We start from the raw sequence: 72,089 nt of genomic DNA, 5'->3' as shown, positions 1-72,089 counted from the left end.
TATTTATTGGCTAGAAAACATGATAGAGCTTTTCAAATCACATATGGTGGTCCATCATCTGTTTCATCTGTGGCAAGATATTTATTAGAAAGCATATAAAATAAGTCAGAAATCCTAGATTAGAGATGAATAGCTTTTAAAGACCATGATCTTCAGTCATTGCTTACATTCTCTGCCCCTGTTTCCTCATCAATAAAAGCAGTGTAATCAATAAGACCTTTATGGTTGTTTGTGGTGATTGATCTCACTCTCTATTTGTAATTTTAAATGATTCATACATATCCTAGTAATGGGGGTGTTTGCTACAAATGAGGCTCCAGCCTGTTTTTAGACTCAGGACACCGAAGACCAGTGTTGGGATTTCTATGGACATCTTTTCACTATAATATTTTGGAAGTCTTTAGTCCATCAAGAACTTCATCTTCTGGGGCACCCGGGTGGCTCAGCAGTTGAACATCTGCATTTGGCTCAGGTTGTGATCCTGGGGTCCTGGGATCAGGTCCTGCATGAGGGTCCTTGGATGGAGCCTGGTTCTCCCTCTGCCTATGTCTCTGCCTCTCTGTGTGTGTTTTTCATGAATAAATACTAAAATCTTTAAAAAAAGAACATCTTCTTTAAGACGATAATACTAAAATATTTGTCATTATTGTGGATTACAATGTGGCTGATGAATTGTTGATAATACCTTGGAGGGCTCTTCTTAATGAAGTGCTATAATATTTTGTGGATTACTTTAATTTCTTGCTCCGTATGTATATATTGCCAGGCCATGTGGGTTTCTGATAAGTCTCAGTAAAAGTTTAGATATATGAGCATAATAATTTTTACTTAAGCTTAAAACTGTATCAACCAGTAGCTGCTAAATTATAAATTATGCTAGTGTTACCCAAGAACTTTTAAAAAGGTCTGGGTAAAATTATTATTATGCTTTATTATGCCAGAACTTATAAATTTATTCTGGTTTGGCAAAAGGTAGGCAGCAATACTTTGGGAAATTTGATTCATTTGGGAAATAAAAATGGAATAAGGTTTTATCTCTTTAATTTCAAGATGTTTTGCTCATCTAGTTGGGTAATTTTGCTCATTAATCTGATAGGTCCATGTTAAAGGAAAAGAAATCTGCTTTGGGTAATTTTCATTGTCACATATTGAGTAAGAGAAGTGGTTGATATTTCTCACTAGTTTATTAGTAATGATAGTATGAGAGATCTAGATTATTTTTAAATGTATACCAATTTCTTATACAGCCCTGGAAGATATTCTAAATATGGCTGGGTCTGTATTTTAGCTTTGGTTTTGTTTGACAACTCCTTCCCACTCTCCATCTCTCATGCTGCACATTCTATACCAGAGTAGACAACTTGCTCTGCCTCCTTTACTAGAAGATATATGAACATCCCTAAGGTTATTATACTTACCTTTTTTTTCATCCACAGCATCTTACTCATACCCTGCATCAACACATTCAGAATGATCTGCAGCTCTGGCATGACAATTCCTCTAGTCTCCATCCTTACCTGAATAAATGCTACCTAAGTGTCAACTTTCTTCTTAAAATTTATTTTTCATTTTTTTTTTAAGAGCCAAACTTGAGGGATCCCTGGGTGGCGCAGCGGTTTGGCGCCTGCCTTTGGCCCAGGGCGCGATCCTGGAGACCCGGGATCGATTCCCACGTCGGGCTCCCGGTGCATGGAGCCTGCTTCTCCCTCTGCCTGTGTCTCTGCCTCTCTCTCTCTGTGACTATCATAAATAAATAAAAATTAAAAAAAATATTAAAAAAAAAAAAAAGAGCCAAACTTGATCTTTCCAAATGCTGGTGTTAAATAGTGTATTTTTTATTTTCATGATAGATACTGAGAATATTAATATATTTAGTAAGTTGTAAATTCTTTAGGAATAAATATAGTGGTATATATTAGCATGGTTCCCAGACTGCACTGTTGTACTCCAGTGACTTTCTAGGCATGGTGCTGCATAGCTTAAATTTTCAAGGGAAGCAGCTAGAGTTGACATCTGTCGGCCACTGCATGAACTGCAAGCTGGAGGTAGTTCATAATTTCCATACTAGATCACACTATATTCTTTTTCATGAGGTCACACTTTGTGACCCTGAGTTTTTGATGATTGTGGTGGTAAAAAAATACCCCCCCCCCAAAAAAAAAATGAGTTGCTTGGGTGGCTCAGTCAGTTGAGCGTCTGACTCTTGATTTTGGCTCAGGTCATGATCTCAGGGTGTAGGATCAAGCCTAATGCGGACTCTGCACGCAGCGGGAGTCCGCTTGGAGATTCCTTCCGTCTTCCCCAGCCCCCATTCACACACACACTCTCTCTCTTGCGAAGAAATAAAATAAAACTTTAAAAAAAAAAACATAAGAAAATTTATATGGGGAATCAATACCCTTATTTCAATAAAAGTAGCAGTGTAATCTGATCCTAATATCTGGGAATTTGTGCTGTGTTCAACAGGTATATACATCCCATTAGTAAATACAAATAAAGTTTAACAATATTATGTTTTCTTTCAATGTTATTATTTTTCGAATGCCTATTAACTTGTTAAAAGAGTTAATAAGTTGGTAAGACCTAATTTCTTTATACATTAAATTTTCAGTTATTTCTTTCTTTTCCCTCAGTGAGTGCTGTGACAAAACCTAGTGAAACACCAAAGATGCTATGAACCAAGAAAGTTTGGGAACCTCTGGTGCATTATACGTTTGTACTTTTTCAATACCTAGAGTGCTTTATATACTAGATATTTAATCAACTTTTTTTTAATTTGAAACAACTTATGTTTATGACATAGTCATGAGTTTACTTAAATAGAATTTTACTTCTGCTTGACATGAATAAAACATATGGAAGATTTCAAAATGAGAAAACAGAAAGCACTAAACACTACACGCATGCATGGGTTCATGCTAGGTGCATTAGTTGTGAAATGTAGTAAGAATTTCCCCTCAGAGAGTTCCCCACATTTTCATCATTATTAAGTGACCTTTACAAGTTACTTCTCTAATAGAAAGATTTTTCTATCCATCCATTCTTTGACGTCTGAGAAGATAAAAGAAAAAAAGAAGATATTTGACCTAATAGATGACACATGGCATAGAAAAGATTTCATTAATAAAAGTGGAGATTTTTTCAGGTCGAGATAGCACAGGCAGTCCATCAGTCAATGAGGGCCACCCAATAGGGCTGCTATGGGTTTGATCTGATTAAGGGAATCTTGAGGAAGCCTGCCTCCACATAGTCATAGTATTGATTACCCTTTATTTATCATCAAATATGAGGTAAATTATACCTACACGATATCTACACATATTACTACATTTGATGGAAAGCATATTGACAAGTCAGCCCCAAGAAGTTTCTTATATTTAGCAGAAATCACTTCCAGAAGAATTTGTGTCTGCACAATGAATTAAATATACAGGAACAGAGGAATTTCTTATTTTCTGAGATGGGAATATTCCCATGTCTGAGGCACTTGCTAGAAAGGGCAGTCCAGAGCAGAGTATCATGAGAGATTAGACTGAATAGCCAAGATGAGTGAATATTGTCATGGACAGATGGGCAGGAGAAAGTGGAGAGGAGCCAGGAAAAGGAAGAGAGAACACAAAAATCACACTTTGCAGATTTTACAGTTTTGCCTCAGGCCAGCCCGGGAGCTACCGAGACAGTTTGATTGTCATTTAAAATCTGAATTCCTCGTTTATTTAAAAGAATGTGAACCTTAAATGCATCCTTACCTTTGTTTGCAGTGATTTCTGTGGTCTTATCGGCCAAATGAAAGCTTTCTTGCACATAACTTCTTGGTTACTCTATGAAAACTTTACAGAGTTTAATATTTTCTGTTATTATTCAAAAGTCTATTGCCTATGTACCATTTTTAAAAACAAATTATGAAATTTTAATTAAGAAAAAGAGAGGAAGAGGGGCACCTGAGTGGCTCAGTGGTTGAGCATCTGCCTTCCGCTCAGGTCATGATCCCGGGATTCTAGATTCGAGTCCTGCATCAGGCTCCCCACAGAAAGCCTGTTTCTCCCTCTGCCTATGTCTCTGCCTCTCTCTGTGTGTCTCTCATGAATAAATAAATAAAATCTTTAAAAAAAGGAAAAGAGGAAAGAGAAAAGAGTCGTTGAATCTCTTAAGAAAAAGATTTGAGTAGTAAATATGATATTTTGACTATTATTCCATGAGTTAGTTTCAAAGTTGGAAGCAGTGATGTGTGCAACTGATTTTTTTTAATAACCCAAATAAGGCTGTTAGTAAGGTGCTATAGCCAATTAACAATGGCCTTATTGTTATTAAGAAAAATTATCTAAAACCTGGGAATAAAGCAAAAAGTCCATGTCCTTTCAATATTATATTGGCATGTTGTTTAATAGGCTCAGGCATGGGTTATTTAATCATTTGGGGAATGAACATTTGTTTGACTTTGCTATTTACTCTTTGGTTAGAGTCCAGACACTGAGAAGTAACAAGATAACTTGAGGATGTCTTCAATAAAAGAGATAATCTCAAAGGTTGCAGTTTTATTGCTCTATAGGGCATTAATTAATTTTATATCTATTACCAAATTAATTTCAGTATTCCTTTGACTGATTTACTATATACATCAGCATTCCTAAGATGCTTCAAACCACCTTTATCATCTTACTGGTTCTTTCCTTAATTAATAAGTTGAATAAAACATTAGGGGCATAGTTATTCTGTGTTTGCATGAGAGTCATGCTTTTAGCTTTTTGAGAATTATACTAGGATACCAATTGGTTGGGTAATCTCTGCAACATTCTCTGACCCACCTCTTAAAATAAATCAGATCTCATGCTATTAGCTGTTTAGAATTCCAGACAGGCTTAAACTGTAATTTGGACGAGGAAGAAGTACTCATTAGAAAACTGCCTATGCAATTCAAGTTATTCATGTGTGTTGACCATATGTTTTCCGGCCAGAAACGATGCCTTTTAACTGGAATATATGTTGTATCCCTAAAGCAGACATCACATTATCTTGGCAACTAAATGAAGCATTTCAAGGGGATGGAAATGGTAGGGAATGAAACTGATAATTGCTGAGTGCCTAACATACTCCAAACAGTTGTTATTCATGCTCTAGTTTAGCTTTGAAAATAGCCCTCTATAGTGAGATTATTATCACACTGTATAGATGAGAAAATGAAATTCAAAGAGGGAAATTTGCTTGACTAGATGACATTATATGGGTCAAACCCAGGTTAGTCTGATGCTGAAGATATGTTCTTTCTACTGCTGTGGAACTGGACCTGAACGTTATTTCCATGGCATGAGCTAGAAACTATGAGGTCAATAAGAATACTCAATCATTCACTGAAATCATCATTTTCCCCCTTTGATAGCAATCAGAAATTTTGGTCAAGAATTTATAAGGAAATTTTCTTTTTTTCCTTTTTATTTACTTATTGGAGAGAGGGAAGGCGTTGGGAGGGAGGATCAGAGGGAGAGACAAGCAGACTCTGTGCTATGTGTAGAGACCAATATGGGACTTGATCTCAAGACCCTGAGATCATGACCTGAGTTGAAATCAAGAGTCAGACACTTAACCAACTGAGCCACCCAGGTGCTCCATAAGGATATTTTCCATACCGTGCCACCAATAACTGCCACAGTTGAAAATACATAAAAGTAGAATGAGTAAACAAGTGAAGGAAGCAAAATAATGGGATAATTTTGAGGCAAGAGCCTCTTTATAATGAAATATTTTATAGCAGGTTTCAGCTTTCTTATATCAAAGACTCTCTTCTAGGCATCCAATTTGGGGAACTTCCCATTGTGGTTATTTTTGGTGGTGTTAGCACTGGGTCCCATAATGAAATTTGAAAGCACAAATCCTCTCTCTTCCTGCTTCAGAGTATCCGTGGTTGGACACTTGCTGATTTTGGGCAAGCCAATATGTCTCTCCTGAGATTCTGAGACTTTCAATGATGATTGTAAATATATGGGAGGCAATAAGAGGTCAGCCTCATGGCAGTGGCCATGGACCTGCGTGGACCAAACTATTTCTGCAGAAGTACGTTTGCTATGGCCCTGACTAGGCTAATCCTTCGGAATTCTCTGGATGTGGCTGAGACAGCTAACACTCCCACTGTACCCACCCTCCTCTTACTCATTTTGTTCAAGTGTAAGCTGGGCACATGACTGACAATTATAGACTTACGTTTCCATCCTTGCTTATACTAGGTAGGATCAAATGACCACATTTCAGACAATGGAATGTGAGCAGAAGTGAGGAGTTTAATCCCTGGGTCATTTCCTTGCCCTTGCTCTCCTTTCTTTGTCCATTTCTGCAGACTTATGAGGTCTTCCAACAATGAAGGTCTGACCTTGCAAAAAAGGGCTTTATCTTTGGGGATGGCCAAACAACAAAATGGAAGGGGCTTGTATCCCTAATTGATGTTGTGGAAAGGGCTGCCCCACCTCTATGGACCAGCCTAACTCATATGTGAATAAAAATCAAGGCCAGAAGTCATACTCCACAGTATTTGGGCTTTTCCTTATTATAAAGAGCACCTGAGTCTCCACTCTACCTAAATAATATATTTAGATTCTTCCCATTATGTTTTATGCTTGATCCTTGAGGCTCCATCAATTCTGTATATTCCCAATATCCTTCTGGTGAAGTCTCTTTTGATTAATATAGTCAAATTTGGTTTCTATTGCTTACTGCTAAGAACTCTGGCTTGTACAATTTCCATTGTAATATCACTTAGAGTACTTTTTAGTTTCTTCTGAAGCCTCTGCTACAGTAATGATGGTTCTTTGCTGATTGTTTTCAGTGTGTCAATGCCAAACACGAAGTTCTCTCTCAACAGACCTGCATTTACTAACTATGAGTTTAATAAACATGTGGACAGCTATCATCATCATGCTTCACAGCTCTAAGAAAACTGTTAAAAAGTTGGCACAAACCACCGTGGATACACTGAGTAGAACGGCTGGAAAAGATTAGGTGGAAAATATGCTGAGTCCATCAGCACCTGAGGGACCAGTCTCAAGTCTCTGGTCTCCACTGGTTAGTCCTGTACCTGATACAGAATGGATGTCTAGGGAATGTTCGCTGAATTATATATTGAATCTGTCATTGCATTATCAGCAATAGGAGGAAATAAATCCCACTGAGTTTCTAATTAGGCAGCTTATTAGAAATTATTTTAAAAATCCACGTGTCAATATAGATAAAGACATAAAAGCAGAACATAATGGATTCTCTCAAAAAAAAAAAGGATTCTCTCTGTACCTATATTTTCTGCATTTTTTTTTTTTAAAGCAGAACTACTTCTTAGGCTGTCTGTCTTCATCCTTCTCTAGGCTGCTCTCTGCCCCAAGAGGCTGGCCCTACGGTCCACATTGATAGGGCTCCTGAGTGCTCTGGTTCCTATTGACTTCCCATTCTTCAGAGAGCAGCCTTAGGGGAGAGAGAAGTGAGGAAGAAGAGTGAGAGGTTTCTTGCCTGAAGGACAAGGGGTTTCTGACTTAAGAGTTCCAACTCTTCATAACCATCTTTCCATCAGGGGCTGAATGACTGTTCCCTTACCTCACCTCTTAGGACCTAGGAGTGGTGATAGCTCAGACACTATTAGACCGCACAAGGCACTATCCCATTGATTCCCCTACAACCACTGTCTTACGTCTTATAAAAATAATAATCATTTTATAGATAGAACTTCCTTGAGTTATTCTAATTTTTGTGTATATTATTGTTTCCTGTTAGATCCCTGGTTGATAATTTTTTTATTCAAAATTTGGAATGATAGTGTTCAATTATACTAGCATGTAAACTAACAAAGAGATCCAACATACAGTGGCTTAAAAAATATTGGAACTTATTTCTCCTGCGTGTTGCAATCAGAGGAAAGTGGGCAGTGTAGCCTGGAAAGAAGCTCCATCTTCCCTGACACATGTCTTCCATTGGGTAGGTAGATCCAAGTGAGTGCCCTGGTCTCACTGTCTTCCAGCTAGTAGTGAGAGAAACAACCCGGGGGGCTAACACACTATCCTTTGAAGAATGAGACCCCAGAATGGAGCACATCACTCCTCACATTGCATGAGCATTACCTCAGTGTCATGGCTGCAGTTAGGTAACAGAAAGGCTAGGAAATTCAATCTTTCTTTGAGCAACATGTGTCCTGCTGACATTCTATTACTATGAAAGCAGAAGTAAATTGTTCTGGGGCGTGACTACGTTGAGCCCAAAGGCTTATTTTATTTTAAAAAGAGGCAGTCAGACACAGACTCTACCCCAGGGTTACAATATACAATAAGATGCTTCTTTCTTTCAATGACTTAATGACCTAGTTATAGAGATAGGCACTAAGATAATTTCAACCCAGTATATGGGACATAAGAAGGATCTGGTGCAAGTATTACAGGAACATGGGGGAGGACAGTTAATCCATGTTTATAGTTTTATAATGGCATAGAAAAGGTAGTATTTGAACTGTGCTTGAGACCAGGATCACAGTGTTGCCTTGTTGCCAAGTTAATCACCAGTGATATTGCCAGTCCTTCATGGAGAGGAATCCATAACAATGTAAAGGTCTGCCAAGCTCCTGCTCTCTGATGAAACTGACCTAAGTGGATCTTTCTGCATGATGTTGCTATATTTTTTGCCACACAGCACAAAGGAAACTCACTTAATCCTGAGCTTTCCCGATTTACCTTGAGGTCATGGCCTGAATCAGTAGAAATCAGAAATGGCCTGGAATAGAAAGAGAATTATCTTCAGGTCTGGCATCCTCTGTACTGTAAGAGAACAACCCAACCCTTCATGACCTCCTTTTGAGAAAGTAAGCAGCCCTTGGGCCAACCTGAACAACAAACTACATTGAGCTGTTGTTCTCATTCTCCCTCAGGCCAGATGTGCATTCCAATAGCAGAATATCTGAGACCTAGAGTGACCACATATCTTAGAAACCAACAGCAACCTTCATTCATGCAAATACATTTATCCAACATCTACTACGTACCACGGTGAAAGAAGCTGAAGAGTTTCTCCTAATCCCTTATGTCCTTATAATAAATCTTGTTTATATAAAGAAAATTGTCCACATCTCCTCTTTGCCTTTAAAAAAACAAATTCTACATCCTTTCAGCTCCTTTTCATGACATGAAAAAGCAAAAACAAAAACTGAAAAACAGATTGTAGGTATATTTTCCAACTGGACTCTGTTGACCCTGAGACTCGGAGAATTTCCTACAGGGCCATGGCTGAAGAGGAAAGTGAGACTGAGTAGGTGCAGCTATGGATCCCCCAAACCCACTCTGCTGGAGGTACTTTGCTTTCACTGGAATTAGAGATTAGGAGTCCATATCACTTTTCTTAAACAAAATAGAAAATATGGGATTGGGGTTATAGACAGAGATTTTACAAGTCACTGACTATTCATTTACGGTTTCATTTAGACTGTTCTGAGTTATGCTCACCCTACAAGGGCTGAGACTCCACATATTAAATTTTAAGATTCCGTTGCCAATGTTCTTCAGGATGGGCTTAGCTTGGGGAGGAGGGGCTCTGCAGTGGGGAAAGCATGGGAGATGAGGAGAGAAGCCATTCCAGCAGCATTGATGGTGATGGAAGCCATGGAAAGGGTGACAGTATGACAGTAGCAGTGGTTTGATTAGACACTGGGATCCCTGGAGGCAGCTCATATCCTCCCATGGAAAGTCCCTTGGTGGGAACTGATCCTGGGCTTTTAGTAATGTGTTCTAACTATTTTGCATCTCCAGCACATAACCATAACCAATACCTGCATTTAATCCTCTCTGTTAGAAATACCTGTAGTGGTTTCTGTTTTCCTATTTGGATTTTGACATTTTCAAACAGAGTACAAACAAATACAAAAAAGAATTGAAAACAACTACTAAAACCCAATGTTGCTCAATCAGGGTTTCTTCAAACACTGCTGGATTTTAATCTATTATAAGAAATGGAGGAAGATAAAAGCTAGTGCCTTGAACACTGGACAGGATAGAAGGCCTATATTTTAGGGGCTGCTGCCCCTCCATTGATGGTTCATAGTCCCCGGGAAGTATGCATGTATTTAAACAAATATGTCTGCATGTTTGTCTGGACAGGGAGTGATAATTTTGTCAGTACAACTACGGGTCTAGACACCACTCACCTATCATAACGACAGTCTCAGAAATGGATTTCTCTGACCGGCCATTGGATTATTTACTATAGGAATGAAGAGAAATGTGGAGGAATGTTCTATGTTCCCAGGAAACTGTGGTGGGTTATGTCCCTTTAAAATACATGCATCTACCCACCACAGTGACTTCAGATTGAATTTACCCAGATTGGATCCACCAGCCACTTGTCCCCATGACAGACTTCCAGTGAAGGTATAATCATCTATCGATTATTCTCCCCTGCTCCAACGCAATGTCCAGGATGCCATGGGTATATTTATCAAAATTAGGGCATGTGTAGGTATCCTTGGAAATAAAATTGAACTGAATTAGAAGCAGGTGAGATAAGCACAAAGTCGGTCAGAGGTGAAATTCGTACAAAGGAGAGACAAGAGGTATGGGGTGTGACCATGTCAAGTCTGACACTAAAAGCTAAAGTAATTGAAGTGCAATTGATCACAAAATAATGGAGTTCATCAGCTTAAGAAAGGAGAGGAGAAGGACCAGAGCTGAAAGGATAAAATAACCGTGAAAAGCAGAGTTAGACCAACACCAGGGGTCAGAGAATAGAATAAGTTTTAATGGACTCAGAAATGAGAGCTAATAGGAGTTCAACTTTTCCGAAGCCTTCTGAAGGGCATATTAATTCAAGACAAAGATGAAAGAGAAAAAAAAGATGAAAGAGAAACACATAGTCCCAAAGTATAAGAAAAATAATGAAATATCAATATGTGTGTGGCAGGAGAGTTTAAGAGTCTGAAAATGGACAGGCCATCAAGATACAATGAGAAAAATTACAGATGAACAAATAGCATCTGAGAAGCAGGGGAGAGATGAGGGGTGATATCTGAGAGTTTCATAAAGAAGAACAAAAAAAAAAGTTGTGGCAGGTGGAAGGCAAGATCTAGAAAAGTGCATTTTCATTTTCTTTCTCACAATACAATCCTGCAAATCTCAGCAAACAAGATGGAGCCTTGTATTCTGGCATTTTTATTGGGCACGTTGCTCTCACTGAACTAATGGATGACGGTGCCTCAAAAAGAACACTTTTGAGGGTAAAATGGGGTGCTATTTGTAACTATGCTGGAGGCTGGAGGACAGGCATAAGTAGAGATAGTCCATGCCACTAGGACATCTGGACATTACACTTTTGGGGAGAAGTATATAACCAGAAAATGGTTAATGTGGAACATGAACAGGACCATGGAAGTGTGGGTCCAAATACACAAAAATAAACAACAAAAAAAAACAAATGGTGGATTTGTTCTATTCTACCTTTTTCTTCTAGCGTAGTGAGTGCAAATGGCATTTAGTCAAAAAAAACTCAGCCTTTTCCAGAATGGTGGGAAGGGGAGACCAAATCCTTTTAATGCTGTAGCAACTAGTTGAACGAAGTAATATTGATGGCCCAGCCAACTGTCATGGTGATGAAGAAGGTTAAGGCTAAGTGTCAATAGCTAATGCTTGAAAGGATAAACAAAGGTAGAGACCAAGAGGAAAGAGAACAAATTAAGAGAAAGAGAACCTGATGGCATGCCTTTTGGTACTATTAAATGACCTAGAGGTATCTCCTGGATTAGGAAGACAGGCTTCTGAAACTCCTTTATTTCGCAAATATTTGTTGAGAGCTTACTATGTGTGGGATAATGAGCTACAAGTACAGAAATGTCACTCTCCCTCAGAGATAATGTCATCTGGGAGAGAAGGTGGATGTTTAAAAGGATCTAAAAAGAAGCATTATGATATTGGCAGTACTAAGTGTCATGGCACATGGTGCAGGGGAAGGAGGTAGGAAAGGCTCCTGGAGGGAGGAATGGCTTCTCTCTTCCATTGTGATTACCTATTCATCCCTTAATTATTTGTTTACACTAAATTAGTGACTAAATAAGAAAGAAGTGCAACCTGTGTGTGCCTTCTTCAATCTTTAACAACTCTGAAGAACACTTGCATGGGGGGCAGCCCAATTTCCTTGGGAAGCCTGACAGTGGTTGGTAAAATGGTCCTGATCATGATCAGCCTGGGGCAAAATAGTGAATTCCATTGGGCTGTGCCTTTGACCTCTGTGCTTTCCTGCACTCTCCCACCTTTCAAAATTTCAACCTTAGTTATACTGACACTACTTTCCAGTTCCGTTTCTGATTTTTCCTTGTTATTGGCCACCCAGACTTCTACCCTATATAGCCGGTACTTCATGCTCTAGAGGTATACCCAACTCATCCCCTGTTCTTGTCCCTGCAAAATGCTAGCTTCTGCTGGGTACCAGGCAGCATCACCAGGGAAGATATTGGTACATGTTGATAGTTACCAAAGTAAGGGTGTGATAAGTAGAATTTTAAAGATGTACTTCTAAGATGCCTGTCCTCTGAGTATTCAAACTTGAATCCAGGTGTTCCAAGAGGAATTTGAAGGTGGATTTATGGTTACTGATTACTAACTGGTTGACTTTTTTTTTTTTTTAATTTTTATTTATTTATGATAGTCACACAGAGAGAGCGAGAGAGGCAGAGACACAGGCAGAGGGAGAAACAGGCTCCATGCACCGGGAGCCCGATGTGAGATTCGATCCCGGGTCTCCAGGATCGCGCCCTGGGCCAAAGGCAGGCGCTAAACCGCTGCGCCACCCAGGGATCCCTAACTGGTTGACTTTAAAATAGTAAGATTGTCCTGGATGATTGAGGTTGTCTCAATGTAATCAGGGAAGAGAAAGGCAAAAGAATCTAAAAGATGCGGGGAAGAGGGAGGCAGAGGAAAGATGAGGCGAAAGGGAACAGATTTCAAGAGTGAGAAGACTTGACCCACTGTTACTGACTTTGAAAATGGAGGACCAGAGAATTTGGGCAGCCTCCAGGTGTTTAGGATGGCCCCTGACCCACCATCAGCCAGGAAATGGGGACCTCAGTCCTACAGCCAAATGGAATTGAATTCTGCCAACAATCTGAATGTGCAGAGAAGCAGATTTTCTCAGAGCCTCTTGATAAAAGCCCAACCTTTTGACACCTCAAGACACTTGGGGTATAGAAACCAGCCAAGTCCACTGGAATTCTGACCTGTAGAACTGTGAGGTAATGCACTTGTGTTGTTTTAAGCTGCTAAATTGTGGTAATTTGTATAGAAAAGTAATTCAGATGGATAGGTAGTAGATCAACGTCTTCTTGAAGGCCACATCAGCATCTTATTAACCCTGAATATCTGATACCCAGCATATTTTCTGATAGACAGTAGACATACAGGCATGTTTAGAACTGAGTACACAAGCACACAGAGACAGAGAGAAAGGGTTAGCACCATAGAATCTGAAGCCTGGCTGCCTGGGATTATATCCCTGCTCTACCATTTTAGATGTGTGGCCTTACACAGGTTCCTTACCTCTCTAACTCAAATTCTTAATTTATCAAATGGGGATCAATAATAGTATTTTAATTATAGGGTTGTATCAATTAAGTTACACGTGCCTAAATGTGAGCGAGTGTGTGTGTGTGTGTGTGTGTGTGTGTCTGTCTGTCTGTGGTGTATAATGATCCTAGGGTATAACAGCTAAAATATAAACACTAGCATTCATTTTAGTCCTATATTTTTTTTTCTTTTTTTTTTTTTTTTTTTATTGGTGTTCAATTTACTAACATACAGAATAACACCCAGTGCACAGTTATAGGACATTTTAGTCCTATAACTGTGATAATTATCATGCTGTTCCTTTGTGTTCTGACCCCTGTTTGGCCATGCATCTATTCTATTTGAGGGCAGAGCCACTGTTCCTTTGTTCACTGTCACATCATAAACATTGAGCCAAACACATGTACTAAGTTCTCAGTAATTACTTTTTCATGAATAAATGAATGGAAAATGAATAACATCATGTACAAACTGCACGGACAGGCAAAGTTAGCAGAGAATGTTAGATGAGAAAGGTGTAGGGATTGACCTAAATGTGTTTTCCTGAAGCTATTTTTTTTGAGAGAAAATTTCTGATATGGGCTTGTTTTCTCATCATTTTTCTGTTCTGATAACTGCAGCATATTAAAAAAAATTCGATTTTAAGTCAAGTTGGTGAAGTGAGTTCACAATTTGATGTGCCTTACTGCCCCAAACATAGAAAACCAATAGGAAAATAAAAAGAGATATCCAAAACACATAGGAAAACTCAAAAACATGATAAACACTCTCGGGTGCAGACACATATCAGAGATGAAAAATGGTTGGTGGCGGAAGTCCTGGGCAAGCTGTTTCCTGGGTCTGAAAGCCTGTAATGGTGTCAAGAGATCAGTATCTGAGCATTAAAGAAAATTTAGAATGCTCTTCTTGAGTTGGGGCCCAATCCAGGTTTATCCTTTGAATCTGAAAGATGGTTTGGGACACTACCCTCCTCAGCCAGTGACAGACATTGAAGAAGAACTATGGATACCCATTGCTTAGGGCTACTGCATTATAGGAACCTCTAATCTAGACATGAGGGAGGCAAAGACATCATGACAGCTGGGACTTGAAGCAGGTTACTCCTGGATTGCCTGTTGTATCCTTCATGTCCCTGATATTTCTGAGGCAGCAGCTCTAGCCTGTCTTCATAAGATCTCAGCCCAAACAAACATGGGGAGCTTCTGATAGGGAAGGAGGAGAGAAAAAGAAAGAAATAAAAGCATACATACATATATACACACAAACAAACAGCACAAAACTAAGAAAGCCAACAACAGCAACAACAAAAAGAAAACAAAACCAACAATTAGAATGTGAATTCACTCCTAATGAGGTTAATGTTGTATAGCAATGTGACAAACACTGTCCAGGATGCTCAAGAAGATAAAGGCCGGGGTGACCTTCATAAAACTCATAAGAAATTATGAAACTAATTCAGGTAAATATAAAACTAGAAAAAAAAGTTATGAAAAACAACTATAAATCTTGGAATCTATAGATATTGAAATTATTGAAAAAAAAATCTCAATACTGGCAAAGGCTCTCACTTAGACATAGATGGAGAATTAGGGAATGGAGGCTAACGCGAAAGAACTCATCCAGAATGTAGGCAAGGGACAGGACAAAAGTTTTTAGTACATGAAGGAAAAATGTTCGACTGAGGAGCTCTAAATTATATCTAATTGAAGTTTTGAAGAAAAATGGTAGACGTGATGGAGAACCAAAGTTTGACAATACAAAAACCATGTATTTTCAGATTGAAGGGAGATAAAGTATTATGATTCTCAGCAGGATAAATAACAAATAATCTACTAACATATTAGAACAATCTCCCTGAACTCCAGTCCTGGGTCTCTCACATCGAACAGTATGTGCATTCTCTAGGACAATTGTTTCTTCATTCCGTCCCTCAAGTCTCCAATCTCCCTTTTCTCACATGCAATTTATTAGCTTGCTTCGTTTTTTTACTGAGAAGATATAATTCATCATAAGAGTTTTATGTATTAATCACAAAACCTATCCTCTTATCCTGATCTGTTCCTACATTCTGTCTTCCCTCCTTTAGCAAGAAGTGAGCCATCAGTACCCCTTATCAAGTTAACCTCCTCTCCATTTTGCCCCAGATCTCTTCTCCTCTTCTTTGGGATGTCTTTGTTGCCAAGGTCCTCTCTCTCCTACATCATCATTCTTCTACTGAGCCATTCCAATCTGAATTCAACATGCTGTACTTTCTCGCCTCTTAAAATTACCCACTCTTAAAAGAAATTAAAAACACAGTGGAATCCTGCTGCACACTCACAAAAATAGCTAAAACTCAGACAACACAGAATGTTCCCCTTCAGGCACATTCTGACTTCAGGACCTTTGCACTTGCTATTTCCTCTGTCTAGAATGCTCTTTCCTTGGATATATGCAAAGTATAATCTACTTTTCCAGATCTCTGACCTTCCCTGACCACAGGATATGAAAGAGTATCCCCACATCTCTTTACCCCTTCTACTTTGCTTTTTCTTAATACTTATTAATACCTAAAATTTTATCTATTTATTCATTTATTTATGGTCTCTCTCCCTATACTAAAATCCAAACTCCATAAAAGTAAGGCTTTAATATATTTTGTTTGCTGCTATAGACACAGAACCCAGAACATAGAGGGCATATAGAAGATAGTAAATATTTTTTTTAAATTGAGATACAATTGACATTTGACTATATATGTATATGTTTAATGTTTTGATTTGATACACATATATTGCAACATGATTATCGCCATTAAAGTGAAACTACAGAATGTTAAAAATAAAGGGGCAATCTTGAACTCTAACAGATAAGTTATCTTAAAAACAATAACTTTTCAGCATGAGTAACTATAGATATGAAAATATACTGGGATAATAAATTCACAATGTTTAGGAAAATAACTATTAATGTAAAAACGACTTTATATGCAGTTATATCTTAAGGGAGAGCAAAATAAAGACAAACTCAGAGATATGGAACTAACGTCTGTCTTAACTAAGAGGCCAATTAAAAATGTACTTTAGTAAAACAAAAAATCAGCCCAGAAGGAAGATGCCAGGATAAAAGAAATTAAGATAAGTATCATTTTTTGAAAGTAAATTTAATTAATAATTCAAAAAGTTGTAATAACTAGTTTCACAAATAATAATAACAACAATAGTAAGAATAAAAAGAAAGCTAAAGCACTGAAAACCAAACTAAAACAAAACAAGTGCCAGTGGAGGAGTGCTGAGGTCTAGACTATATTTGAGAAAATAATAAAAATAATGACTAACTTTAGAATTTTGAAGGGGAAATTTAATATACAAATGTATATTCAAAGAATTCTAATGGTAGCATTAGAGAAGGAATCTTGTTTATAGCCTCTCAATGAGCAAATGAGGGGAAAGGGTAGGGGAACAGGAACTTTCTTAAAAGATAAGAGGTGTATTGAAATAGTAAGAAAAAAAGGAGTAAGCAACAAACATAAGGCTTCAGTAAAATATCCAGGAATTACAATAGATAGAAGCATATTTAACTCACTAAATAATAACCATCACATTGGTTTAAAATTTTAAAAAAGCAAGAAGCAGCAAGATATGGAACTGCGGTTTTGCTCCTGAGGCACATGCAGAGATGGGCACATGCACACTCTGCACAGCTGAGAGAAAAAGGGGAAAAAAAAGGTGTAAGGGATGTTTTAGGGCTCTCCCCAGATTTATCCAGATCTCCATCTAGGATCAATTTTTTTTTTTTTTATCCTGGAAAAGAAAGAAGGAAGAGAGAGATGGTATTAGAGAGGATTCACATAGCAACTTTAATTTTATCCATGATGCTGTATTACTCATAAAAAAGAAATAGGAAGCAAACAGGGCAAAATATTAAGACTGAATAAAGCAGGGTCATGCCTTCATTGGTATTCATGTTGCCCTCTATTCTTGTCTATACATTTGGGATAATTTATAATTCAAAATAATGAAAACAAAAGTTGAACTAAGAAAATGTTTTGGGTGATTTGGGTATTCTCAAAATTGGCTTCTTAATTTTGTTTTTTTATATTTTAAGATTTTATTTATTTATTCATGAGAGACACAGAGAGAAAGGCAGAGACGCAGGCAGAGGGAGAAGCAGGCTCCATGCAGGGAGCCCAGTGCGGGACTCGATCCTGGGTCTCCAGGATCATGACCTAAGCTGAAGGCAGACGCTCAACCGCTGAGCCACCTAGGCGTCCCCTTAAGTTTTCAATAGTTTAAATTTGAAGAAAGGTTGATGCAGAAAAGGAAAGTATATGTGATTTGAGGAAATTCAATCTTTCTAAGTTCTTGTAAGTAGTCTGACATACCATTTAAGGTGCAATTGTTATCTTCTCTGAGCCTCAGGCTCCTCTTTGGTAAAGCTGCTGGTATACCGAGATTATCCTGGCACCCCTCCTGTGACACCGCTTGTCCTGTGATCATTTTTACACCATGGCATTAGACAAATGCCAATGTGAAAATACTCAGGTGGGAAAATACCTTTATCCCAACTCTGGCTCCCTTGCTGCCTTGTCAAATGGCCTTTGTGGAGAAATTTACTTCTAGCGTCTACATTTCTTTTCTAATAATGCCTGCTTCTTATCTATTTATTTACTTTTTAACCTCATCAACGATTGACGGACTAGTTGATATTGGATGTAACAAACATATTTACTCTAGTCTTGAAGATCACTGATAATGGATTATTTGAGAGGAGGCAAATGAGGGCAAATTATCACACATTCTGAGAGATTCGTGTTGGGGTTAAGGTGCTCAGATTATTTTGAAGAGGCAGAAGAAGGCGACAACAGTACTATTAATACTAACAATATGTTGAGTAATGGTGATATTGCTATTTATTAACACATGCCATGAGCCAGAAACTGTGCTAGAAGCCTAGCATACATAGTCTCATTTGATTCTTTTTTTTTTTTTTTCATTTGACTCTTATAACAATTCTGCAAGGCATGAATTATCATCCTTAGGTAAGGAGGCTAACCCAAGAGTTCCAACAACACAAAAACATGATGGATCAGTCCTTAAGCATCATACATGGGACAGCATGTCGTGTGATATTTATTTCCACACTGCAATACTCAGCCTTGGATGCTCCATGGCATGACCAGTATGGTCTAGCCCACTGAGCTTTTTATCTCTTCCCCCAAATGATGACACCTGTTTGGCATTATTTAGTTATTTATTTATTTTTAAATTTTTATTTTTAAATAATTTATTTATTTATTCATGAGAGACAGAGAGAGAGAGAGAGAGAGAGAGAGAGACGCAGAGACATAGGCAGAGGGAGAAGCAGGCTCCATGCAGGGAGCCCGATGTGGGACTTGATCCCAGGTCTCCAGGATCAGGCCCTGGAGGGAAGGTGAGGCTAAACCACTGAGCCACCCAGGCCGCACCAATGTTTGGTGTGATTTAAAGAGTGCTAGTTGGTACTTGCTTAGGGAAATAGATATATTATCTTCTGATGTCCCCTTGATTGACATCCCTTAAAAATGGCATCCACTTTTCCCGTATGGAAACTCTGAACTTGAACATACAGATCTTCATTTGGAGGACATAGAAATTATGATAAATAAGTGGGGTATATTTAAACAATACGGTTTTTCATCAAAAAACTTTGTAAAAAAAAAAAAACTTTGTAAAGAGATGAAATATTGACACAAATCTCTACTTCCTTTTCTCAAATATTAATCCTTATAATGTGGGAAGTCAGCCTTTTCTTTTTAATGAGCCATTGTATATAACACATTGCGAAGAATATATTATATACTTCTACCATCGTTGATTATAAGCCAAGATTTCACAAATTGTTGAATCCATTTGTAAATTACAGAAAAATCTCATGCATGCCTTCAGATTGTTTTGTTTTATACAGTTTTTTTTTAAATTCATGACAGACGCACACACACACACACACACACACAGAGAGAGAGAGAGAGAGGCAGAGACACAGGCAGAGGGAGAAGCTCCCTCTCCATGCAAGGAGCCCGATGTGGGGTTCCAAGATTACACCCCAGGCCAAAGGTGGTGCCAAACTGCTGGACCACCGGGGCTGCCCTATAGTTTTTAATCAATTCATTATCTTACAAATTCTGTTTTTAAAAAAGATTTTACTTATTTATTCATGAGAGACACAGAGAGAGACAGAGAGAGAGGCAGAGACAGGGGAGCAGGCTCCATGCAAGGAGCCCAATGTGGGACTTGGTCCTAGGACTCCAGGATCACACCCTGGGCCCAAGGCAGGCGCTCAGCTGCTGAGCCACCCAGGTGTCCCTACAGAGTTTTTTTTCTTAAAAGTCATATCATTCCTATCTTTGGATTCCATTAGATTCGTAAACTCTTTGACAATTAGTTTGAGATATGTGCCTCTGTAACTTGTAACCATAAGAATCCTAAATAATATGTAGTGGATGGGGAGAAGCAGAGAAGTACTTCCAGTTAGACAGAAAGAGTGACAAAGAGAAGAGAGAGGAAGGGGGAGAGAAAAAATGTTAAGCAGACTCCACACCCAGCGTAGAGCCCGATGTGGGGTTCCATCTCATGACCCCGAGAGACCTGGGCCTAAATCAAGAGTCAGATGCTTAACCGGTTGAACTACCATGGCTCTCAACAAATAACTTTTTAAAATGACATATGAAGTTTGAGTTTTGTGACTAAAAATGTATTAATATGTACAGATAGAAAGCTAACTGCTTATTGCAGCATCAAAAATAAAAATCTGCTTTATTACCTTCCATTTGGAGTTCCTCCATTTTTCTTTTTAAATACCCAAAAGGATCAGTCCTTCTTTGTGTTTTTGTTTTTAAGTCATGAAATTAGAGAGAAGAGCCTCTGTTTTGTAGGGGCTTCCACCCATTCATTTCAGATGTGGCTCGTCTTTATTTTAAGGATTGAAAAGCTAGATTGTCACCATTCTTTAAAAACTTTTTTAGCAAATTACTAGAAACATCTTGCTTGGGTAGATAAGAATTGCAGTCTTTTGAATACAGATATGATTAAGATGATCATGAAGCACATTTGCAAAATGATTTTCTTTTTAGTAGTTTTCATTAACTTATTTTTCCACATCAATGTTCTTCATATGTCTTGTCTTTGACCAAGTAGCCATAATTGAAACAAATGGGATATGACTTTGAATAAAAGTAATTTAAATTTGCATAAGGGTTAAAGTTATTTTTGTAGGTGGTTGCCCTGGTCGGTCCCAGGTCCAGGCATGAGACACAGGGAGTTTTGAGTCAGACAGTCTGAAGCACAGGGTCTGCTGAGACATGGGACCTGGGAAGGGAGCTTTGCTTGTTTGGCTGGGTGATAAGTGCATTAATGGATGAAGATCACCTATAAGTAGCATCATGATTTAATATTACACTTAAAAATAATGTTAACCGAGGAACCCCTGGGTGGCCCAGTCAGTTAAACCACCCAACTCTTGATTTCGGCTCAGGTCTTGATCTTATGGGTTGTTGGATCAAGCTCTGTGCAGGACTCCATGATCAGTGGGCAGTCTGCTTGGGATTCTTATTCTCTGACCCTCCTGCCACTAATGCCCATGTGCTCTCTCCCTCTCTCTAAAATAAATAGTCTTTAAAAAAGATAATGTCAATTGATTAATTAATATAATAAATATGAGTGATATTATGTGTGGTGGGAGCTTTATGGAAGGAACAAATACAAGCCTGATTCCCTAGTGCCTTATCCTGCTTTCTACCGAATGGACATGGAAGTAACTGAGATACACAAATTACTGTGGGGATGAGACATGCTGGAATTAGAAGCCAGGTTCACTTTGAATCACAATCCAGCTGATTTTGGGTAAATAACACCACTTGTTTGATTCTCAGTTTTCTCATTTGTAAAATGGGCATAACACCAACGTCTCAGGATGTTATAAGATTACTCAGGATCGTGTACACAAAGGGTTTGCCGTAATTGCCTGGCATGGAATAAATGCTCAAAAATAGCAGTTACCACCTGGCTCTGACTTCTGCTGTTGCTGCTAATATCACACATCCCAAATCCTGCCTCCATCTTAATTCCAAAACCCACCAATCCTAGAAGAAGGATTTATTTATTTCTTAATTAATGATGGTTCCTGACAGAACTGGTCTGAGCCTAAGTACAGACCTTGTCCTACTTCATGTGATTATTTATACCTAAACCTGCAGAAATAGTCCTGTGTTTATTCATCAGGTTTTGCCCAGTCCCTTTTACAAGTTTTATATCATACACTGCATAGACAACATGCTGTTGTATTGTTGTTGTGCTTAATTCCAAAGCAACAGCTATGAAAAGCAAACAAAATTAAAAAAAAAAAAAAACTAAAAACACTGGCTTCAAGGTTTTGAAAAGAGACTCTAGTCTAGCTTTACACCATTCTTGGTGCTATGCCAAGGCTATTGTATATCTTTTCTATCACTAAATATTGAACGCTCCAACTAAGATGTATGTATCCCTTGCTTACGGTATAATTCCTTATAAACAGACGATGTAAGTTTCCTAGGCAAGAGAGAGCAATTATCTCTCCAGAAGTGTATTTTTTTTTTCGAGTAAAAGCTTGTTCTGCATAAATTTCATTTGCGATTTTGCGTGCTGTGGTTGCTGAGTAAACATTTAAAAAAAATAAAGAATCTTAGCGGGGTTGTTATCTTCTGCTCATGTGTTGTTTACTGTGACACTTCTCATGTTCCAAAGTGTTCAGTGAGATAGACAACAATTTTCTTTGTAGTCGGTACACTCACCCCAGCAGAAACGTGGCAGAAAATACTGCTGGAGAGAGCTGAGAAAGAGACAAAGAAAAAAAAATTCAGAGATGAATGTTCCTGAAATTCACATTTAGGCTGAAATAGAAGTATATGATTGCTCCATTTTTGAAGCTTGAAGCTACCTCTGTTCTGCCTGTAGGAAAAAAAAAAAAAAACAGGCAGGAGAAACTTTCTGTAATGCTTCACTATTTGGCCAAGTGTCTGGTGCTTGCTTTCATAGGAGGTGGTTCGGTTCAGAGCACTGACGTGAAAAGTTATCTGTTAGGGTGTGATGTAATGTGTTGGCCATGTCAGCTTGCTTCATCCTGCTACTTTATTTTTCTAGAAATGGCTACGACTACCAAGAGTTATAGGCAAGGATCTTAAATAGAGAAGCAATGCGAACCAGGATCCCATTCCTTCTTCTTTGGTATCTATCCCTTATAATTCCTTATTCAGTGATAGAAGCAATGATTGAAGAAATAGATAAATGCCCCTTATTTTAATCAATGAATTGGGCTATACCTTGCTATTTGGCATATATATTTTAACCAGAATCCCAGGAGATATACAGGCACCTTAAAGACTCCAGTGTTTTCGGTGTCACCATTAAGTGCTAGATGGCGAGAAAACCCGGACTTTGATGGAAGACCAAGATAGGTTCAGATCCCAGGATCCAGGCTCTCATCTTTACGGGGGAGGACAGTGTAGGTCATTACAGAAGCCAAGCAGAATGAAACAATGACAATCATAGGAAGGAAGGTCATCGGGAGACCTTAATATGATTTGATGACCTTTGCTTATAGTAAGCAAACCTAGTGCAGAACGTCGGGTAAAAATCTGAAACACATTACATCACACCCTAACAGATAACTTTTCACGTCAGTGCTCTGAACTGAACCACTTCCTATGAAAGCAAGCACCGGACACTTGGCAAAATAGTGAAGCATTATAGAAAGTTTTTCTGCCTATTTTGTAGAATTCGAATCACTTTAGAAAGAATAACAATTTTAGGAATTTAACTTCTATCCCTCCCAAGAAACTGTAGATGAGTGAATTGAGCTACTTGTCGAACACCTGCTGAGTGTTATTTGCTTTTGTGTAGCCAGTTTTATGCTAATCTTATCCCGTGTTGAATTTTTAAACAGATGTGTGAAATTCATATATTCGTTGTAAGGGACATTAATTAATTAAACTTCTTAACTGGGAGTCAAAAATAGGATTTTACCCAACTGTAAGACATAGACACAGAATTTCCTCCTGAGTCTTTCCTATCTATCCCAGGTAGGGCATTTGCTTGAATATATAACTGGCATTAGTTTAAATGATCGTCTGATCTAGCAATGTAGAGTGAGTCAATGGTTTCACAGAAAGGTTGAGTATTAAAGACATTTAAGCTCCATTTCCATGTTTTAGTGACTATCACTGCGAGGTCAGTTTGATACCTCGGAAAGATGACTCTAATATACAAAGTATATTTGAAAATGAAATCCTAGTGTTGCCTAAGCACATTTGGCCACACATTGAATACTTCTGTAGTTGTCTAAGGTGGTTCCCCACAGAGATCTGCATACTCCCTAGTGTCAATCAAGGAAGATTTAGGACAGGAACTAGAAGAGTGGTGGGTTGGAGGGATGACATCATTAACTCTTTTCTTTCTATTGGACTATGGAGTCTTTTTAAATGCTTAAAAATTTTCTTCCTGCTTCTGCCCACATCCTAAAAGCTGAGTTTGGTATTACTGATTAGCTAATAGACAAAGTATGTTATCACCATTCTTAAAATACAATCTCAAAAGCTTGGCGTTTGTGGCATAGGATTTATATATGTAAAAGATGAAAAGATGGGGGACTCCTTATCTAAAATACAACATCCTATCTATGAAACTGAGACTTGATCCCTCACCCACAGCTCTGACCACTGTGCCTTAGGCAATCCACTTTTACCGCAGCATGTCTACATAGAAAAATCATTTGATTTCTCTTCTCTCTTGGCTAGTAGGTTTGTAAGTGGCTCCTGCCAGTGGAAAGAACCCATGACATATCCTGCCAGTTTGTGAAACCAGATCCAGCCTGGTTTCTCTGTTAGGAAACAGATGGCATACTTGAAGGGTAATTAAAGAAAGTTTAATCAAAACTTTCACAAAGCTAGAGGCAGGGTTGAGGGAAGCAAGGAAGGACTGTAAAGTACTCAGGGACCAGCCTATGCCTGAGGGGACAAGGAGGGGCAGTCACTACAACCCAACTGGAACTGCAGCGCTAGGAGACAGGCCACCCAACCGAAGCCTAAGGGGGCATATGCAGCCACTGGCGACCAATGGGCAGCAGAGAAGGAGCCTTGGGCATATATACCCTGCCCTGCCTGCCCCCACCCTGCTATCTGCTGTCGATGCCTCCCAAAGGCTGAATACAACTGGAACTCAGCTGGAAGTGAATATAGGGTTGCCTGGGTGATGCAGTTTGTTAAAATTAAGCTCCAGGAGCACAGAGGGGGTCATTGAAGTATGGAGCAGGTAGGGCAAATGGAAAAGGGGTACCATTCTCAGCCTCAGTATGGCATGGCAAAGACAAAACCACAGTACATGGACTGTTCTGTTGAATAAATGGACATTCAAGTCTAGGGTTCACCAATGATTAACTGTATGACTCTGGGCAAGTCACTTAATGGCTCCAACTTCCTTCTATCTTGCATGTAAAACTGTAACAACAAACTTTGGGTAGTTGTTCTAATGAGATAGGTCTATATAAATGTTAATAGCACTGACTGTATTTTATCAAGGACTCTACAGGATTGAATAGTATCCCTCAAAAGTTTATGGCCCTACGATGTTATAAATGCTTGTGTTCTCCCATAGTTCATAGATGGAAATCCTAATCCCCAAAGTGAGGATATTAAAAGGTGGGGCCCTTGGGAGGTGATTAAGTCACAAGGATGGAGCTCTTGTGAATAGAATTAGTGCTCTCAGAGAAGTGACCCCACAGAACTGCTTCACTCTCTCCATCAGGGGAGGATACAGCGGAAAGTCTGTACCAACAAGAAGGCTCTTCCCTGACCATGCTTGCATCCTGATCTTGGGCTTTCAGCCTCCAGAAATGTAAACAACAAATTTCCGTCCTGTATAACATCATGTACCCAGTCTGTTACAGCAGCTGGAATGGACTAAGACCTTATTTGGAAATGGGGTATTTTCAGAAGTAATTAGTGGACTCAAGGGGAGATCATACCGGGTTGGTGTAGACCCTACACCCAGTGACTGGTGTCATCATAGGAAGGCCATGTGAGAGACATAGGGGTCTTAGTGAGACATAGGTCTTAGTGAGAGACATAGGGGGATGTCCATCTGAAGATGGAGACAGATTGGAATGATGTGTCGACAAGCCAAGGAAGAGCAAGAAATGCAACCACCTGAAGCTAGGAGAGAGGAAAGGGAGTTATCCTCCTGAGAAGCTTCAGAGGGATTAGAGCCCTGCTGACACCTCGATTTCAGATTTCTGTCCTCCAGAACCACAAGAGAATACATTTCTGTTGTTTTACGCCCCTTGGGGTGTGTTGCTTTGTTACAGCAGCCCTACTCATACATGCGCTTTTTGAGTCGGCATTTTTACCTTGGAAAATAAGACATGTCTAGAAATAGATCACGTCTTATAATGGCTGTTAGCCAGGCACATCCACAAGCTCCCAAAGTGCCAGCATTGAACCTGGTGGAGGGGTGCCAGCAATTTTGATGAGCCACTCATGGGCCAGTTTTTAGAATCATAGGCAAAAAAGTGTGTGGGAAAAGTAGGAGAAAATGTAAATTTTCAAGTTCAGAACATCCCCAGAGTTGGAGTCAAAATTAGGCTTAACTCTAATTGGTTGCCTGTATTAGGTGCTGAGCACCAATGAAACTTAGTTCTCTCACACATTCCTCAAACAGAACTGTTCTATTAGTAATGCTCTTGGTTGCACCGATCTTGTATAGTAAAACACCTAGTCCTGAGTGTTAGTCCCAAAGTGATTTGAGGAGGTGTTACCTTAGCACCCTAACATTAGGAAAGTTAGGAAAAGTTGCAAGAATTTATTTCAATTCCATTTTCATTTTAAATATGCATAGTCATGATGTGTGATCAGAATCCATTTCTGAATAAATCTGAAGAAATTACCTCAATCCATATGGATTAAACATTTTAAGCAGCAACATACTAGGTCGTGGCTTGATTGGCAGTGGTTTATTTATTTTGGTAACACATTCGACGTCAGTCTCTAAGATTCAATATTATGGTGTTAGTTATTAGTCCTCTAGCTTAAATGATTCAGATATATTTGTTTTTTTTAGATTGTGCTGAAATACATAGAACATAAAAGATTAATAATTTATTTAATTTATTTGAGAGAGAGAAAGCATGAGTAGAGGGGGAGCCGCGAGGGAGAGGGAGAAGCAAATTCCCCACTGAGCAGGGAGCCCAGTGTGGGGCTTGATCCCAGGACCCCGGGAATCATGACCTGAGCTGTAGGCAGACGTTTAACTGACTAAGCCACTCAGCCTTCCCCCCATCTTAATCATTTTAAGTGTACCGTTCCATGGTATTAAATGCTTTCATGATGTTGGGCAGCCATTGCCACCATCCATCTCCAGAACTCTTTTTATCTTGTGAGACTGAAACTCTATACCCAGTTAAAGTGGCCCCTACCTCCACCCCCTCCCACAGCCCCTGGCAACCACAATTCTCCTTTGTGTCTCTTTGATTTTGACTATTCTAAGTACCTCCTAAAAGTAGATTCAAACAGCATTTGTCTTTTGTGACTGGCTTCATTTTCCTACAAAAATTTACTTTGACAGGTTGAATTTTAAAAAGTCACATTTCAAAAGTTCAGGAATCAAACCTCTCTCCTCAGTGCAGTCTTGTGAGAAGTTTCTTTGAAAAATGGTATTGGTTGAGCAATGGTTTCAAAGGCCAAGGTTATACCTGATGCAACACAAGCCAAGAATGACTTTTGGATAATTATCCTTCAGCACTGTCATTTCAGTAAGGAAAGTGTCAGATTCTGAATAATATTTTCTGAATGGGCCCCATTAGATTGTAATGCCTCTCGTGAGCAGAACTCAACAGGGCCATTTGCAAACTTATTGGCAGTATTTCCCTTACTGTATCTTTCCTTTTGTATATAAAGAAATGGTTATAAGGACATGGCTATGAGGTAAGTGGAATGGAGATACACTTATTAGTCTGCTTTATCACTTTAAAAAAGGCTAAAATCTCAGAAAATCGTAGTGTGCACATTTTCTGCATTTCAACCCTGTAAGTTAGTATCATAACATTGACGAGGTTATATAAATTGTTTATGACATCATAAATGCAAGATGGCATATATCTAAAAAAACATGTTTTAATAATTTTCAAAACTTACCTCATTAAGTAGAAACTCTTTTCCTTCTCACATAGTGTAAAATTACAGAATTTTAAAGCTAGAGGGAACCTTAGATTGTCAAGTTCATAGTATATTTAAGGGCCTAACCTAACAGCTTGGATCTCCAATAGTTTATCTTTATTTCTGGCATTTTGTGAACTCTAAAAAGAAACAGTACTCCTGTCTACATTACTTATCTTTATTCTTATAGTGCGTGGTATCCAATCAGTGATTTTTTTTTTTTAAGAGAGAGAAAGAGCTGGGAGTGGGGAGGAGGGTGGAGGGAGAGGGAGAGAGAGAATCTTAGGCTGACTCCACACTCAGCGCAGAGCCCCACTTGAGGCTCAATCTCACAACCCTGAGAACATGACCTGAGTGGAAATCAAGAGTTGGATACTTAACCGATGGAGCCACCTCCAATCAGTGATCTTTGAGTCAGCAATCTCGAGTCAAATATCAACAGCAGCCAGGGAGGTGACAGCATGAATCAACTGTCCAGGTGATGTCAGAGGACTCTGAAGAGTGACAGCCTCCCCAGAGGGGTGGAGGCCAGACCTAAGCACCAAGTGATGTTGGGGGGAGAGTACCAAATCAGTCCCATTCTGACTACTTCCTTCTTTTCCAAGAGAAATCAGAAATTTAGGTCTTTAATGTGAACTCCTACAGCTAAAGTTGAGAATTCATTCAATATTTTGAAAACTCTATGTGGGTTAAGCAAGATATATCTTTAGGCCATTTGTTTTCCATTTCTGCTCTTGGTATTTATATCCAGAAATGCGCAGTTTCTTTTGAAATAGTAGTCAGGTCCTCTACACAGACTGACTACAGGCAGATGGGCTTACATCAGGTAAGTTGACTATGGTAAACTTTCTTGTGGTGGTTTGGAAACCCCAGAGGTGTGAATAGAAATGAAAGCATGGCAGCTTATACTTAACTAGCTTAACTAACCAGGTATGAAACGGTTTTCCTTCCTTTGCTCATTGTGTACAGGTTATATTTTTTCAGGCTGTCCAACTGTAGAGACAAAATAATACTCATTTTTCAATTGTTACTGTGAAAATCTGCCACATACTGAGTTATGTGGTTTCAATGTAATGAGCAGTTATTCTATATCTTTATCTATAACCGTAACTGGATTCTAGAGATAGTCATGAGTAAGACATGCTTCTTCTCTCAATCTATTCAAGATCGTCTGTGGCAATATCCCTTCATGGATTCTTCTCTTGGACATACTTACTTCTTTCTTACTCCTAATCATTCGCTGTCTGGCACTTGTGTCATAATGATGGCAATTTGCTTTTTTTTTTTTTTCCTAGATGCTGACCTGTGTGTGTGTGAGTGTGTGTGTGTGTGTGTATGCTGCCTTGAGCATTGTGTGTCATTATTGCAAACATTCTTCACAACAACCCTAAAAAGAGGTTTCTACTTTCTCATAGTGGTGCCTACCAGTCCCATTTCATAGATTGGGAACCTTGGATGAAATGAAATAGCTACCCCCTGGATGCACATATTTCTGCCCAGGACTGCCTGCTTGCTCGTCCTAATCTGCTTGCGCACTGTCTACCTGCCAGGAGAGGACTGGTATGCCAGGTTGGTTTATCAATACCTCATTTTCCCAGACTTACAGAACACCTGGGATAATGTGTTAGCACTTTGCACTAAAACTAATGGAAAGAATCATGATTTATTTGTTCTCATTCAAAGGGAGGTTTTAGGTTCTACAATTGAAAACTCCGAAAAACTGCTCACGTAGAACTTGAAAAAAAATTTTACCTCGTTGATGGCATATGGTGAGAAGTCTAAGAAAAGAGATGTATCTTATAGAACTCACTTAGAGAAAGATTAAAAGTACAATTAATATTCATGAAAATTGGGAAAGTCCTGAGTAATGACTATCCAGGAATTCCACTTCCTGTCACTGCCAACTCACTCTGAGTTTACCAGAGTGAGGCCTTGATATTGATGGATTGACAAATCACTGGATCATTCTATTGGCATTTTTAAAAAATATGGTTTTGTTTGATGTTAAGAATTATTATTATAGGTGGACAGGGAACTCATCCTGTTAGTTCCTAGTTCAACAAATGGCACCATAAATCTCAAAGCCTACAAATCAGATGCTTGCTTGTATTCTGAACACCTTTTTCTCCTTCACCACTCTTTTACAATTTATCAGTTGATCGGTCAATCCTATTGTCTAGAACAACTCTTGAAGCAGCTCATTTCTCTTCCTACTATAACACAAGTGTTCAATAAATGTTTGCTGTAATTCATCATTATTGTTTTTACTTCTCAGTTGCCAAATTAGTCAAACCATTGAAATGACTTCCTAAACTTTTTTTTTTGCATATCAGAGTTCATATCCCACCACTCAAATTATATTTTTGCCTTATAGCTAGATGGCCTTTTTAAAATGCAAATCTGATGATGTCCTTTTCCTTTTTAAAGCACTCACGTGAAAACAAAACAAAACAAAGCACTCACATGTAGGTGCCAGACTCACACCACACTCTTGCACCCAAAGCACACTGACTTACCTTTGCTTTTATGTATGAGCCTTCCTTTTCTACCTCAGGGCCTTTGTACATGCTGATTTCTAAGATTGGCAAGCTCAACCCTTGTCTCTATTTCTCTTATTTACTCCTATCCCTCCTTCCTGCATTACTTCCCTTGGAAACTCTACTAAGAGATCCTACATGAAATGGATTCCTCCCTATTTTACTGTGCTCTCTCTCAGCACCATTTACTCTCCTGTTGAAATACTGATCATTATTGTAAATTCACATATACTTACATGAATCTTTGATTAATGCTTCCTTCTTTCTAGACTATAAGATTCCTGAGGAAGGGGACTATTTACATTCAATATATATCTACTGTATTAATGAATAATGCCATTTGAAAATATTAGATTTTATAAGTAATAAAAAGACATTACATTGTAACATAATCATAAAAATTATTCAAAAGAGCATATTCTCTTCAATCTGAAGGCTATGGTTGTCACGCTCTATACCTTGCAAGTACTATTCTAATGTACATATTTTAAATAATGTTTGTATATTTAGAGTCTCCAGGAGAAATGGAACCGAACTGTGAAATACCTGTAGGCAGAACTAACAGTGCCTATCGGGTCTGCTATTTGATTCTCCTTAATTCTGGTGAGGAAGTAGACTAGCATTGTCCATTAAAAAAAAAAAAAAAGTGAATTGTGACTTATGTATCCCCAGGCAAATTAATGCATTATTCACATGTTCACAAGTTTATGTAAAGCAAAGAAAGTCTAATGAAGATTTATATCAGGATCTACTTCCTGACTTTAAGATGTATTATTCCTTGGATTTAACATGCAGAGGAAGTGGTGGAAACCCCATCCTCTCAGCTATTAAGATTCCATGAACAAAGATTAGAAAGCACTCTAGGGGCCCATTGTTCATGGATTAGGTGGAATGGTGGTCATGGATTTGATGATACAGTTGGTCATCTATCTTTTCAATTTTTTGCAAGAGGGCCTAAGAAGAAAATGTGGCCAATGGAAAAGCTTTAATCATTGCTGAGTGTTCTTGTTAAGTAAATACAGTAAGATATGGAAGGGGATTAGCATCCTATGTTAACCTTGGTCTTTCATATGAATTGACTTAAAACCTCTGCTCCTCCAAGCAATTATCTTTCTACAATGAACTCATAAGTCCAATATGCATTCTTCTGCAGGGGTGCTTGGCCACATGATCTCATCCAGTGGTGAAATCTTCTCTTATTCATCCAGCATCTTCAGGGACTAGCAGAGTGTCTGTCGCAAAGAAGCCATTTGGCATATGTTAGTGGCAAGAATGAATGGATGGACGGATGAATGATGCAACCAGACTTCATTCCTGGGAATTATATTGACTAACCACCAACTTTGAAAAAAAAGAATCTCACATTTTGATATTACAGTCAATTCTTTTCACTTTCTTTCTGCACTTTTTTTCTGATCTTAATTTCCTGTTGTGTCTGCTTGTCTTTCTCTTTCATGCTTTCTCTTTCAAAGTTTCCCATCTTGCTGAATTAGAGGTGAGTATAGGGAGACTTTATGACATCAAAACTTTATTCTGACCGACAAAATCCATCTGGCTTTCTGTATTCTACTTTTAAAAACCTTTGACATATGTTGTATTACTAAGTATTGCCACGTATGTTTTCCAGTTTGGAAATCGGTGGAAAGGAGATAACTTTTAATTATCTTTGAACTGGGCAGCTTAACAGTTAAACCTGGTACTCAGAGGTGGTAATACAGAAAATCCGTTTTTGGTTTGTTTTTGAAAAGCCAGCTATCCATCCTCTGAGCCAGTATAAAACCTCTTTTATCTGAAAGTTTCTTTTCAACTTCAGTAATGTATGAAGACTGGGCTCTTCAGAGATGGACCACAAATGGAATTTTAGGGGATCTAAGACATTTGTGTGAATATTTGTGATAATACATTGCAGCGGTTGCCTGTAACAGCAGTGTAATTTGTCCTTTCTGAACGTGGTAATAGGGATGCTTTCACTTTCTTATAAAATAATTGTTTTAAGATTATCTCCTTCATATGACATATAAAGCATATTTCAATTATGTCTCCTTGATTATCAATAATAAAATTAATAATTGAAATGTTTATATTTAAGATGCATAACTTAATAATAAATATGAGCATAGTTTAGTCAAAGTCATAGATTTGCCTAAAGTCACATGTTGAATAGTAAAACATCGGGTCTTTCTAACCTTAAAGAGCACATTTCATGGCAAGGCCTCTACTTAACCAGCTTAAAGATGATGTTGCAATTTGACATTTAAATTTCAAAAAATTATTTTTATTACCAGATTGTTGATAGGGTAGTTGAGACATTTCAGCAACCTTAAAATCATTTTAAGAGAAGTTTAAGTGATACTTAATATGGTATTCTCTGATTTGTGAAACTTCTTTCATATGCATTTCATTTTATAAATTTCTTTCATTTAATTAAGTATGCTTGTCTGGTAAATACCTACAGCTTTGCTGTGAGAAAAGCCCACCAGGACAGATTCCTATACCCACCCTTAATGAGAACTCAGAACTCACTGCTGGGAAGCAGATCCCACTGAGCAAAAAAGTGAGCACTCCCCTGAAATTCACTTGGGGTAGAGCCCACATGACATCTCTGAAGAGGAAGCTGTACTGATTTCTTCTTTGAAAATCATATTGTTTGGGGCCTCTTTTTCTAAAGATCTGTCAAAGAGAAGAAAAAATTATTGACATAATTTCTTTCCACATATACAGTAAGCTTGTCTTTTTTTTTTTTTTTAAAGATTTTATTTATTTATTTGCGAGGGAGGCAGAGAGGAGAGAGAATTTCAAGCAGACTCTGAGCTGAGCATGGAGCCCAATATGGGGCCTGATCCCATGACCCTCAGGTCATAACCTGAGCTGAAATCAAAACTCAGATGCTTAATGGACTGGAAAATGTAGGTGCCCCAGTTTTTTGTTTTGTTTTGCTTGTTTGTTTTTTTAATTGGCTAGGCCTTTATGTATGAAGCTTTTCCTTTTCAGTCCTTATGTGCTGAATTAGAAACAAACAGAGCGGGGGCCCCTTGATGGCTCAGTGGTTGAGCATCTGCCTTGGGCTCAGGGCATGATCTGGGGATCCTGGGACCAAGTCCTGCACTGGGTTCCCTGCATGGAACCTGCTTCCCCTCTGCTTATGTCTCTACCTCTCTGTCTGTGTCTCTCGTGAATAAATAAATAAGATCTTTAAAAAAACAAATAGGACAGACACCTATGGAGGTAATTTTGTAACCTCTCCGAGGCTTCATTTACTTGCAATAGCCAAAGATCCTTAACAGGTAACTAAGCCTTTCTCTGCACAATGGTCAATAAAACAAAAATATACAATAAGAAAGAAAGATACTGACTTATATGTCTGTAAGATGTACAGGGCTGGTATCCAAACCCTGGCACAAGTTTTGAATGGGGTTTAAGGAGACAGCTCTTCTGGTGTTTTAGTGCAACACTGAATAAAATTTGATGTGATCCCATCATTCCCAGGGAGATGCATGATGGGAAGGGGGCAGGTGCTCCTATCCTACTGCACAGCACAAGCTTGGACAAATGAAACAGTACCTTCCTCCTCCCATGTAGCTTGCTCTCCCTGCCTCCTGCCTTTGCTTATGCCTTCCCCTTAGTACCCAGTAAATTTTAACTCATCTTTCAAATTCACCTTCTTCCACACAACTTTCCCCCCAAGTTTTCCTTGAAAATGAACTTATTTTGGTTTTACATTTCTTAGGATACTTGCCATTTAAGGTATTTTATTTCCATCATTTATTAGTGTGATTGCTTTATTTTTTGCTGGTTAGATCATCACATCCTTGGGAAAAAGATTGTGCCTCAGTTGTTCATTTTTTTAATCTAATATAATCTGTAGTTCTGAGTACTTCATTCAACAGGCTCTCAAATTTTATCACATGTAATTGACTTCCTGTTAAAGCAAACATATTAACTTTCCTGGATACATCAAGGAAATTTTAAGAAGTCTTTGATCATTATTAAGGCTCAATTATAATTGAAATCAGGTGGCTTTAAATCCTGGTTTGATGATGTATCAAAAATGATACCTGAACAATCTGAGCAGACTTAAGATACACTGAGAATGTAGATACCTTCCTATATCCAATAACTACTTCCTTTTCGATGTCGAGGGAAATACTGGCAAAAGGAAGCCTAATTTATGTTTTAATGCTACAAATACACACTTTAAATTTCACTTGGAATTGGTTGAGATTTTCATTATTATATTTCTAATCCACTTACTAAACACCCAATCAATTCAACACTAAGTATCTTTACAGAAAGCTCTGGACTTTTGTAGAGGATTCATTCTGGGGACCTTGAACAATTACCATTTTTTATAATTTCCAATAAACTGCATGGTAGTAAATCTAAATGCTATCAGCTACTTTATTATGAAGAGTGGAGAGACCACAGTGATATTGAGCATGGCCACCATTTAGTTATGCAGGATCATTCACTGGCTAGCTGAACCAGTGACATGTCATCTTTTGGACCCCATGAAAATAGCACATTATTATGAGCCATAGTCTCTTGGGACAATTCATAGATAAATGAAATAACAAATTTTAAATTCCTGGATGCCAAAGGTTTACCTTTTTAGCCTATACTATGTACAGAGTATTGGGAAATGGGACCATGGGTCATAGAAAGGTGAGTATAATACCAACTTTCTCCTCAGCACTAATAGTATAGGTTGAAACAATGTGAGGAAGGTGCTCTGAGGAAGCCCCAAAGCAACGTCCCCCCCCTCTACTCACCTCCCACTCCCAGCCTCAGAGCTCATGTTACAGTTCTCCTGGTCCTAGAGGCTCAATAAAGTATTTTGTTTTGTTTTTAGTTAAGTATTATTTAAACTTGTATTATTATTTTCCTATTGGTGTTACTTACTGAAAACTCCATTTCAAGATAAATAACCTGAGATTTAACCACTGACACATACAGAAATGTAATGTATTATAACACTAAGTAATTATAAATTCAGTAAGGAAAGACCAGGGAGTCTCAGAGTGACATGACATCAATATTCCGACAGCTACATGCATTATTTTAAACAAACAAACAAACAAACAAACAAAAAAACACTTTATTGAGATATGATTGACATGTAAAACTGTACATATTTATTGTATAAAACTCAAAGAGTTGGGGAATGAGTGTATATTCTAGTATATTCTAGTGAATCCATCACCACCATCAAGGCCATAAACCTATTTATCACCTCCCCAATTTTTCTCCGATGCCTATTATTACTATTATTATTATTATATTGTGATAAAAACACTCAAGATCTACCCCTTAGCAAATTTTATGTAGTACAGTATTGCATTTTACATAATACATAATTATACTTTGATATATTTTTGTAATTATATTTATCATATATTAATTACATAAAATATTTGTATGATTATATATAATGCATATTATATAACAATATTTTTCATGTTTATATTGAATTGTTTTGATCTTTTTCTTTTCAGCTTTAAGGGGGCTACATTTCGCAAAGCCTCAAATTATATACATTTTAATTAGAAAAAAATTTCAACTGAATCCAAAATGATTCTGTTGTTATTCATTTCTGTAGAATCTCAAGAAGAGAAATAAGGGTTAAACAAAACCTTTTTAAAAAAGATTTTATTTATTATTTATTTGGGTGAGAGAGAGAGAATAGAGGGAAGAGCAGAGGGAGAGGGACAAGCAGACTCCCCACTGAGCACAGAACCTGACACTGGGCTCCACCTGGCAACCCTGAGATCATGACCTGAGCCAAAACCAAGAACCGGGTGCTTTCACTGACTGAGCCACCCAGCTGCCTAAAAGCAAAAACTTTTAAAAACTTGTCAATACAATTTTGTTAAAAAAGGAAAAGTATATTAACCTCTGGTTAGCCACTTTATGGTTTTGGAAAACTAAAAATGTAATTTCAATGTGATATCATAACACTGCATTCGGGCATTGGGGTGGCTCAGTTGGTTGAGCATCTGCCTTCAGCTGAGGTCAGGATCTCAGGGTCCTGGGATCAATCCCCACATCAGGCTCCCTGCTCTATGGGGAGTCTGCTTCTCCCTCTCTTTCTGCTGCTCCCCCTCCACTCAACCTCTCTCTTACTCTATTCTCTCTCTCAAATAAATATATAAATAAAATCTTTAAGAAAATAGCACATTCATTTAAGATATTTGATATATTTTAAACTATTTTTTTTAACACTGATTTCAGTGGCTCAAGTATTTTCTCAGCTATCTTGACATTTTGGCTTTTGATGATACAGGTTTATTTAAGGAACGTAAGAGAGAGTTTCAAGGAGCAAGACTATTTTAAACATATGATTGAACCTCTGCTTCAATGATGCACCAGGCGACCTGCATCTGCTCCTCCTCTGCAGGTTGCACTCAGTATATTTTCTGGAATGGGTTGACTTTGTGCACTACCATGTTCTAGGAGTTGAGGTCCTGAGGCATTGCTGAAAGCTCTGTAGTGATGATTTCCTCTGCAGAACAACCAAGAGACAAAGTGGTAAATTCAGGTTGTAATAGGAAGGGGCTCCTTCCTCCTCCTTGTGTTTATTTTCCATTGATGGCCCACAGTTAAGGGCGTGGTGGCTCTTCACTGTAATTCCTACTCTGCTTGACTCCAGATTATTCTTGGCCCCAGCTGTAGGTGTATGTATTGTGTCAGTAAGAATCCAGTAGGTTCTGAAGTGTAACCTGCTACTGAATAAGTGTAGCTTAGCTCTCTTGGGGGAAGCTGGGATCTGCGTGGCATAAAGCTGTACTCAGCACATCAGTCCATTTATAGAGAATTATGGTTATTTGTGGTTAGTCTACTTAAGACCAAATGCAAAACATTTTCTCTTTAAATTCTGGGTCTGTAATTACAAAGCAAACTTCAGCTAACAATGACTTACTTCTTCTAACAATTACTTATTGTTAAAAATATTCTAATTTACTATTTTTCTTTCAGTTATTATGGGGGACACAGAGGTTTTACATATTTAACATTACATATTTGAGGCATTTTACTTTTGAATAAGGAAAATAATTTAAGAACTATAAAATTAGGCAACATTAAGTAGGTTCTACTTTTTAAACTGTGTTAGTAACATATAATGTATCCAGTGTTTAAATCTAAGAGAAGTTTTCAGTGAATGCTAGTGAAAATTGGTTTTGGCTAAATTCTTTTTCTGGTTTACTTACAACAGAAGTAAAATCTCATATAGAAACCATATTGACATTTCAAAGCTTCTTCATCCATGTTATTTACACTTTTTGGTTTATTGAGTTTTATTAAAACTAATCTTTTGATCTTTTGTTTAGCATCTTACAGTTATTGGGCTGAAAAATATATAACCTTCACATTCCATAATTAGCTGTTACAAGATTTTGATACCCAATGGAGCAGAGTGTACCTCTGGAAAAGAGATTTATTAAAGCTTAATAAATGAATTAAAACTGCATTTCCTATTGGAAAGAGAAAGTTTTGCAGCCCCCCAAGCTTGGGAATATTAACTTTTTCTCAGAGCTACGATGATATTTATAAAGAAATAGAAAAATTACAGTGAAAATACTGGAGGTTTTTGAAATATTCTCCATCTATGAATCTTGAAGTCATTACAAGTATTGATTACAATTTCAGTGAATCATCAGTGTTTTTTTATTTTTCCAATTATGCCAAGTTGTGTCATCTAAAGAAGTTAGAATTAAACTGCTTGTTTTCTGAATTAGTTGAGGGAAAACTATATGAATAACATGAAAAATAAACAATCATTTTCATTTATTTATAATTTGTTTTTGAATTCACTTTGTTTTTATAGGAGGAAAAAGTATTTCTTATAGAAATGCAATCAGATAGCTGTGACTATTATGTCACCAAATACACAAACGTACTTTATTTATGTGGCTAGCAGGGTTACCAGATTTAGAAAAAAAAACAAAAAAAACAAAAAAACAAGATACACAGATTTGAATTTTAGAAAAGTAACAAACTTTTTAGTGTAGTGTGGTAATTAATTTTATGTGTCAACCTGACCAGATCATGGAATGGTCAGGTAGTTGGTTAAACATAATTTTTGGGTGTGTCCGTGAGGGTATTTCTGGGAGAGATTAGTACCATTTGAACTGGTAGATTGACTCAAGTGGATTGACCTCCCCAGTGTGGGAGAACATCATCCAATCTGTTGAGGACCTGACTAGAATAAAGAGGTGGAGGGAGGAGGGCTCTCTGCTTGATTGCGTGAGTTGGGACAGTGATCTTGCCCTTGATGCTCTTGGCTCTTGGGCTATGAGAACTGGACTGGAATCTATACCATAGCCTTCTGTTTCTCAGGCCTTTGAACTATACCACCTGCTTTCCTGGGTCTCCAGCCTGCAGAAGGCAGATGGTGAGATTCCTCAGCCTCTATAATTGCATGATTCAGTTTCTTGTGATAAATCTCTTTATATATCTATTATACACCTTACAATAAATCTTTCTCTTTCTATAGCTCTCTCTCCTATTGGTTCTGTTTCTCTGGAGAATCCTAATACATATCAATCTATGTCTCCAATACTTTATGTGGCATACTTATGATAAAATTATTCCTTATTTTTTCACAACTTTAGGAAGAAAGTTTTAATTTAATATTTTAATATGCTTCCATCTAACTGGTCCCTTCTGATCTTCCAGATTTTCCGGAAGATGCGCAGTGAGGAAAGAAAGGTAAGGTGAAAAGATAAACATTCAAGAATGGTAACTCTCCATGAGAATACCCACTGGGTCTTAAGGAATCTGTTCCTGACTCTCTGTAACCTCTTCAGAGCAAAACTCTTCATCATTCCATGCAGAAGCCAGAAATACTTCTTCCTCTTTAGTGAGCTCTTTAGGGTTCATAGCAAGTAGCATAAAACAAAGCAAACAAAACAAGAAATCTTGCTTTTCAAGTGTCTCCTCTGTCCCTGGGTAGTGTAATCTTCAGAAAATCAACTGACATTCCACCATAAAATCACCATAAAATTACCTTTAACTTCAACAATGACAGAGTTTACCAGGAAAATTCTGTTCATGTGGCAATACCCATTTCCAATCATAAGATTAAAAGCCAAGTCTTTGACAGATGTTAGGGAAGTTACATTATTTGGATTTAAATGATTTCATCCTAATTTCAGTTTCCAGCTGCTGGTTATAGAATCTTTACAAGATTTAGGCACCTCAGCTTATTATAGTTCTGTACACCCACGATTTCTCCATGTATTATAAATGTTACATTAATCAGAGGCACAAAGGAGAAAAAGTGGATGTCAATTCTGGGAAGAAGCGAGGTACTCTGGGTCACTGTTAAATTTAACAACTCAATTTATTGGCAACTATTTTTAAAGCACTTTCTTAACTCTCTCCATTCTTTAAATTAATTTTTAACATGCAGGCATGTTCTCTCATACTTTTTTTTTTCTCTGCAAATGTAGTGCATTTTTTGCCCTTACTCTTATCTGTTTGATGTTTATATTTAGCTGGTTGTATTAACGGATCAGGGCTTTGAAGACAACGGTTGCCAATCTTTTTTTTTTTTTCTCCTATTGCAAAAACTGTGAGAGAAAAAAAAATACTCCAAAGTTGTTTTGTTTCTCTATGTCTGTGAAATATGTCTTATATTTCTACTATTAGTCCAGTTTTTCTAGCATTCTAAGACCTGTCCATATCAATAATTTTAGTCGTAGAAATCCTTTGGACTCTTAAGAATTATGTAGTTTTTTGAAAACGTGTTGGACAATCAACTGAAAGCAAATCTGAACCCAGTGAGATTTGTCATTATTTCCTATATTAAAAGCATAGCCCTTTATTATTATTAAGGATCAATATTATGATAGTTTATACTGTCAAATTTTTTATTCCTCTATTTTTGATCACAGAACTATTTGGTCAAATGAAACGTTACAATGCAACCCATACAAGAAATATCTATAAAAGTGGATCTCCTCCAATTGAAGTGCCCTTACTCCTATAGTTCTTCTGTGGGAATTGCTGAGATGGTTTCAGGAACCATCTGGAATTCCCCAAACAATGTTTTGAGTACAGCGCCCTCTATAAATACAATAGGAAGCAAGAACATTTATGAAGCCACAATTATGGAAGGAAACAAGAAATGGGAGTGGATGAGCTCATTTGTTCTATTTCCTAAATGATCTCCTTATATAACATTCAAACAGACAATAGATATTTACAGAGTAGGTGAAATGTTCCTATTGTCCTCCACCTCACTCCAGACACACCTCACCTCTCTTCAGGTCATGATATGGTGTTAGTAGAAAGGTTTGCATATCTGTCTATCACAGACTGTGAACTGGGGATGTGCACTCAGAAGCACCATCTCTGGTCCCAAATGCCCTAGCAGGTCTTAAGGTACTGGCTGGCAGGCACAATCCTGAAATTGTTGAGGGAGGCATCCTACCTTTCAAGTGACTAAGGCTCTAGCTTCTCTTAAGGTGGCGAGTACCACTGCCATACAAATTCTGCCCATGGACCAGGCTTCTTTGGTAGCTTTCCCTCCAGCTGGAACTATACACAGAGGTCAGAGGCAAGGACCTGGCGGCTGTTCAGTCCCTGGCTCTAACTGATATTTTAACCAAATAGAAAGTTAAAGCATTTTCTTATAAGGTGAAGTTATGAATTGTTCCCTACACTATTTTGTTGTCTCTTCTGCTCCAAGTTTCTCAGTTTCTTTGGCTAGTGTCTTCCCCACTCCTCCAAAACCAACAAATGGCACAGAGTAACTCTACTTCTTTTCTCTAATTTGGAAAAGAAATGAATTACCTCCGTGAGTAAATTTGAACCAAAACCTAGGCATCATTCTCTACAACTTCTTCCTTAACAAGATGTGCATTTAATTCAATTATACTTCTAATAATATAGACTTCAAGTTTGATTAAATCTCACATTGGCTCATGAATTTAGAACTATAAACTTCTTTTATTTAAAACTGGTTGATTTTTGATAACTCATGAGGATTTTTTTAAAAGACCTCATTCATATATTCATAAGAGACACAGAGAAAGAAGCAGAGACACAGACAGAGGGAGAAGCAGGTTTCTTATGGGGAGCCTGATGCAGAACTTGATCCCAGAACCCATAAGCTTATAAACTGAGCCAAAGGCAGATGCTCAACCACTGAGCCAACCAGACGTCCCTCATGAGGATTTTTTTGACAAGCAGCCACATCTTATGGATTCATTCTATTAAGGTTTTCTTCATCTACTTAACTCACAAGCAAACTTCAAATTCTGCTCTCTTGGAAAATTCTTTTGTCTTGCGTTCTCCTATCTCAACACCTCAACCTGATTTGGACCCTCTTGTTTGTTCTAGCATAGCTTATGTGCCTACCTTCTTAATTTGCAAGCCCTTGGAAGTCAAGGCCAACATCACTTGACATTTTATCCTCAGTGCTTAGCATAAGGACATGGCACATAACAGGTATAAAAGAAAAAGAAAAAAGTCAAGTCACATGTATGAAGTATCTGCTTATGTGGGTATGCTATGTGAGACACTCATCATTTTTTTTTTTTAATTTATGATAGTCATCAGAGAGAGAGAGAGAGAGAGAGAGGCAGAGACACAGGCAGAGGGAGAAGCAGGCTCCATGCACCGGGAGCCCAACGTGGGATTCGATCCCGGGTCTCCAGATCGTGCCCTGGGCCAAAGGCAGGCACCAAACCGCTGCGCCACCCAGGGATCCCAACTCTCATGATTTAAAGATAAGTACTGATGTCTGCCACATAATGGAATGCCAATACATCTAAATAAATAACTACATATTTAGTATGATTTTAAAGACATAAATCAAATGGGATAGATTCATGGAGATGAAGGCAAGAAGATAGAATTTGATTCTGATAGCATGAGTAAACATCACTGAGACATGAAATTTAAGCTAAAATTTAAGCTTGGGGGTGGTTAAAGTATATCAAGGAACAAAGTGCAAGGAACAAATGTCCACTTCCTGGGCATTTGGCACACTACCAGAATTCATCAAACCTCAAACATCTTGTACTATAAGCTACTCAGTTAAAATTAAAACACAAATTTAAAGAGGTGCCTGGGTAGTGCAGTTGGTTAGGCATCCACTCTTGGTTTCCACTCAGATTGTGATCTCAGGGTCATGGTCTCCGAGGTCATGAGATCAAGCCCCACATAAGATTTTGCATTCAATGTGGAGTCTGCTAGGGTTTCTTTCTCTCCCTTTCTGTCTGCCCCTTCTGCTTTTACTCTCTCTCTCTCTCTCTGTATCTCAAATAATAAATAAATAAATAAATAAATCCTTAAAAACCATGTAATTTTTAAAATGTATATTATGAAAAAGTCTGCATGTATTGGTTATTTTTTGTAGTTATAATTTTAATAGATTTTGACCTATTATGATATCTCCAAATTAAATTGTATAATTAAGTGGCTGAGTTAGATTTATTATTTTGAGTTAAAGTCAGTTATAGATTTATGTCCACCAATGGAAGATTCTTTTTTTTTTTTTTTTAAGAGTGAGCAGGCACATGTGCAGAGTTGGGTAGGGGCTGAGGGAGAGTGAAAGTGAGAATCTTAAGCAAGCTCTACACCTATTGGGGAGATTCACATGGGGGTTCAGTCTCAGGACCCTGAGATCATGACCTGAGCCAATATCAAGAATTGGCTGCTGACCTGAACTGAGCCACCCAGGTAACTCAAGGGTTATTCTAATTATAGTTTTAACTCAACAGATTTATAAATATTATTTATCAATAATGAATTATTTTAAATATTTATCATTTAGTTTATCAACTCTGAGACATCTTTCATATTTTGAGACACATTTATCTCTGAAATCAAGATGTATCTTTCAATCAATGGCATGTCAGCTTAACTGGCAGTTTTTTCCTTTTTTGGAGTTATGGTTATGTTCTAGTTATGTTCTCTATATGTCACTATGAATTCTGAATTAGCAGATACTGAACTGTTGTTCCTAGACGAAATACAAGATTAGGTTCTTGTGGACCTCTGATCATCTTTTCATGAATAAATCAATCCATAACCCTATTTTCTTTGTTTCTATTTAAAGACACCTTATTTAATATATACTGTTGATTCTTCAACATTGATCTCATGGGCAACAGCCAGGAACGGTCTGAATGAAGCTTATTCGTCAGACACATAATAATCTAGTACTTGTAAACACCAGTCAGCACTTGAACACTGTGCTTGGGAGCCATTTTAAACAGAGAAATCACTACCAGAAGCACAAAAATGCAAAAAAATGTGACACTAAATAGACCAGTATTTACAGTATGACAACTGAAACAAGAATGCAGAATGTCATCTTCTTTGTCTTCAGTTAGGTGGGCAATCAAAAATTTCCCTGATCTGTAGATTCATGTGCCTGTGAAAGACTCTGAATGAGCCACAGACATTTATTTTGGAGTTGAAAGCAAATTGCAGCAAATAGGCAAATTTACAAATAAGAAATCTGTGAGTAATATGGATCGATATAAAATGATATGTTATTTTAAATTAACAACAAAATATAAAGTGATGTTTCTTATACTAAAAGCTATTAGTTAATTGATTTAAAAAATAGATATGCTTTGTATTTGGTCAGGTAAAATAGTTAAAGAAGAATGAAAATATAACGAAATTAAAAACTAAATTGTTGGAGCACCTGGTGGCTCAGTCTTTTGGGCATCTGACTCTTGATTTCAGCTCAGGTCATGATCTCAGGTTTCTGGGATCAGGTGCCACATTGGGCTCCATGCTCAATGTGGAATTGGCTTGAGACTCCTTCTTTCTCTCTGCCCTTCCCTGCCTCATGCTCTCTTTCCCTCTCTCAAATACATAAATAAAATCTTTGAAAAAAAATAAATTATCGGAAAATGCTCCATTTTAAAAGTTTTCAAAAAGGACCAAAAATTATTCAAAAATTCTTTAAAAATAATTCTAAAATCTGTGTATATATTAAAATATGTGTATAATTTTAAAATTATACACAGAATACAATTTACAAGCTGGACTTAAAACCTTAATAAGGGACTAAGAATTCAAATTGGTAAAGTTTAATAAATCAAACATTAATTTTTAAAATAAAAACATCTCAGTAGTCATTCCTATTTGTAAAAATCACCCTTAAATTCATTATAAGTGATGAAAAACAATCCAGAAGGAGAGCAGAGTATGAACAAATGCAAGGGGAAGTGAAATAGTCTGACATTTTTTGGAAACTAGGGTGTAGGGTGTATATGGGGGAAGGATAATAGATAAGGTTAGAGAGGGAGATAGAAATCAGAGTAAGAAGTGAATTTTATGCCAAGTACTTGGAATTTCCTAAAAATCAGTAGAGACAGATTTAAAGATTTAAAAGATGTAAATCATAATTGTATTTTATTAAAAAATAAGGATGATTCAAGTCTATGCATAAAGAGTGGTAACAGGTGAAATAAATACAAGGTGTCTCTCACGTTCTGATCTGAGGATTTTGACTGACTGGACATGGACACTGAATGAAAAAACAAAGGTAGTGAGTGAAGGGCTTGGGTGGGGCCATTTAGTAACATACAACAAAAAAGTGGAGGAGTGGTTTTAAAGGAAATTAATAAGAAAGATCCGCCTCCTCCCCCAGGCCATTGCCATCTTGCCAAAATGACTGGCATCAAACCATTCTTAATTTCCTTTAAGCTCAGAGTAGGATACAGGGTGAAGCTTCAATCCAAAGAGGCTGCCAATCAGATGAAAAGAAACCTTCTGAAGTTTCCTGTGGACGGGTTGCCAGTGAGGAGGCAGGGAAGCAGCTACATCAGGAAACAGATCAGATGGTCATCCCAGGAACAGAGAACAGCAGGATGCCCTCCCTGGCTGTAAAGAAACCCACGAAACCAGGAGGCATGACTTTCCCACCAGCCATGTCAGACTTTCATGTAAGCACATTACTCCCAGCCTGGTGTGGATGGGCAGTGGATAAAGGGTGTATAGAATTGGGGAAAGAGGATAGGTGGGGAAGGAAATGGCATCTATGAACCTGGGTGGGATTAGAATAATAATCTTGATTTGTCTGAAAAATAATCGCTATATGACACTGAACTTATGTGAAAGCATATAGATTAAAATTTGTGCCATTGCTGGAAATGGGAGATCAGAATAAAAAAAACATATAAGTTCAGGGAAAGAATAAGAAAAGTTCTATTTTGAATTTCTGAGTTCCATAAATTGTGGAAAAGTGGAAGTATTAAAATGGTTATAGTGACAAAGGAAAAGATAGGATTTTATATAGATGCTCTTGACCAAGGCACTGGGCACTGCATGCAATAGATGTGACCATCCCAGTGAGAAATAACTCCCTAACAAGTAGAAATTCTGATTTCTAGGCTTTGAAGACAGTCTTCAACCCCACAAAAGGATCAGTTTTATATAGAATGAGAAATGCAGGGGCTTTTCTCTTTGGAAAAGCTGTGTTTTGAATATCCTGGAGTAAGGGTATGCAAAGCAATGGTGCCTGCCTCTGACCTGGGTTATCCAGGTTGCAGGATATTTGGGTTGGTAAATGGACTTGCTGGATGAGTGAGGAAAAGCTATGGCTATGATGGGATTGAACTATTCTGCCAAAATGTGTCGAGGAAAAAAGGATTCATGACCCTTTCCTTTGGATCAGAGTTAAGACGTACTGGGCATGCGAGTGATCTAGATTTTCATCTTGAATCTTTCAACTTCTTCCTGGAAGAATTTCCTGGGAGTCCAGTAGAGAGACTTTATATGGAGCAGAACTCTGAAACAAACAAACAAACAAACAAACAAACAAACAAACAAACAACAGGGACTACGGGTGAAAAAAATGGAGGAAAAGAACATACGTTCTATGAAACAAGTATTTCAGCTGGATGGACCCAACATGGAGTCCTCCAAGGAATCTATGGTTGTGTTCATAAGAAAACGAATGAGCTCTGAGTATTTGTCAGGCTCAAAGAGTGTAAAACCATCTTCCCTGAAGGCCAGGGAAGAAGTAATGTGGTCAAACAGCGCTAGGTTTAATAACTTGCTGTCGTAAGGGAAACCTTACACCATAAGGAACTGTAGGGCCAATCAGGATAAGGGCATGTAGGATATGCTTGTGATAGGGTTTGGCTTTAATGGGTGACTTTGGGGAGGTCTTAAGAAAGTGAAGGCTTGTACTGGATTGGAAGCTATCAGTAAAGCAAGAGGTAGTTTGATGATAGGGCTCTTAGCATGTTTTATAAAGGGAGTAGGAGTAGCAAAGTGGGATGGAGCTGTCACTGACATTGTTAGCCAGGCAAGACAAATGTTTCATCCTCTTTATGGTTGTCTAGTGCTGTGGTTTGTGTCTCTTCCCATCATAGTCAAGACATAACCTTTTCTGATGTTGATACTGAGTGAAATTGCTTATGTCAGGTACCAAGTAAGTTGCCAGGCCAGCTTCCTGTGAGTTCTCAGCTATTAGGAGCATTCTTTTGTTTTGTTTCATTCTGATTTACTTAGAAGTCAAATAAAAATGTGCTGCTCTGCCTTCCTCTTTTTCTACCATATTATCCCACTGAGGAGGAGATCAGTTATAATTTTAGATGTGGGTTGGGTGGTAAATGAGGAAGAAAGGGTATATGCCTAGACAAGTCAGTGAGAATCCCTGTCCTGAAGGCAAGTGATATGCACCTGTAGGCAGGTGATAAATCTGCAGTTGACTGGCATCTGACACATTGCCTTGGGATGAAAATTGAAGAAGGTGTTTACGTTTTTCACTGGAGAGTCTAAATCTTGATTGACCTTGCAACTTAGAGCAGGTATAGAATGGTGTATTAACCATGTATAACCAGGAAAATCATGACCTGCTTGAATTTCCAGCTGGAAGCAGTGAAAGTTAGCCATGTGAAGACAGCTAAAGAAAGTGGGAAACAAGAGTAAATTTTCACTTTGAAAACATTCTGAGAACCAGGAAGGGTTAATGCTCCACGTACTTTCTTGTCTTTGGTTTCTCCTCCCCCAGTCTCACACTGTACCAGGCATGGGCATATAGGCTCTACATCGTCTAGACATAGACTTCCAATCCAATATGGCTAAGTCAGGAGTCTTCCCAGTGTCTTGGTTTTCCTCCCTAATTAAGTAGGCCTGATACCCACTGTATATAACAGAAACTCAATATACATTGAATGAATGAAATTGTTCAAGCACAAAGAGATGGTGTAATTAAATAGTCTTATACAATCATCTATTCAGAGTCCAGCTTAAAGTCCTTTATGTGACTTTCTTTGGTTAATTATGTAAAATATTTCATAGGAAGGATTTCTTTGCTGTGGTTTTTAAATGTTTTTAAAGGTTAATAGAGGTAAACTTTAAATAATTAAAATCTATCCATTTTAAATACACAGTTCATGCATTTTGACAAACATATATGGACATAGCCCATAATCCAGCACTTCGAAAAATTCCCTTATGTTCCTCTGGAATAAGTCCCCTCTCCCGACACCCAGGCCCTGGCAACCATTCATCTAATTTTTATCCCTGGAATTTCATCTTTTCTAGACAGCATATGAAGGAAATCATTTAGTAGTTATCCTTTTATGCCTGGCTTTTTTTCACTGAAGATAATAGTTTCAGATCCATTCTTATTGTTACGTATTGTGGTGGTTTTTCCTTTTTATGGTAGGTACTTTCCTACTGCACAGACCTGCCACTTGACGGACACTGGGGTTGTTTCTAATTTGGGGCTGTTGTGAACAGCTGTTTTGAATGTTCAGTCCTGTGTGGATAGATGTTTTAATATCCCTTGAGTGAATATGTAAGGGTTGGTTCGCTGGGTTGACGTTAGGTACGTGTATAAAGCACTGCCAAGTGGTTTTCCAAAGTGAAGGTGTCATTTTGCTTTTCCATCAGCAAAGCATGTGAATTCCAGGTACAGCCTCAACTTCCTCTGCACTTGGTACTCTTGTCTTTGTCATTAGTATCTCGTAGCCAGTGGCATCCCAGTTTATTTTTATTTTGCAGTTTTAATTTGAATTTCTCTGATGATTATTGATATTGAGCATATTTTCATATGCTTTTTCTTACTCTTTGTATCTCTTTTTTGATAAAATGTTTAAGCTTTTTACTCATTTTTTAAAATTGGGCTTTGTGTTTTCTCATTGAGACGTAAGTGTTCTTTATATGTCATTAAAGTATATGGTGAGTATTTTCTCCAAGTCTGTCAGACGTCTTTTAATTTTTGTAAGCATGTTTTTCTTTTTTTAAATAGGAGGTTTTTTTTTTTTTAAGATTTTATTTATTTATTCATGAGAGACACAGAGAGAGAGGCAGAGACACAGGTAGAAGGAGAAGCAGGCTCTCAAAGGGGAGCCAGATATGGGACTTGATCCCGAAACCATGGGCATCATGCCCTCAGCCAAAGGCAGACACTCAACCACTGACCCACTCAGGCATCCAGTATAATAGGAGTCTTTAATAATAAGAAAGTATCATTTATCAGTATTTTAAAATACATTTGCTTCTTGTGCTCTAAGAAGATTTTTGTCTAACTCAATGTTACAAAGATTTTCTCCTTTGGATTTCTCTACATTTAAGCCTATGACCACTTCAAGCTAATTTTTATGTATGGTGCCTATTTTATTCTTTCTTCTGATGCTTTGTGTTTAATTTGCTCTTATTCTCATTTCCTAGAACAGAAGCTTAGTTCATTAATCTGAGATGTTTCTCTCTAACATTCGTGTTTAATGCTATTCATTTCAATCTAAACACTGCTTTTACTTCACCAATGTTGATGTTATATGTTTCAATTTTTCTTGCATTAAAAATGACTTCTAATTACTTGGTGCTAGGGTCATGGTAAGACAGGAAGGGATCTTTAGTCTTTTGTTCCCGCCTCAGTATTAGGAGGATCCTATGAGTCTGGGCCTCAAAAGTAGAGCTTCCTTAACATTTTTGCATCTGCTTTGTTTGTTATAGTTTGAATTGTCTCCCATTCTCAAATTCAAATGTTGAAGTCCTTACCTCTTTTACCTAAGAATCTGATGTTATTTGGAAGTAAGGTCATTGTAGACATATTTAGTTAAGATACAGCCATTAGGGTGGGCTCTAATTCAAAGTAACTTATGTCCTTATAAGAGAATACTGGGACAGAGACCCGCAGGGAGAATGCCATGTGAAGATAAAGGCAGAGCTCAGGGCCATGTTTCTATAAGCCAAGTAACACTAAAGATTGCCAGCAAATCCCTGGAAGCTCAGGGAGACTCATGGGGGAGGTTCTTTCATTGCAGCCCTAGGAAGAAACCCACCCAGCTGACACCTTGATCTTGGACTTCTAGCCTCTTGAAACATTTTGCTTGTTTCAGCCACTCAGTGTGGACTGGTCCCAGCTGGTGAATTTGATTTTGTTATGGCAGCCCTAGCAAGCTTGCATACACCTCTCATGTGGCAGCCAAATTCTGCGTAGTATCTGTAATGTTCTGGGGTGGGGGGAGAGTTTCTATCCTTCCTCCAGTGGTGGCAGACTTCTGCCTGGTATTGGTGGGTGTAAGACACTGGACCCGAGAGGTTTAACTTCCTACTCTCCAAGAAGCAAATGGAATTTCTTCTCTGCTTCCATCAGAAGCAACTGGTTTTTGCCTGGGTCTCTGTGTGTGATCTTCACCCCAACTACCAGCTTCAGATGTGGGATTCTCATGCAAGAAGAGTCCTGGAACTTGGGAGGGAGGTTTGTATCCTTTTGCCAGCGGCACCTGACTTTATCAGCACACCTGCGTCATGGAGGGAAAATCACTCCAGTCTCCTGCCCTGCCAGAAATCCCTAGGTCGTTTTTTTTTTTTTTTTTTTTTTTTTTTTTTTTTTTTTTTTTTTTTTTTTTTTTGTGAGCATTTGATGCAGCTTGTGGAAAACAAAAAACAAAAAACAAAAAAACCAAAAACTTATTCATGAGTGCTTTCATACTTCCTTTGCCCAAGGGCTTCCATTTTTAACTGATTTGCCATTCAAACTTTAGGAATTGGTTAACATTCTGGCTGACTGCATTTGTCTCTCTTTCTGACACCAGCGCTTCCCTCTCTTGTCCCATGAAAGAGTGTGTGTGTCCCCACTCCTCAGAGAAATTTGGCACTCTGGAAATCAGTTCGCTTTATTAATTTTCAAATTCAGCTTTCTTTTTTTTAAAGATTTTATTTATTTATTCATGAGAGATACAGAGAGGGAGAAAGGCAGAGGACATAGGTAGAGAGAAAAGCTGGCTCCATGCAGGGAGCCTGATGTGGGACTCCATCCCAGGACTCCAGGATAATGCCCTGGGCCGAAGGCAGGTGCTCAACCACTGAGCCACCCAGGCATCCCCAAATTCAGCTTTCAATTGGCTCAAGAAAAAGAATTACTTAATAGATTATATGGCTTTTTCCTCATGGTTGGGGTGACTACAATGATAGTACTGTGTCTGTGTGTTTCTACATACCAGCTAGAAACAGAACAAAGGCTTTCTTTGCTGTTTTCGTTGGGTTGCTTTTTACTGTCACCTAGGAGTCTGTTATGCAATTTATGCTAAATTAATAATTCTGATGGGATTATTGTCATTCATGCAGACTGCTGCAAGCTAAAATAAGGCCAATATGGACATGAGGTTCTGGCCAAAGTGAATTTTCCAGCTTAGTGGTGCTTGCAAGAGTATGACAGATTCCTATCCCACCCTACCCCTTTGCAAACAGAAAAGATCCATTGATGTGTCAAGTCTCAAAACAGGACATGCTTTCTGTTAATTTTAATTAAGAGAGAGAAGATTTTCATTGGTAGAATTTACATTTAATGACTTAAAATAAAGCTCTTGCCATGTTCAGGTACTAAAATAGTTACTGTTAGATTTGGGTTGAGGTGCTGAGGTCTGTGAACTGGGGTGATGGATCAGATTGGCCCCAGCTGGTGAATTTGAATGAAGCTGCAGAAACTCTAAGGTCATTGGACCAGATGGACACAGACATCCACACATGAGGACGTACCTGAGGATGGTTTCAGGGATTTTTCTCATTTGCACAGTGATGGTCTCCCCACAGTTCAGGCATTGGAAGGTACATTTGTAATTTTGCAAACATGTTCAAGTTTCAACAATGTATATATTACTGTTATATACTTTAAAGCATCATTAAATATGAACATTTTGAAAACTTGCTGTGGGATAAGTATACTACTGTAAAGCATTAAAGCATCATATATTCCCCAAATATTAGTAATTAGTTATTAATAATATTAAATAATGTCACAACAGGTAATACTTTTTTGCAGATACTGTATTAATTGCCTTACATATAGTGTTCAATGTTAGTAATAACAACAATAACTTGATGATATTGATGATAGCTAATATTTACTGAATGCTCTTAACATGCTCCATAGTCTTTATATACTTGAGCTCATTTAATCCTCACAAAAGTTCTATCATATATGTACTTGTTATTGATATTTTATAAATAAGAAAACTGATTTGTAGAAACAATGATTTAAAATTAATAAGGGATAGAATGGGAATTTGAACCAATGCTGTTTTACCGTACTAATATAAAAGGACCAGGTTTAGATCTCTAGGGAATGTAGTTGAACTTCGTGGGTAAATATATTTTTGAGTCAGATTATGTTGTTTGTATGGAGCTTATATTGGATAGTAGAAGGAAAATGGACTCTTTGAGACAGACCTTTCCAATACTGGTGCAGTCCTTACATTTCATTGGCTAGGCCAATTATATAACTTCACTGAGCCTTGATTTTCTTATTTGTAACATGTAAATGATACCATCTGGGTTTTAAAAAATATTAGAGGAAATCTATGCATAGAAGCTTGATCCATATATTACAAATTTTTTCAGTTTCTGAAAGTAAGCTTTCCATCTAAGAACTCATTTTTTTTAAAGATTTACTTTTATTTATGATAAACATAGAGAGAGAGAGGCAGAGACACAGGTAGAGGAAGAAGCAGGCTCCATGCCGGGAGCCCGACGTAGGACTCGATCCCAGGACTCCAGGATCGAGCCCTGGGCCAAAGGCAGGCGCCAAACCGCTGAGCCACCCAGGGATCCCCATCTTAGAACTCCTTGACTGAAGGAGAGGCCAGTATCCAGGAGAAGGGATGCTGAAACAGTGGCAAGTGAACTTAACCATGATTTCCCAAGTCCTTCCCCAAAGGCAGTTATTACCATATACATTGGTACACTCTGAAATGGGGAACACAGAGTCACTTCAGGACTATTGGATTTGGGTCATAGTTGGCATTGATAACTGGGAACTCAAAGCATCATCATGGTAGCCTTGTTAGGGTAGAAATGGATGTGACTCAGGTGAAGAATGAAGTCCTGCTCCAGGACTGGCTCATAGCAGGTTTACAGAATCAGAGGGATTATCCTGGTGAATATTGACAGATAAGCAGAGGGAAATGTTTGCAAAAAAAACAAAACAAAACAAACAAACAAACAAACAAAAAAACCAAAACAAAATAAAAAAACAAAACCCTTGAAGAGGAAGATCATAGTTGGGTACAGAAACAATTTAATTGTACAGAACAATGTAATTTCTAATGAGATGAGAGCTGACATAAAGGGGAAGAGTGGCCAGAAATATAGACAGAGCATTGAGCATGGAACTTGCATCATGAAGCCCTTATATTCTGATGTAATTTTATAGGCAATGGAGTCATAAACAGATTTTTTTAAAAAAAGAGATACAAACACATTACAGACCTGAAGGATCACTATGGCAGTGTTAAGAAGGGTATAATCAGAGCCAAGGCTGATGATAAGGAAAGTGCATGGATGGCAATGCAGAATACAGTAAAAAAATAAAAGAAGAACTTGAAGGGCCTGGCCAGAAGTTAAAAGATTCAGGAGATTTGAAGAAAGTATATAATAGTATTTGGTGACTGATTAGATATATAGGAGATAAAGAAGTGACAGTAATTTCTAAGTATCTGGCTGGGGCAACTGGGTGAACAGTGGTGTCATTAATTAAAACCTGAAATTGAGGGCAGCCCGGGTGGCTCAGCGGGTTAGTGCTGCCTTCGGCCCAATGTCTGATCCTGGAGACCCGGAATCGAGTCCCACGTCGGGCTCCCAGTGCATGGAGCCTGCTTCCCTCTGCCTGTGTCTCTGCCTCTCTCTCTTTCTCTCTCTCTCTCTCTCTCTGTCTCTCATGAATAAATAAAAAAATCTAAAAAACAAAACAAAACAAAACTGAAATTGAGAGGAGGAAACTTGGCAGGGAATGCGTGAGTTCAGGTTTGGACATATTAATTTGGAGATGTTCAAGAAGTGATACCATACAATAGGGACTGAATATATAAATACATGCCTTTTGAATTCAGTGTGAAAATCAAATTGTATGTACAGATTTGGGTGCCACCAAGAAACAGATGGCAGTGAGGGTGTAACTGGATGGAATCACCTGGGTGATGTATTAGTGTCAGAGAAAGGATTCGAGACTGGAACGTTGGGATGCTCAACATGGCAAGGGAGAGAAAATGTGGTCAGAGCTCCACCAAGAGCACCAGGAAAGAGCAGCTTCAAGGAAGGTTGGTGAGAGCAGAAGTGGGTGGTCTGCAGCATTAGGTGTTGCAGAGTCGTGAAATGAAATAAAAGCTGAAGCATGTACAAGGACAGGCATTGGGGGGAGCTGAGGTCCCATCTTTACTTTTCCTGAATGCCACCCCCCCCCACCTTGTTTTTAATATAAACTGAATGTAATGGCTCTATTCCAGGACCTTCCGATTTTCTAGGATCCCTTCTATCTCAGGGACTTTGCACCTGAGTTTCCTCTTCCTAGAAGGCTCTCACTCCAGCTGTTTTTTGCCTGCTTCCTTATCGTCCCTTGGTTCTCAGGTCTTGCCTGAGCTAGGTTCTAATCTGGATTATGTCTTCCTCCCATGAGTCCTCAAGATAGATCATACTTCTTTATATGGCACTTTCACAAGAATTATGACATAATTATTTGTAAAAATTTACTTTGTTTTTTTATTTCCCTACCTTGCTATAGGTCAAAGGGAATAAGGATTTTACATCCTTTGTTCAACTCTGCATTTCCAGTGTCTGGCAGACTGCCTGCAACATAATAAGTATTCACACATAATTGAGTTTATTTATTTTATTCATTAATACAATTTATATGGTGCTTACTATATGCCAAGCATTCTTTTAGGCACTTTATAAATATTAACTCACTTAATTATTGAATGGAGAATATAGTAAACAAGGATGAGAATGGAAAATTATAGACCAACTGCTAAGAACTTCTTTCTGGGGATGCTGTTCAGAGTTATGAGGAAAAATGGGACTTCAGAGACAAGATAGTTCAGTGGAGGGGGACACATCCTAGAGCTTAGATATCTGGGAACAAATGCTACCTCCGCCCCTTCATAATTATGTGAGTTGGGCAATCATTTCATCTTTCTGATCACCTAATCACATCCTTTTCTTCATCTATGTTATGGGGACAATAATACTCTTTACCTCATGGGTTATTATGAGCATTCAATGATTTAATGTATGTCAAGACCTCAGAGCAGTGTTTGGTGTGGAGTAGACCTTGTAAGTCTTGCTATTATATTTCATATATTCTAACATTTCCCCCTCATCCCTTTTCCTACCACTTTCCCTATTTTCCATATCTGTCATGGAAGCAGGTCATGGACATTTGGCTATCAGAAACAGCCTAAAAATTAATTTTACCTCTGAGCATATCTGCACTCTCATGTGTCATTTATTTTCTAGTGACCTGAGTGGGTTTCAAACTCTTAGGTTTATATCAGTCCATTTGATGCTCTTCTAATTGAAATTACACTGCTACTGCTTATAAGCAGAATGTAATTACTTCATCTGGCATTTGAACATGGCTATAGGCTACCCCATTAAAAATTACATGACCCTTTCAATGACTATATTAACTTTTTTTTAACAGCAGTGATGAAGAGTAGATTAGAGCAAGTCTCCTCAATGTAGAACAGAGAAATGGCACCATATCAGTGGCCTCTTTCATAAGATGAAATCTACCGTTTATTTCAGTTAAGTTATTGCTATCATATTATGGAAATCCAGAAAAGTGGCTTTACAATGAAATGTAATTAATTGTTTAAATCATTTACGATGGAAGTTCAAGAAAATATACATGATAACATAATTTGGGTAGACAGGTTTTTACAAGCACAATAAAAAAGACAAAAATTTTATGGAACACTTTGATAGGTTTGGGAAAATAAATTCAAAATATATATTAAAATAAAAACAAAAAGAGGAATGACAAGATATATTTTAGTTATATGTCAAAAAGTCATTCTACATATAGGAGGAACTCCTAAAAACCAAGGAAAAGATTAACAACCTAATAAAAAATAGATATATACAAGAACAGGCAATTAACACATATGAAAGAAGTCAAATGACCAATAAAGTTTGACACATTCCACTGCCAAGTCACGTATAATTATGTTCTTTTTTTTGTGTATTGTATTATAAATATTGAAAAAATGATTTCTAGAAGCATCTTGAATGCTAATAAATAAGAAACTTAAATAAGTTGTGTACATCCATATCATGAAATACTTTATAGCATAAAAAGATTAAAATGCTATTCAAAATTTTGAAAATGATTAAAAGAATTAGGTGGATCTATACACTGATATAGAAAGATTTGGCAACAAATACTACTGAATGAGAAGAAAAGTTCAGAATAAGAAGTAACATGCTTATTTTGGTAAAGGAACACATACACACAATGCAAAGAGATATATGTAATAGTATATATGTATTGTGTGTCTACGTATATATACACAGACACACATATATACACATGCATACATGCACATCCACAGATTCATGTCTCTGTATATATAAATACATGCATGAATTTACATGCAAACTTACTGGGTAAATGCCTAAGAAATTTTTTAGCAGTGGTTTCAGACTGGGGCTATGACATGAGTGAAAGTCTCACTAAGTTCACATTTAAAAAAAAATCAAGCTCATGAGTATTTATATAGAAAGGTTTTTTTTTTTTTTTTAACATAGAAATACTTTTAAGGAGTTCTTTTCAAGGCTGAGAAATAAACATTTTTATGTTTTCCTGATGTGTATCACAGGTTTTCAGTTGGGTGATTTGGTAATATGTGTTTCAAGTCTTGAAATGTGCTTATTCTTTAAACTAGCAAAACTACTTTGGACACTTATTTTGAGAAAATATCAGCAAAAATAAATCTATATATGGGCTCATTTTAATATTCTTTATGGTAGTGGAAACCTGGAAGCAATTCAAATATCTAACCCTAAAGTATTACAAAGATCTATAAAATTACACAATATACTATACAACCAGGGAAAATCACATTTTCAGAGTCTTACACTCTAGGACATTTTGTGAGATATAATATTTATAAAGCAGATATAATCCAAGTCACAGTTTGATTTCACTATGTTAAAATATATATTTAATCATAGAAAGATTGGAGATAAGTATATGAAATGTTATGGTGTTTATCTCTCGGTGATTACGTTATAGGTAGTTTGAAACTTTCTTTTTTGTGTTTTTCAGGATACCTCAAATCCATTCCAAATAAATGCTATATTTTATCATTAACACAATTATATTTTATTATACATGTTCATTGTGGAAATATTGAAAAATACAGATAATCAGAGATAACTGTTTAATAATTTTGACTATGGTTTTTATAAATATTTTTATTACTGTATATTTGGTAGGGAGAAGATTATAGTATATATGTAGTTTTATAGATGGTCTTTTTATTCTAATCACATCTCATGAGCACATATTCATGTTAATATATATTCATTTATAACATAATATATAATTATGTTTTATTTTATTATGTGGATTACCTTAGTTTATTTGCAACCAAGATATGTTGGCTATTTCAGGTGTTTTCAAGTATATATTACTATAATAATACTATCGTAGAATAGCTGTAGCTAAATTATTTTTTAAAAAATCATTGGTTATTTCCCAAAGAGAAAATTTTCTAGGTAGAGTTGATATTTCAAAGAGTATATAATGGTGAGATTTTTTGAGTAATACTAGTACTTTGAATCAGATTTATAGCAGTTTACAAATCCATGTGCCAATTTGCCCTTTACTAAACAGATACTCTTGCAATCAAGGAAAACATAATGTTGTGTTTTTCAATAGTCAACCTATCAGTAAATCATCTATCCAAGAAGTCTTTCTCCATGGTAATCCAATTTACTTCTCTAATGTTTATTCTGAAAAGCATAGTATACACTAAGTCTGGAGGTGGAATTTCAAAGATGACCAAGCTAACATCTCCTCTTATTTAGACTCTTCTTAGACTATTATATGGAGACAGACACACAGTAAATATGTGGATTTTGTAAGAGTATACAACTATACAGTGTAGCAAAGTTGTTTTATTTACTTATTATTTTCAGAATCATAATGACACCTATTGAGGCAGGCATTTTTTTAAAGGTTTTATTTATTTATTCATGAGAGGCACAGAGAGAGAGGCAGAAATATAGGCAGAGGGAGAAGCAGGCTCCCTGTGGGGAACCTGTAGGGGACTTGATCCCAGGACCTGGGATCATGCCCTGAGCTGAAGGCAGACACTCAACCACTGAACCACCCAGGCATCCCAGAGGCAAGTATTTCTGATTTCAATTTGCTAATTTGGCAAAAGAACCAAAGAACAAACTAGTATGTATATTGGCTTATATATGCATCTATTAAAATATTAATATATTAATGCACATTAATAAACACAAGCATATGTTTGTATCTCATATAACACTTCAAGATACCATAAATTTTCTTTTTTTTTTTTTTTGTCTCATTTTCTTTTGTGAAATCTGCTGACATATGCCTGTTATCACTTGGTAAGCTATTGGAAATCACCTTCCATTTAACAAGGAGTTATTGAGTATTTCCTATGCATAAAGCAACAAAAATAAAATGTAGTCCCAGCACTTAAGACCCTTCTTTACAGTCTAGTGAGGGAGGCAGTGACCAAAAGCTCCTATGATCTTAATGTAGCTAATGCATTTATATAAAAGCTGATCAGAAAATTATAATTGGTTATTTAGTCATTATCCATGCAACATAATCATTGAACTCTTACTAACTACCAGGCTCTGTGCTTAATACAATAGAAAATAAGAAAACCATAGATGCTTCCATCATGGAGGAAAAGATGAAAGAATTCTCAGTTGGGGGAATATATTTTAATCTGTTTTTATTTTTTTTCTAAATGTAAGTATTCAGTACCTGCCTTGTTGTGATGGCATTTCAAATTGGAATATGAAAAATGCAGATAAATACATGAGTTTTTAAGGGCTATTATAAGTAAAATGACAGAAGTAGAATTGTCAGGGTTATTTTTTACTTTTGCTTAATCTGGTAGAGAAAATTGTTATTCTTTCCCTAGCTTTAAGATCTTAAAGAAAAATTAACACAATAAAATCATACCATTGGTTATAAGTTCTCAAGAAAATACAACACAATTTGGTTATATGTTAATTTTCTGAGTTGAGGAAGTAGGGAATGTATCAAAAGAATGGGCTTACAATATGAGATATTATTTTGGAAATAATCCAACATAAATGTCAGTGCAGATTTTTCCCTCTTGGGGAGCTAAATGTGTGTATAAGTTGATGCCAGATGTCAAAGAGGACATCTTAGTGAGCATGTTTTAATGGCATTATGGTTTAAGTATGTATCATAGATTTTATTTGTTCTGCCTGATATTAAAAAATTATTTATTTTTAAAATATCACATCAGTCAGACCTCTGTATATAAAGCATTTATTCTAAAACATAATACTCAGAGGGGTGCCTGCGTGGTTCAGTTGGTTAAGCTTCTGACTCTTGATTTCAGCTCAGGTCATGATCTCCGGGTGTTGGGATACAGCAGTGAGTGAAGGTCCCTGCTCAGTGGGAATTCTATCTGAGGATTTCCTTCCCTCTCCCTTTGCCTTTACCCCCAGTCTCTCTCTCTCTCTCAAATAAATAAATAAATATTAAAAAAATAATACCCAGAATATCTTCACTTTCCCTGATGAACAGTTATGCAACTTACTAAATTCTAACTTACTATAAATTATTTACTGACTACAATGCTTTAAGGAATTTATGTGAATTTACTAAGTGGATTGACACATGATTCAGTTCATGATACCTAAGTGGAATTAAATGGATTTATCATTCATACCTCAATGATACATATTAATTGATAAGACAAATTAATAATAAAATGAGAAAAAGTATTGACCAATCATTAGATTGAAAGGAAAAAAAATCCTTGATAGTCTATTAGTCAACAGTTTTAATTAAGTGTCCATATTACTAGCTATAACATTTTAAAACATTACTCTAGTATTTTAGGGGTTTTTTTTTTTAATGCAGTGCATCTTAGAAATGGTATTGTACAAAAGTATTTGAAAACATGATTTCGTTTATGCCTCATTTAGGGTGTGTTAATGATGTTGGGAAGTACCATCATTAGGCAATTATAAAGGATATATTTCCTTCTTTGATGGAATCATTAAAGACTATTTTGTTTGGGGCGCTTATTTCAGAAAAAAATAATTTCCTGGAATCAAGAAATATGAGCATTATTTATAAACCATTATATTCTGTCTATAATCATTACAACTTTGTGAGAAGTGGAGAAGGAAGAAAAAGAAGAAAATGATACATACTGATGAGCTTGCTGGAAAATTGAAAAATTAGAAATATGATGAGTGGTATCATATTTCCAATCTGCTTTGGCTTTTCCTGTCTCTTGAGGTCAACATGGACAAAGGAGACTAATCAGCAGAGTTTAGAACATGATAGTTGAAGAGAACAGGTCTTGAAAAGAACAGTTGGAAGACAGCAGGTCTTGGCTCCAGGGGGAGGGTTTTGGCAATGTCTAGGTAGACCAGAGCCAAGACGGCCAAAGTTTTTGGAAGTATTGCATTTTTAATAAGGAAATCCAAGTGCTGACCAAAATCAAAGTTGAAATGCCTCCGAATACTCTGAAGAAATGAGGCAGGTGATAGAAGCCAAAGTCATAGATGAAGTGCCCATGGCTTTGCTCCCAGGGTTCTAGCTATAAGACTCTCTCCAGAGTCCACCCTGGAAGGCTTAGGGACCTGAATAAGCCTCCTGAAGGACCTGGCTTAAAATAACTGATAAATTCAGGTACTAAACATGGGAAGAAATGGTAAAAGATATACAGTATTATACACACACACACATATTTTTTCAGAGATTTTTTTAAAGGAATAATTGACTTTTAAAAATACATAGAGACGTTATACCAAGAACATTTTTATTTGATATAGGTCGGATGTGTAACATTTCCAGGGATTTTTCAGATATTCAACTAACAATCCTGAATCTGTACAAAGCGATGCAAAATATAAAGACTCTGTATAGTTTCTTGAAAAAGAATTCAAGTGATCTCAGTTGTGGAAAATTTCTGCTTTTTTTCATTAAAAAAAAAAACAGTGTGAAAATAATGCTTTGGGATATCTGCTGCTAAATTTTTAAATATAAACATATAAATATCAACTGAACCTAGTGTTTGATAATGAAGATTCTTATGAATCTTTGTGATTCATAAGATCACTTTGTGAAAGCCTTCACCAGATCAAAAACAGTGAGATGAATATATGAATAATCAGTGGATCTACAGGATGGTCAAAGTCATAAAATTGTCCACAAAGGTACTACTAAAGTAAATAGTCTTTGTACACTTCATACATAAATGATTGAAATTTCCTGGAAATTCCACAATGTTTGAAAATTCTCTGCATCCTGCCCCAATTTTTTTCCCAGCAAATATCAATAAATATTTAATGTAATCATCAGCTAAACTTTAACTTCAGAGATGATGAAAGCATTTAGTATTTTGATTATCTAAATTGTTGGACTTTGGCTTACATATCCTTATCACATAGACTCTTCCAAGTGGTGAGCTTGCTAAAGGTTGTTCTAAAAGTTTTACCCAGATACCCCAGGAAAATAAGTTAGGAGGTTTAGCCATATAAGAGCTTACCAAAATATTCAATTTTTATATGTAACTAATTTTGTCATGTCTTCACTTTTTCCATTAATTAAGATCAAAGAAACATGCATTACTTTCAAGTTCTTGAATTTTCATTGTATGTTTTTAATGTTCATTAAATTTTAAATTAAAGTTTGTTCACAGCTTCAACCACACAGAAGGTCTAGGAAAAAAAGGTGGCTTTCCTTGTCTTTGCTGCAGTAACAAACAATCCCTGGTTTTTCATGTCTGACCACAGCCAAGTTTTAGTTCTTACATATAAGTTGGGTGGCTATGGGTTAGATACTGCTGCACTCCATGTGTCCTTTTCATCTTGAATACTAAACTGAAGAAGCAGTCTATATATGGGACATGGCATTTTTATGCTGGAGGGAAAAGAGAGTGATCATACACACTCACATGATTATAATAAGCTTTCCTTTCATGATGTAGATACCAACATCTGTCTCAGACTTTAAAGGAAATTAAAATATTAATGAAGTCTGGTGGTAATGGAAAAGGGGTTGTAGGCAAAGTTTTGATGGGCCCAAACTAAGGCAGGGCCAGGTATTGGGGAAAATGTAGAAGAAGAGATTTGATAAACATTCCAGATAATAGAATTAATATCACATGATCTTTAGGTGATATCCTCTAGTCTTTGGCTTTAAAACTCATTTTCCGCTGATGATTCTCATTTTACTACACCAGCCCTGATTTCTTGGTTGAGGATTAGACTGCTAAAATATGATTTAGGTGCTGGATATACATCTCACAATAGTTCTATCTAAAACAGACTTCTCAATTCTTTGTTCCAGCTTTCAGCTTAATCTTCTCCACATACTTTTTTTTTTTTTTTTATCAATAGATAGTTGCTCAAATCAAGAAGCCAGAACCCATTTATTTCTTCCTTCCTTTCTTTTTTGTTTTTCACTTTTCCTCTCCTTATAACTCATCTTCTGATTCTGACTGTTCAGTCTTCAAAATATGTCTTATATATTTCCAGTTCTCTCTGGCACCACTAACACCATTCTAGTGGAAGCCAGTTCGGAAAAAGTGGTTAAAATATGATAGGTCTTCCTACCTATTAGTTGAATGAATGAATGTTACTCTATTTGGACTTTTCTCTCTCTCTCTTTTTCTTCTCTTGTCCATTCTCCACACCTCTGATAAGGCAGATCAGATCATGTTACTTCACTGCTAAAAATATTTCATGACTCCAAATAGTTGAGGTATCTGCCCATACGTTTCTGGAGCTCACTAAAGCAGAGAACATGGAGATATCCATGTGGGATCATTAGCATATGCAAACAAAATTAAGAAGCACATGTTTCGGTCAAGGATAGTGTAATATTTTTCTATTGCTGCCATAATAAATTACCATAAATTTTGGCTCAAAACAACCCAAACTTATTATCTTACACCTCTGAAGTTCAGAGGTCCAGACTGGCTGGACTAGTTCTGGGTTGCATATGGAGGAGATCAAGGTGTTGGTTATCTGGTCTCTTATTAAGAGAGAGGTTCTGGGAAGAATCCATTTCCTAGCTCGTTCAAGTTTTGGCAGAATCTAGCTTCTTGTAGTTTCAGGATTGAGACAGTAAAAGATGATAGCATCTGTTCAAGCTGTCTGACAGTCAGGGAATGCTGTAGCTCCAAGAGGCTTCTCTCCAGTCTTGGCATGGGGGTCCTGACGTCTCAAAACAAGAAATGGCATGCCGACTCCTTCTCTTATTTGGAACCTCTCTGACTTCCCCTTCTACCATAGCATCTTCCTTGCATGCTTTTCCACCATGTCTCTGTCATGGAATCTCCCATCTTTATATTTTACTGTTAAGGGCTCCTATAATTAATTACATTGATCTCACCCAGATAATCCAGGGCAATCTCTCTATCTTAAAGTCAGCTGATTAGTAACCTTAATTACATATGCAAAGTCCCTTTATAGCAATATCTAGAATAGAGTTTGACTAAATACTGAGGAGATGAGTCTTGAGGTGCATCTTTAAAATTCTGCCCCTAATGGAAAGCATGATATAATTCCTAAGAAGTGGGGCAGTCTGGGTGGCTTAGTGGTTTAGCGCCGCCTTCAGCCCAGGGCTGATCTTGGAGACCTGGGATCAAGTCCCAGGTCAGGCTCTCTGCATGGAGCCTGCTTCTTCCTATGCCTGTGTCTCTGCCTCTCTCTCTCTCTCTCTCCCTGTGTCTCTCATGAATAAATAAATAAAATCTCAAAAAAATAAATTAAAAAAAATTCCTAAGAAATATACACATCTAAGGGATTGTTAAAAGAAGAACAGATATGAAAAATGCCACTTGGATTGGTAAAAGACACAGTGGAAGAAAATGGTATCTCGAAGTTAAAGAGTGAATGAGTCATATTAAAATGTTAGAGAGGAAAAAAAATAAAATAAAAAAATAAATAAAAATGTTAGAGAGGAAACTAGGGTACTTAAAAATTAAGAAATCATTAAGACTTTTAAAACAGAAATTCTGTGGACTGATGTAGATGCAAGTCCAATTTTAGTAGGTTAAGTGATGACTCGAATATTATAAGTTTGGACAAGAGAACTTAGAGTACTATTTCCAGAAAAGTGATGGAGAGATCGGAGAAAGACAGTCAGGAGACAGTGCTCTTCTGATGGGGATATTTGATGGAACAATACAGTTTTCTTTAAACCACAAGCTTGTACCTCTGAAGAAGCAGAGGTACAAAAATAAAATATAATAAAGCTGAGTCCAGTCATCTTCCAATAGTATTTCCTTCAGTGATTCATAAATATTTAGAGCCACATTTGAAAAAGTGTCATATAAATCATATCACCACAACCTTTGGAAAACAGCTTTTATAAAACAAGTCAGATCTTCCTATTGTTACGCAAGGAGATTAGAACAAGAATTCTTATTGTAAAATGAGACAAATAACAATGATCTCAGGATAAAGACAAACAGCTTGATTAAATTCTTAAATTCTTATCAAAGAGAGATTTGAAGTCTTTAGAAGTTCTCATGGTGTTATTTCCAATCAGGCTTTTTGTTTGTTTGTTTGTTTGTTTGTTTTGTTTTGTTTGTTTGTTTTTGTTTTAGAGGTTAAACTCTACACTTTCCCTACATTCTTGTACTTTTTAAAAGAGGCGACTGATAGATGCCAGTGGTCCTTCATAACTTTGAAGGAGGCAAACAAGATTAAAGCAAAGGCACACAAAGTTGCTGGTATGCATTTGCAAGAAGTAAATGGGTGCCATCTGTGAGAAGATTTCATTTGCTGCCTAATTAATTCTCCCATGTTCCCTGGTACACCAATGCAAAGCTCATAGATACGATTGGAAAAGGGAACAGATGGCATCTTTCAGTTGCCTATTGACTACTGTGATCTTCTTGCTAATTAATCTAAATAAAGCACCCATTATTTAATCTTAAACAAAATTTCAACTGGGTAAGGTTTTGAGGTGTCATTAAGAAAATGTTTTCCTTTGTTTGTATTTGCATAAATCATCCCGGTGTTTACTCTGCATTTTAATGACTCAGAGAAGTTGCAGAAACACATACACCAGTTCAGAAAGCCTTCTTCCCCAAATCCACCATGAGATAACTTTTAATATTAGAACTCTAATCTGGTGACAGCTGTCATAGATTGAGTCTGAGTTTTTTAAGTTAACAAAGGGAACAAAAAAGCTAACAAAACATACACTCTTCATTAGAAATCCAAGGAATTTTTTGTCAGCTATACCTAAGATAAAGTACCTAGAGGTTGGGTATTTGTAATGTTAATTTTTAATTTGCATTAATAATGTTTTTAAAAATGGGTTTTTCTTTTAAAGTTCCTGCATCCATGGGTTTCCAAAAATATTCTCAACTGATTTTTACCTTTATATTTCAATTTTTTTTTTTCTGTATTGCTTCAATAACGCAGGCAAGCCTGTCTTCCTGTTGCTCACCATCCTCATTTTCAGGAATTTGGAAATTACAGCCTCTTCAATTTTGGAAGAGGTGCTCCCACTTGAAAATAATTTCACAGTATTTTTAGTAAGTTAGTAAGGAAGTTGTATCCAGAAGAGAATGCTTAAGAGTTACATAAGAGTTAGTTTCATTTCCTATAGCTGGAAAAATAATAACTAGTAATATGAATTATTATGGAAAACCAACTCAATTTAACCTCAAGTAGGTATGATTTTTTTACTCTAATGAAGCTATTACAGTAATGGGAAGGTGCTTCTATCTTAAAAAAAAAAAAACATAAAAGCATCTTAACAGTAAACAATTTGGGTTTCTTCCAGCAATGTAAGATAATTTTATATTCGTTGCCCCTAGAACTTCTTCAGTAAGTCAAGCAATTTAAATATCTATTTAGAGTAACGTTTTTTGTTGGGAAGTAGCTTGTTGGTGAAGAATTGATTCTTTAGAAGTTCCATTTTTCTTTATTGTTCAATTACAGCACTTATCATGCTGTATTGCTATTCATCTTTTTTTGTTTGTTTTTAACATGACTAACTTTCACAAGTCTGAGAGGTTGGTGCTAGAAGTCAGAGATGTGTCCAATTTATCTTTTTCTCCCTCAGCATGTAGAGATATGCTTGGCACATAGTTGGGAATCGATGAACTTTGCCCAAGTGAATGAATGATTACATTTTACCTGAAAGAGTGATGATACCACACAAAATAACATCAAAGTACACTTTACTCAGGAAAAAAAAATGAAGCTGATTATTGGATGGACATGAGGAAACCCACAATATTTCTCTTAAAAAAAAGGAAACAAAACCAAAAAGATTCATTCATTTCTGAGTTGAAATGTTTCCCTCCTTTCGTTTCACTCTGGTTTAGGCTTCAGAGATAAAACAATCCCTAAAGCAGCTCTTTGTAAAGTACTTAGCTGTGCATGACTGCTGGTTCCTTAGGCAGTGAGGTACAAGCCACAGGAAGCTTATCCTTGGCTTCTTCCATCTTGGGCCATCCTGACCTTGGCTTGGGATTGTTCTCTCCCTTCCACCCCAGCTTGAACAAATGTCAAGCCCCTTATTACCTCCAGCCTGAAATATTTTCTTCTTTCTGATCACAAATTAATACATATTTGAGATCTAGATCTTGTTCTTACCTGATTCTTTAAATACTAGATTTCCATACACGGGAGTTTGAAACAAAATATCTGAGAGAGGCCATACCTGTTGTCTAGTGTAATTGTTCTCCAAATCTTGTCTCCAATACTCCTGATGAACTATATCCCAGGCTCTGCTTAAACATATTCCCTAGGAGGCATTTTGCATTCAGCATTTTATGGCATTTTTCCTTATACTGAGCCAAAATATATTACCTGCTAATCTGTTTGTGAGATAGTCTCAAAGAGATCATATTATATATCCAAAGATAGGACACCCCCTACATTTGAGGAGGACTTCCTGACCACTCTAGTTATCTATCATACACAAGGAGAGGAAAATAGCATGTCTTCAGAAGGGTCATTTGTGCAGAGTAGAAATGAGAAGCATTTATTGGCAATCAGGATTCATATGGGTGAGGATTCTGAAGAGCCTAGTCTCTAGTTTCACTGAGGTTCCTGAGCAGTCAGTATTGTTTTTTGAACATAGAATTATTTATGTAATTTTAATTTTCCTGTGTGTAAAGAAAATTGCAATGAAGACATTGCACACACAAAATTAGTAATATTAAAAGCTAAATATTAGACCACAAACAAAACTAGAAAAATATTTATAAAATATGTATTTATTTATTTTTAAAGATTTTATTTATTTATTTGACAGAGAGAAAGAGAGCACAAGCAGGGGGGCAGCAGGCAGAGAGAAAGGGAGAAGCAGGCTCCCCACTGAGCAGGAAATACAATGTGGAGCTCAATCCAGGGACCCTGAGATCATAACCTGAGCTAAAGGCAGATGCTTAAGCAACTAAGCCATCCAAGCACCCCTATCAAATATTTATTTTTTTATTTTTTTTATTTTTTTATTTTATTTTTTTTTATTTTTTTTTTCCTATCAAATATTTAAATAAGAAAATAAAAATATTGCTGGAGATGAAAAAGCCACATACTCTAACAATATTTGAATAGTTAAACGAATGAATAAATTAATGAATTAGTATATGAATGAGTGATCACGTGAAATAAAGGATGGAGGAATAGATGTAGAAGCCAGAAAATTTTAAGCAAAAGTAAATCAAGGGCAGGTCTGCTACTTATAAAATACCTAATTCTAGTAGTGTGCTACGTGAGAAAGAAGTCTTTTGCTAACACCACAAGTCTCTGGTCCAATAAGTGGACCAGAATTGATAGTAATTCATGCTACAAGTAAAAAAAAAAAAATATAATGTTGTAAATTAATAATTTTGAATATTATTTAGTATTTGTGTCAGTTGACTCTTTGAGAAATCGTATTAAATTATAAAGTGAAATTTTAATTTAGTTGCTTTCATTATCTGTGTGTGTGTATATATATATATATATATATCGGAAATAAAAATTTGTGAAAACATAATCCTTGCAATCAGCTAAAGAAAATCACTATCCTATTGATAGAGTCCTAAGTTTAAGTTACTTTTGGATAGTAACTTACAGGACTTTTAGCAGGAAGAGATCAGGTAACTAAAATCCAACCATGTTTATTGAGCATGTACTACTTGTTCACTTTGTGGAACATTTTGCATGCATCATCTCTTCATCCTACCTAATCTTCACAACTCTGTCAAGAAGAAATTATTGTTCAATGTTCTGAATATTAAGAGTAAAACACAGAGAGTTTGAGTAATGGAGTGACTACCCAAGGTCAGAGTTAGTAAGTGGCACAGCGATTATGGAGCTATAACTTACAAGTGCCGTGTCATGGTGGCATCACACTGAAAGGAGAAAGCTAGGTTCTTGTCTCATGGAGTCGAAGAATGAACCTGTGGATAAAGGAGAGTTAGTAAAGTGATAGAAGTTCATTAAGTGAGGATACAGAGAAAGCTCTTAGGAGTGAGAGGGGTCCTGGCAGGGTTGCCAACGTGGGCCTCTACTGACAGTCTTTCATTTAGAACTGTCCAGGGAGCAGTGGCCTTATCACTGTGATGTTTTGGTTTGAGTAAGGACTGGAGATAACATCTTGTGGTTTCCTTTTCGGTCAGGTTATTCTTTGTTAGTCACAGACGACTGTCATAACAAAACAAAACAAAACAAAACAAAACAAAACAAAACAAAACAAAACACCTTTTCCACCCATACCTAGGGCAGGGTGGTCTGCTTTGTTTCCTTATTCTGGTTTCCTTACATCTCAGCATTTTAGGGAGTTTGTTTTGTGAGCCTGATTCCATGGTCCCCTCCTTATCTCTCCCTACCTGGCCCTGCCTATCCCTTACTCAACATCTTTGCGAGAAAATCAGATCAATCTATTTGAGATGTACATCTCTTTTTACTTTCTATTTCTTTTGCTATAACATTTAATATGGGGGTAGTAAGATAAGAGAATATAGATAATCTAAAAAGGGTGAGCAAGGAAAGTAAATACTAAAATGTTTCATGCAGATGTTTCAGATTATTTTAAGCAGTTGTTTCCAGGACATCGGTTGCTTCCCATTTGAGTCAGTACAAGATGCTACAAAGCCCGTAGCTCAGAGATGTGGATAGAATCTACTGTACTTACAGGTCAAGAGCCCTCTTCCTTCATTTGTCAAGCTGCAACATGATTGACTCTATTGTAGAGTAGAACCTGCCCATATCACTGCAGCTTCAGAGTGAGTACTTTCTGGCTGAGCTTTTCATAAGTTTTAAAAAGCCACTGGGACTGGGTCATCAAACAACCCAGACTGATTGGCAAAAATTAAAGGTCAAGGAAATCTAGCATTGAGTAATTTGGTGTCTGCCAATTCTGGAGAATGTTCTTAAAAAAAAAAAAAGAAAAGAAAGTAAGTAAAGAAGGAAGAAAGAATCGGAGGGAGGGAAGAGGAAGGAATAAAGGAAGTAAGGAAGAAAGGAAAGAAAGAGAAAAAAGGAAACTTATGAGAGGTGATTTTTAATCTCAAAAACAAAACTAAATTAAATAAGTATTTCAATTACATTGAAGAAAAAATTTCCCAATCAAGGACAAATCTAGCACAATGTCTGGCAGGTAGGAAGGGCTCAATAAATATTTTTATTGAATTATGAAAGAAATATTTCAACCTGATCTTGAGATGGCAGAGTGATGTATGAAAGAATGAATTTTTGTTCTTCCAGATTTCTTTCTTCTATTCTAAGGCATTATCAATTTTAAGAAGCAATTGATTCATTAATATACTTTGGGATAAAACTTATAATAATTAAATATAGAGAGTTCAGTTTAAAAATGATAAAATAGGAAAACACATTCATATTTGAATTGAGCAAATAGGAAAAGTCATCTCTGAGTATTCAACAAATTGCCCAACTTTGGTTAAGGCATCTTGGTTGGACCAGTGAAGAATACAAAGAGAAATGGGACATGTTCCAGGCCCTTAGTATTATAAGTCCTTGAGTAATTGAACATGTTGTGCAACTATGGCAACTGTTTCACCTGAGTCTTTTTAAAAAATCAATTTTTAAAGAAAGTTAAGAGTTTGTGTCCATCTGAAGTCCAATTAAAATGACAGATCTGTAGTTTCAGTTGCAAAGGAGGTACAGAAGGGATATATAAACATACTGTTATTCCCAAATTGTAAAATCCATCTCCCATTTAGGTATACAGCTTATTAAACTTCTGGATGATTAAGCCAAGAAAGAATTAGAAACAGCAGTTTTCTTTTGTTTCTGCAGCAAATCCTTAATAACATTTTTATAGCTTGTCTAAAGCAATGGCTTAAATCCTCGTTTATCTCAACATTTTAGTTTCCCTGTCTGTCCATTTTTATATACTCCAGTAAATATCCATCTTCATCATTGCTAAAGATAAACTACTTGTATCCTCATCTTATTCTTCATAAGAAATCCCAGATATTGCTACAAATAAAAGGGGAAAAAAAGAGTTAAGTATGATAATGGTGTGTTAGATAGTATTCAATGTATATCTAAACCATTAACAAGCAAATAGAATATAAACAAATCAATAACAGAACCTATAAAAGCATGAAAAAGCAGGACATTAGTGCTTAAAGAATGTTCTTGTCATTGTATTACTGGAATCTACTACAAATATGTGCCCTAGGGAGTAGTCAATTTACTTTTATTGCTGTTGTTATGGGTTGACTACACCAAGCGAAGTATTCAGAAGAAACTAAAGAAAGGATCCATTTGAAGCAAAGTCTCTAGTCATTTGGTGAAAATTAGTATAAGGTGAAATGCAAAAATCCCAGCACTTGCTGTGTAAGATATCACAACAGTCCAGGAAACCCCAGGAAAGACTCAGAAGTTTTTGACTGTTTACACGCAACGTTTTCATCCATCTGAAGATTTCTAAGCATTTCCCAAGGATTTACACCACACATCTCAACCCTCAAAGCAACAGAAATGGAATTTGTGATTAAAGAATATTACTGTACTAAGATTACGCTAAGATAAGGTGATTTTTTGAGAAGACTTCCCTAATCAAATAGTGTAATGAGCAAAGACATAACAGGTTACAATTCTTCTTCCTACAGCCTATTAATGACTTCCTTCATTGTCAAATCATTATTATTTTTTTAATGAGTACTTCAGCTGGTTGGGAGTCTTATCTATTATCTAGTAAGGAAGTCCTTATATTTTGTTCTCTTCTAAGTAGTCTGAGCTCTTGGTGGTTTTGTCAGGGAATGATAATTTTCATTGAGTTTTAGCAAAGGGCTCATAACACCAAAAGTTCACAGTGGGTTCTGTTCATAATTCTCCCTCTCCAATTTCATAGTGGCAACATTATCTGATATATTAGCAGCTTGGGCTGCCAAACAGAATACCAAAGATTGGGTGGCTTAAAGAATTTATTTTCTCACAGTTTTGGAGGCGACAAGTCCAAGAGCAAGGTAACATCAGGGTTGGTTTCTGGTGAGACCTGTCTTCCTGGCTTGTAGATGGCTCCCTTCTCACTGTGCTCTCACCCACACTTTTCTCTGTGCATGAGGAGAGAGGAATATCTTTGGTGTCTCTTTCTTTTCTTATAGTGAGAAGAAGAACCTAGGGTTCCAGTAAACTCACAGTAGTGTTGCTGGGATAGTTCAAGTATTTGAGGGAAATAGTGATACTGGTCCTTTGTGACACGATACTACTTCAAGGTTAGTTCACAGTTTCAACATTATTAGCTGAACTACATTCCTTTCGATGACATAATTTCTTTGAGAAGCTAAGTCTTTGGTGGTTGCTGTGATGAAAAAGCAAGTGCCATGTGTACATTAATTAATATATAACAGGAAATAAGGGTGGTGGTTTCCAATGTGATTCCAGGGTTGGAAAATTTTGCAGTGACCAATAGGTAGACACATCTTATTAGTCATTAGTAATTGTAATTAGAGATTGCGGATAAGTATGAAATAGTGTGGGTTTTACTTTATTTTTTTTCAATTTTTCCATGTCCTTAAGTCAGAGGTATTTTATATCAGTGATTGTTTAATTTTAGAGTACAAAAGAATCTCCTGGGGAAATTGTTATAGAATAGAATCACAGGTTCCACCCCAATGAATACAGATACAATATTTCTGGGATGAGACTCAGAAACAAGTGATTCTAATGCCAATGTCCTTGTTCCACACTCTGAGAAACGATTTCTACATGTTGATCTTTCTAGAGCTTTAAAACTGTTTGAGTGGCTTTGTATTTTTAGATGTACCTTCCCCCTTTCCTTGCTCCCTCATTTTTTTCATTTCTTATATGAGTGGGGGTGGGATGCAAGCATCA

General features: G+C 37.0%; 1 long non-coding RNA gene across 1 annotated transcript; it reads right to left on the bottom strand.

Moving 5' to 3' along the window:
• Positions 1 to 36,378: 36,378 nt before the first annotated feature.
• On the bottom strand, positions 36,379 to 71,393 carry LOC144320182 (uncharacterized). The gene is made up of 3 exons (XR_013385745.1): positions 71,192 to 71,393; positions 68,109 to 68,182; positions 36,379 to 36,795 (listed from the first exon to the last, which is right to left on the bottom strand). It is a non-coding gene; the product is annotated as an uncharacterized LOC144320182 (long non-coding RNA).
• Positions 71,394 to 72,089: the final 696 nt, after the last annotated feature.

The sequence above is a fragment of the Canis aureus genome, chromosome 9 (genome assembly GCF_053574225.1).
Source record: "Canis aureus isolate CA01 chromosome 9, VMU_Caureus_v.1.0, whole genome shotgun sequence".
Lineage (NCBI taxonomy): Eukaryota > Metazoa > Chordata > Mammalia > Carnivora > Canidae > Canis > Canis aureus.
Note: the sequence above shows the minus strand (reverse complement) of the source record. Positions and strands in the feature narration are given on the sequence as shown.